The 72,089-nt window shown below is 33.5% G+C and overlaps 2 protein-coding genes and 1 long non-coding RNA gene across 16 annotated transcripts; 2 read left to right on the forward strand and 1 right to left on the reverse strand.

Annotated features, from left to right (window-relative positions):
- Positions 1-25,107: 25,107 nt before the first annotated feature.
- LOC139843857 (protein MRG1-like) lies at positions 25,108-29,515 on the forward strand. Of its 2 annotated transcripts, none has more exons than XM_071834023.1 (10): positions 25,108-25,453; positions 26,777-26,824; positions 26,972-26,985; positions 27,089-27,243; positions 27,331-27,365; positions 27,630-27,728; positions 27,866-27,945; positions 28,044-28,213; positions 28,990-29,074; positions 29,194-29,515. In XM_071834023.1, exons 1-10 carry the CDS (start codon positions 25,259-25,261, stop codon positions 29,267-29,269), a joined length of 957 nt encoding a protein of 318 aa, XP_071690124.1. In that variant the 5' UTR covers positions 25,108-25,258; the 3' UTR covers positions 29,270-29,515. The 2 variants fall into 2 exon arrangements, with proteins under 2 accessions (XP_071690124.1, XP_071690125.1); XM_071834024.1 differs by lacking the exon at positions 25,108-25,453 and adding an exon at positions 25,929-26,011.
- Positions 29,516-31,201: 1,686 nt separating this feature from the next.
- Positions 31,202-33,539, forward strand: LOC139839998 (uncharacterized). 7 transcript variants are annotated; one of them, XR_011757176.1, is made up of 6 exons: positions 31,202-31,358; positions 31,765-31,913; positions 32,017-32,127; positions 32,314-32,381; positions 32,455-33,046; positions 33,303-33,539. It is a non-coding gene; the product is annotated as an uncharacterized lncRNA (long non-coding RNA). The 7 variants fall into 7 exon arrangements; XR_011757178.1 differs by having other exon boundaries at positions 32,474-33,046; XR_011757181.1 differs by having other exon boundaries at positions 32,513-33,046.
- Positions 33,540-33,809: 270 nt separating this feature from the next.
- LOC139840044 (putative pumilio homolog 7, chloroplastic) lies at positions 33,810-52,833 on the reverse strand. Of its 7 annotated transcripts, XM_071830268.1 has the most exons (6): positions 52,781-52,833; positions 52,488-52,604; positions 36,018-36,084; positions 34,909-35,015; positions 34,154-34,496; positions 33,818-34,024 (listed from the first exon to the last, which is right to left on the reverse strand). In XM_071830268.1, the coding sequence occupies exons 2-5, from the start codon at positions 52,488-52,490 to the stop codon at positions 34,389-34,391; spliced, it is 285 nt and encodes a 94-aa protein (XP_071686369.1). In that variant the 5' UTR covers positions 52,491-52,604; positions 52,781-52,833; the 3' UTR covers positions 33,818-34,024; positions 34,154-34,388. The 7 variants fall into 7 exon arrangements, 2 of the variants coding, with proteins under 2 accessions (XP_071686369.1, XP_071686368.1); XR_011757197.1 differs by lacking the exon at positions 52,781-52,833 and having other exon boundaries at positions 33,810-34,024; positions 35,098-36,084; positions 52,488-52,773; XR_011757198.1 differs by lacking the exon at positions 52,781-52,833 and having other exon boundaries at positions 33,816-34,024; positions 34,909-35,272; positions 36,043-36,084; positions 52,488-52,773.
- Positions 52,834-72,089: the final 19,256 nt, after the last annotated feature.

Below are 72,089 nucleotides of genomic sequence, written 5' to 3' on the forward strand. Positions count from 1 at the left end.
ATAAGTAAACGACATGATATCCTAGTGTAAATTGTGTGTTTTTAAATTATCTATCCAGTGGTATTAATTTTACAAGCCAATTCGTGGTCTATCAAACCCAGACTTCGGATTACACAACAAAAACACAACGTTAATTTCAAATGGACATAACTTGATCATCCGGAAACGAAATCAAGCGAATCCAAAGCCTAAAATCAATAGTTTTTCGCAAGGATTCTGAATATCACATAATATTATGCATTTGAAAAGTAAAAATTTACTGTACATGCAATAAACAATTCGGTTTTAGTATTAATCAATCAAAACGAGCAATTTATCGGATCTAGTATTCATCAAACATCAAGACTTGAGCAATAGACAACCTAATCCATGAAACTTTAACAAAAATCAGATTTTAAAGATTAGGGTTTATGTAATTATACCTTTGATCACAAAATTAATGATACACACGCGTAGAGAACGACGATCGGAGCAAGATTGATTAAACGAGTAAGAGCAAACAAGCAAGTTTGATGGTTGATTTGTGTGTGTGTGTTTGATGTGAAGAAGAAGAGAGGGAGGAGGAATGAGCTGCATTTTTTATAGTTAGGATGGAATGAGAGGATTATCTAACTAGTTATTTAGTGCCTAAAAATCAAAAGTCAACAAACATGGGCCTAAAAACCAATAGTCAACAACCATGGACTAATCATGGGACCAAGGATGATGAGGTATGAGGTCATGGCCATGTGGTCTCGGGCTCGGGTCTCGGGTTCGTTTTGTGTAAAAGCTCGTTCGCGCGTGGTTCGTTTCGAGTACCGTTAACCGTACCGAATCTCCGGAACATTAACTAGTCGTTGAAACAAAATCACCGTGTTTAATTCATTAAGTAAATAATAAATTAAATTTCTTTCGTAAGTTCAATAATTATTAACAATAATTATTCTATCGTTTTTCTGAGTTCCGTTAACTTAAAAAGTTTTCTAGGCGATTAACTTTAATCGTGTCGTTTCTAGTTTAATTTGTCAACCGAATTAAGTTCACTAATTAATATAACATATTAATTCAAGTAATCCACTAAGGATCAAGTACGCATTTAATTACTTTAAATACGAAAAAGTTTCATGTAGCCACTGTTAACTATTCTGAAAAAAAAATTGGCGTATGAAAATTGTATGATTTAACTAACGATCGTCAAGTATTTAACGGAAGTTTTAATGGAAAAACTCGGGTTGTTACAGCAGATTCCTCTGGTGGAAGTTGGAAAAGGAGAATGATTGTTACGATAGTAAGGATAAGGACAAGGATCAGAACTGGATTAAGCATTTTCACAATCTTTTGAATTTGAGAATTAAGTATAGGAATGGTAAAAGTGATAAACCGGAAGAAGTTAATTTATAGTGAAATATTTGATAGAGAAATCAAGGCAGATCTCCGCATTTAATTAGAGAGATCCTAATTTCCTTATTCGCTGAAGAATCAAATCTTTTAGATTTAGAAGATTTTCTTTAAATCCCTTGAATTCCGGAATTCAACCAAGACAACGTCAAAAGTTAAGACAAAACTTTAGTTCTCATTTCATTCCTTTTAGGATAGCTTCACTCGTACTCTTCAATTAATCGAATCGTTTTATCTATATTACTCAATAGTGATAAAACTCTATATACCAACTCATATTCTTCATAAAAACATTTTTTATGATTAGCCATGACGACCACGATCAAATTTCGGGACGAAATTTCTTTAACGGGTAGGTACTGTGACGACCCGAAAATTTCCGAACAAATTTAAACTTTATCTTTATATCATTAGATAAATATTTCAAACATATATATTATGTTCAAATTTACAATTCTAAATATATATATATATATATATATATATATATATATATATATATATATATATATATTTTTTTAACTTAGTCATAAAACGTTTAAATTTAAAATAATATTATATATATATATATATTAGGACGATGATTTTCGGAAGCAAATGACCATAACACTCAAAAGTATAAATTACATTTTAATTAGTATACTCATTGGTGAAATAAGTCTAATTATTGACAAAGGTACACGTCGCGAAACGTAAAGTACAAGTTTTCTAAGCATACGAAAATGCGTTTGAAAAACCGGAACCGGTATGTAAGTCGAGCGTCAATGTACAATTCATCGGTGCTAAAATTACAAATCAACTATACACGAGAATATAATATAATATTTAATTAATTCTAAAGATTAAATATATTATATATTAAAATAATATATATATACATTACAAATGTATTACAATTGTGTCGGCAGGAAAAATTTAAAGAACATGCGCTGGTAACATGAGCCATGCGATCGCATGGCCTATGCACCTCAGCCCCATGCGATCGCATGGTGGTTAGGTGAGGGTTACACTCCTTTAAAAGTCGAACGAGTCCAGTTCTAAATTCATTTTTCATTCCATCTACATATCTCTCGCATATCTCTCTTTATATATCATAATTATTATTATTATTATTATTATTATTATTATTATTATTATTATTATTATTATTATTATTAAGATTAATATTATTATTAATCTTATGATTAGGAGTATTATTATTAGTAGTATACATAAAATACTACGACGAGGTTCTGATCAAATGTTTTCAAAATGAGTTTTGAGAGGGATAGAGCTAAGGAAATTATGGGTTATAGCTATAGAGGTTATAGGTATGGTTCAGAGGTATTGCTCGTGAGTCAAACTAGTGTTTGTCATATCCGTCGCATCTACATACTTTCCTGCAATATTGAATCTCAATATTGATGCGTGAGTACTCGTAATTTAATTTTTATATATTAATAGTGTATCCCTGACTAGTGCTCGAGTATATAGGATTATGCATTCTTGTACTTTTGATATTGCCATTAGATAGGTTATGTTGAATCCTGAATTAGTTACATATGCGGTTGAGATAAGGTATAAGATATGCATATCGTTGGAAAGCTAGCGAAAAATTATTAACTTTTCATTTAGAAATCGCATAATTTTGATGAACGGATTAAAAGATATGGTCAACTGAATTATGGTTAACGTTAAATGAAATTGTGTTTGAAACTGTAAATTAATATTTAAACAACTTGTCTATGAGATTGATAAATTGAATTTTTAAATATTACTAATCGAGTAAATGAATTTCTATATAAGGCACGTCTCGTCTTGTTGAGCAATTGTCAAAGTTGACTGTCTTATCATGTTATAAATCTTTATAAACACTACAATCTGATTTTACAAGTATTGGAAAACTATGTAAAATAATAAAATATGTTCGATTGCCATGATAATTCAAATATAATATAGCTCCTGAAATAAATAATATTTTGAGTTTGATAAACTATAAATTCGTTCAATTATCAAGACTTATATTATGTTAATAGACATGTATAGATTTAAAGATTATATTGGGTAAGGTTAACTTTTGAGATGACTTTTGTTAACTTTTGTATCTCGGTCTCGAGCATTAGGATTGTGATACACTATGACCAGACCTAATTTGTTAGACATGTATTGACCAACAAATGTTCTCTAGGTTGAGATCTACGGTTATTTTAATTTCCGAGTTTCGGTCACATTTCGGTGAATTACTTTATGTGCTGTTAAGGTGAGTTTCATTTGCTCCCTTTTTAATTACCTTTGCAATCTATATTTTTGGGCTGAGAATACATGCACTTTATTTTAAACGCAGTGGATACAAGTACATACTAAATTCTACACCGAGTTTGAACCGAAAATCCCTTAGCTTTGGTAACTAGTAACTGTCGGTTATAAGAACTGGTGGGCGCGAGTAGTTATATATGGATCCATAGGGCTTGATATCCCCGCCCGAGCTAGAGCACTAGCATTTTAACGGACGTATGCTATTTGAGAAGCGTACACGTTGGTTGCGTGTATTATTAAGATGATTATACAAAGGGTATAAATTATATATACGTTAAGTTTAGTTACCAGGGTGCTCAATTTCGTAGAATATTTTGATAAACGTTTCTGGATGAAACAACTGAAAACTTGTGATTCACCTTTATATACAGATTATGCGCAACATTAAAACTATGAACTCACCAACCTTTGTGTTGACACTTTTAAGCATGTTTATTCTCAGTTTTCTAGAAGTCTTCCGCTGTTTGCTTATATGTGATACAAGCTATCTGCATGGAGTCATACATGCTTTATTTAAGAAAACTTTGCATTCACAAAATCATCACCGTGTATCTTATTTTGACTGCATTGTCAACGGATGTATTATGGTAAACTATTATTTATGGTGATTGTCTATATGTAGAAATCATCAAACGTTGAAAACCTTAGAAATTGATATTCATTTATTGTGTACCTTTTGAAAAGAATGCAATGTTTACAAAACGTATCATATAAAGGTCAAAACCTCACTATGAAATCAATGAATGATTTATTCGTCCAAAGGAATTTGGAAGGATCGTCACAGTTGGTATCAGAGCTTGAGGTCATAGGGAACCAGAATTTACATTAGTGTGTTTAACTGGTAATTGTTAGGATGCATTAGTGAGTCTGAACTATGACCGTATTTGTTTTTACCGAGTTTTGCTTATTATTTCTTGTCAGAAATTACCTGTTATTATCTTAAGCCTAAGACTCATTTTACTGCATTGATTGCATAGATAGTGTATGGACAAATTTCGTATCTTAAGCATATCTATTACAGTAAACTCTGTCTTACACTTTCCAAAAATTTCTCCGTAACTTATGGGATTTTGATATTATATATACATATGTAAATTATGTATCGGAGAATACCAAACTAAATCCTATAATCTATCTCATATCAAATTCAATTCCCTGATTATACAAGATGGATCACGTATCTAGTTCAAATTCCTTAAACTCCGACAGCTATTCCGATATGGATATTCACCTGAACTCCGAAGACAGTGTAACCGAAATGGATCAACCAATTAGCCATCATCTATTCTGGATGAATTGGGGATGGGTTCGTAGTCTACTTAATCATTGGAGACAAGAAGAAGGCGATCCCTTCCATCCACCACATTGCCCTCTTGGCGAAGAACCTGAAGCACTTACAGGCGAACCTGTTCGTAATACCATTTTCTCTCTCATTTCTAGAGTATCTCATCATGATTATATACTATCTCACATTCTAAATCTCATTCATCTGCTCGTCCGAACCGACAATCATCCAGGTGTAATAGAAGAAGTCAACGAGCTTCGCGCTCGGGTAGTGGCTTTGGAGAATATGGTGCAAAGGTTACAAGCACCAGCAGTAGCACCGACAGCAATAGTACCACCATCAGCAATACCAACAGTACCATCACCACCACCAACAACAACATCTACATCCCACACTTCAACATCACAATTTGTACCTTGAGCATCAACGTCATACTCACCATAGATACCAAGGAGTACCAACAACAATAACCGATGAAGTATTGATTCATAACTTCATTGGAGAAATATTCTGCGGCGATTATGTAATATCTAAAGTCTTAAAAATTATCTATTTCAGCCATAACCGTAAATCAGATGACTGGACCGAAATGATAGAAGGAAGAGTAGAAACCCTGACCGGAATGGTACACGATTTACAAGCTAGACTTGTTTTACCAGCAGCATCAACAATACCGTCAGTATCACCAACACCGACAAAACCTGTAGCACTACAAGTTCCGCCAATTCCGTAATCACCAACATCATCACAAATCAACAACGCGTATATTGTATCAACGAGATATGAAGTATTAAATCATTTTCCCTGAAGAAATTATATGTATATTTAATATATATGAATTTTGAAATCAAAATAAATCTTTTCGTACTAAGCTATTACGTGTGAATCTTAACTGGTAGGTACTACTCGGTTAGTTCATATTACTAATATGCAATGATGTACATCCATCATTAACGACATAACCATCGTTAATTACAATCTCTGTTTCAAATTCAATGAATTCCTTTTCATAATAAACTAAGTGTATTATTCAATTACACGTATGATTTTACACTTTCATTTTCGATGTACTCGAAACTTTCTAGAAAACATCATTCGCACCTTGCGAAGTTAGCAAGAATTCCATATGCACCAACATTATTCACTAAGGAAATATCAATAAAACTGAATAACGAAGTATTGATTACATTAGTGAAATACTCCGCGAAGATTATTAAATCTTTAATGTTTTAGAGATTATTCATTTCTGATCCAGCTGAAAATCAAATGAGCTTAATATGATATTAACTCATTAAATCTGAAGAAAATATACATACTTATATTTTCATAAAGACTGTAATAAAATTCTCGGGTATAAAATATTACTTGTGAAACTTTTAACGGGTAGGTAATACCCGAAAGATATATGAATTCACAATGGATATGTTACCTTATTTGATTTTGATTCAGCAAATCATCAACTATACTCACTACTTTCACAACGATATACATTCTTTCCTAGAAATCAAAACAACCATTCGCATTCAAATTTGATTACATATTCTGATTTTGAAAAATTAGAATCCAAGCCAAGATTTAACAGAAAACATCACTCTTAGATTCTTACATCTTTTAAAGCTATACATTAACTTCAAAACTGTGCTAGAACATCACTTCTATTCATAAACCCAGAAAAAATATTTGTATCATTCAAAATTCTAGAACATCATATGTATCTTGACAATTACAATCTTCATGCAAACCCTTCAAACTTTTGAAAACACCTCGGATTGATAACCGACGATTCGGTTATGATAACTTTGAATACTGATGAAGCAGCAAAAACTGTAAACGACCTTAACAGCCAAAAGTTTGATGATAAAGAATAATGTGTTGGCAAAGCTCAGAAAAAAGAGAAGGTTTGGAACTGGAAAACGGATTGAGCAAAGTATGAAGGAGGCTGTAGATAAATCATAAAGACTAAACCTGCCTTTAAAGAATTCAAATGATTCAGTATCTGCTGAAGTCATTAACGAATACCTTGCTCCTGATACTAAACCCCTACGGACAATATGCTTCATCATCCTCTGATATTAAAAATTCTAAGATATCATCGTATCTTTCATTATAAATATCCTCCATAATTCTAAAGATATTTCCATAATTATTCTTATCTGAAATCATTTACCTCTTCGCCCTATTTGTATTACATCATAAAAGAAACTATTTTAGTTTCTAAATTCTGAAACTTTCGAGTTTAAAATAGGAATATTTTTGAAGTAGTGTTGAGAACTGAAGCATGAGTTAGTATAATATAATAACACTTGATCAACGTGATTATATTACAGTAATTCATGCTGAGTTTGTAAATGGAATATCAATAAGAATATCAATAAGAATAAATAATGAAGTATTGATTTCATTAGTGAAATATTCCGCAAAGATTATATGATCTCTAATGTTTTAGAGATTTTTCATTTCTAATTCACGCCAAAAATCAAATGAGCTTAATATGATATTAACTCATTAAATCTGTATTACATCTGAAGAAAATATACATACATATATTTTCATAAAGATTGTAATGAAAATTCTTTTGTACAAAATATTACTTGTGAAATCTTTAACGGGTAGGTAATACTCGGGAAGTATATAAGTTCACAATTAATATGTTACACTGTACATTCTTCAACTTTGATTCAAAAATTATTAACTATACTCACAGTGATATACAATCGTTTTCATACAAATTCAATTATATATTCTGACAGAATGGAATCCAAGTCAAGTTTTAATAAGTGACATCATTCTTAGATCTCTACATCTTTCAAAGCTATACTTTGACTTCAAAACTGTGCAAGATCATTTAGCATTGTTATTACCGAAAATAATCTTGCAATCCCTTTTCAAAGTGTCCAGTTTTATCACACTTCCAACCAGTCAACTTCGAATTTTCAGATTAGCCTTATTGTAAGCTTGACATACACGTTTTTGTTACTGGGGAACCTTTCATGTTCCACCATATTAACAGTAAACGTACCAGCAAATTCATTAATCTGTGACCTATCATGTACTCATCCACATCTTGTAACGGTAATTGCCATACCGACTACCGGGAATTAGCAATCAGTATTTCGAACTTCGCAGCAATTCTACGCCAACAGTTATACATATACATATAATGTCTATCTTATAGACTTACATACTTCGAATGTGAAGTTTGGTGCTGGAAAACGGATTGAGCAAACCATGAAGGAAGCTGTGGACAAATCACAAAAACGAAATCTGCCTTCAAAGAATCCAAATGATTCAGTGTCTGCTGAAATCATTAGCGAATACCTTACTCCTTACTCTAAAATCTTTGCGGTCAATATTCTTCATCATCATCTTATCTTAAATATTCTAAGATATCATCGTATCTCCCATTATAAATATCCTCCATATTTCTGAAGATATTTTCATAACTATTCTTATCTGAAATCATTACCTCTTCGCGCTATCTGTGTTACATCATAAATGAAACTATTTTAGTTTTTAAAAATCTGAAAAATTTGAAAAATGGATGTTTTGAAGTAATGTTGGGAATTGAAGCATGAGTTAGTATAATATAATGACACTTGATCAACGAGATTATATTATAGTAAGTCATGCTGAGTTTCTAATGAAACGTGATAAAGGTTCACAGATCACACCCTCATCATGAACCATGTTACATAACTCTTTCATTCTATTTAATCTCTAAATATATCAAGAAAATATTTCTTGATGATTCGATCTTTTTCAAATATTCTGGTAATTTGACAAATCAAGATCGTGCCATTACAATTTCCTTCTTAGAATATTGACTATGTTCATTCCGAAATGCATAACTACGAATTCTGGACCATTATCCGCTTGACTTAAGGTCGGGAAGAAAAAAAAAGCATGAAGCTCCGAAATATAATGGAGAATAAAAAGCCCGATAAAAACCCTGAAATTACAAACTGTGTATATCAATGCGTATAGCAATATAAAGACACGGAAGAATGAAAAACACTATAACCCCAAGGTAATAGTAGAAGAAAATAACCTCCTCTGGTGGCAGATGAAAAGGAAGAATGAAGGATACGATAGCCAAGAAAATATCAAGAATCAGAACTGAATTAAGCATTTTCACAATCTATTAGGAAGTATGAAATAAGAAAGAAGCTTATAGGAGTGGTGAAAATAAATGAAACGGAAGAGGTCAATTTATAGTAAAATATCAGACATAGCAATCGAGGCAGATTACGCATTTAATTAAAGAAGATCTTAATCTCCTTAATTCCCGAAGAATCAAATCTTATTTAGAATATGAAGATTTTCTATTCCTTAAATTCCGAAAATCAATCGTTACTACGTTAAAAATTAAGACGGATATCTATTCCTTCATTTCACTCTTTTAAGATAATTTCTCTCATACGCTTCGAGTAATTGGATTGTTTTATCCATATTATTCGACGGTGATAAAACTCTAATTATCAACTCATATTCGTCATGAAAACATTTTTATTGTTAGCCATGACGACCTCACTCAAATTTCGGGACGAAATTTCTTTAACGGGTAGGTACTGTGACAACCCGGAAATTTCTGACCAAATTTAAACTTTATCTTTAAATGATTTAATGTTTTCGACACGATAAGCAAAATCTGTAATGTTGAGTCCCAGGTTTTGGAACTATATTCATGTAATCAATTATTCTTTGACTGTTCTCGAAGATTCACGAACAATATATATATATATAACTTAATGTGCATATATATATATATATATATATATATATATATATATATATATATATATATGTGATTTCAAGTTATTTAGTAAACGATAGTAACATTCGATTATTGATTCGATTGATATTTAGATAAGTTAACTAAAACGTTTAAAATGAACCAGTAAAACACTAATTTGCTACAGTATTTTCGAATTGCTACAGTACCCGAAAAGCTACAGTGTTTTCGAAAATCACTATTTGCTACAGTAACTTTGCTACAGTAAAACACTATTTCAAAATGAAAATGTATATATGTATATGTATATACTACGAGACGATGATTTATAAAAGCAAATGACCAAAACACTCAAATGTATAAGTTGTATTTCGAGTGGTATAGTTATGAATAATTTAAGTCTATATTTTGACAAAGGTACAAGTCACGAAACGAAAAATGCAAGTTTTCTCAGCGTACGAAAGGACGATCGGAAAATCGGAACCGGGACATAAGTCGAGTGACGACGTACGACTTATCGGAACAAAAATTACAAATTAACTATGCATGAGAATATAATATAATATATAATTAATTAATTTAAATTATATATATTATATATAATATATTTAAATATGTCGACGAACTACAAAACAAATCAGATGTGAGCTGTCCAGACAGGCCATGCGATCGCATGGCATTTGCACTGGAAGCCCATGCGATCGCATGGGAACCAGAATCAGCAAACACCTATAAATTCGATCGAGTTCAGTTTTCTGTCACACACACATATATCTTTCTTCCTCCGTATTATTATATATTATTATTATTATTTTTATTTTTATTTTTATTATTATTATTATTATTAAGATTAATATTATTATTATTAATCTTATTATTATTATTAGTAGTATTATTATACATAAAATACTACGACGAAGTCAAGATCGTGTCACTTTCAAAATGGGTTTTCAAGCGGAATAGAGCTAAGGAAATTATGAGTTATAGCTATGGAGGTTATGGGTAATGTACGTGGGTATTATTGGCAAGTCAAACCTAATGTTTATCATCTCTGTTGCGTCTACGTACTTCCCTGCAATATTGAATCACAATATTGATACGTGAGCATTCATATCTTATCTTTTATATATTAATTGTGTATCCATGTCTAGTGCTCGAGTATATATTTATGCATGCTTGTATGCTAAATTTTGTCGTTAAACAGTTTATAATGAATCACGAATTAAATACATATATTACTGGTAAAAGGTATATGATATACATGTTTTTGGAAGACTGGCGAAAAATCAATAACTTTTCATTTAGAAATCGAGTAATTTTGATGAACGAATTAAAAGATATGGTCAACTGAATTATGATTGACGTTAATTGAAATTGCTTTTGAATCTGCAATTAATATTTAAACAACTTGTTTGTAAGATTGATAAATTGGATTTTTGAATATTACCAACCGAGTAAATGAATTCTTATATAAGGCACGTCTCGTTTTGTTGTACTATGGTCAAAATTGACTTTTGAAATGACTTTGAATAACTTTTGTACGTCGATCTCGAGCATTAGGATTGTGATACACTATGACCTGACCTAGCTTAATAGACATTTATTGACCAACATATATTCTCTAGGTTGAAATCTATGATTACTTTGCATTCCGAGTTTCGGTCACATTTCGATGAATGACCTTATGTGCTGCTAAGGTGAGTTTCATTTGCTCCCTTTTTAATTGCTTTTGCAATCTATATTTTTGGGCTGAGAATACATGCACTTTATTTTAAACGCAATGGATACAAGTACATACTAAATTCTACACTGAGTTTGAACCGAAAATCCCTTAGCTTTGGTAACTAGTAACTGCCGATTATAAGAACTGGTGGGCGCGAATAGTTGTATATGGATCCATAGGACTTGATATCCCCGTCCGAGCTAGAGCTCTAGCCTTTTAACGGACGTATACTATTTGAGAAGCGTACACGTTGGTTTGCGTGTATTATTAAGATGATTATACAAAGGATACAAATTATATATACGTTAAGTTTAGTTACCAGGGTGCTCATTTTTGTAGAATATTTTGATAAACGTTTATGGATGAAACAACTGAAATCTTGTGGTTCACCTTTATATACAGATTATACGAAACAATAAAACTATGAACTCACCAACCTTTGTGTTGACACTTGTTAGCATGTTTATTCTCAGGTTCCTAAAAGTCTTCCGCTGTTTGCTTATATGTTATACAAGATATGTGCATGGAGTCATACATGCTTTATTCGAGAAAATGTTGCATTCACAAATAATCACCATCTATCTTATTTTGACTGCATTGTCAACGGAAGTATTATTGTAAACTATTATATTACGGTGATTGTCTATATGTAGAAATCATCAGATGTCGAAAACCTTTGATTTAAATATTCATTTATGGTGTGCTTTTTCAAAAGAATGCAATGTTTACAAAACGTATCATATAGAGGTCAAATACCTCGCAATGAAATCAATGAATGGCGTGTTCGTCCATATGGATTTGGAGTGATCATCACAAATAAAGAACCCGATGTGACAACAAGCACATCACCCGAGACCACTATATCCTAGGAATCAATAAAAGATTCCAAACTCGTCCCGATTCTACCCCAACCATGCCACGTTTCCTCCGCTCGGTACTCATCATGTCATGCTGGGTGTTAAGATACACTTTCGTAATAATGGTGATCAGTCACTATTACAATTGCGTACCTTACCATTTCCACATGGTCACGCAAAGTACTTTACCCGGACTGACGCAACATTCATACAAAACAACACGCGATAACTCCTAGTACCTGAATGACAAAAGTCCTTACCGTGAACTTGATCACTCAAAACCGTCAAACATCCGAATCTCTCCAATAGATTCGTCCCTAGGACACCGCACCAATAGATACCTGTATATCCACATATATACAATATAATAATAAATATACACAAGTACACCGCAACAACAAGTCAACCTATAACCTAGGTAACTATCACTAAAACAACGTCCAAGTTCGCCTACTTACATTAGGTACTAGAAATCTAAGGCACTAATTTACACACGAAATAAGGCCCCACATAATCCTACTTTGAACAAGCACAAGTCCTAGTTAGTCACCTACTCTAAGGCACTAACAAATCTTAATCCGACCCGTATTCTTACAAGTCCCGCAAATAACGTACCACTGTCAATAAGTCTAAGACTAGGCACATACTCCAAGGTCACCTAATTCCCTTAGACTATGCTCTGATACCACTTGTGACAACCCAAAATCCGTTTACCAAAAACGAAGCACCTTTTTTTTATAAGTTAGGTCTCATTAATACACAATATTTCCAACTATGTTTTAACCAAAAACATAACATCGTGACATTTCGTTTAACAACTTACAATGGCCCTTGGTACCCAAATGACACCTTACAAAAGCATTTGTAATAATAATCCAATTACACAAACACGGGTTAATACTCAATAACCCAACCCAATACCAAGAGCATAATCTCGGGGACTACCAAATCCCTAATCCGCGTCCAATCATCCAAAAGCTACCCCATAGAGCCCAAGCGCTCCTACTCGTCTAGTCTAACAACTAGCTAGCTTCACAATCTCAAACCCTGTAAAAAGTAAACAACAAGAGGGGTAAGCTTAAAGCTTAGTGAATGCAATAATTATACATATACATATATAATCTACTTACTTGCAAACACTTACACAATTATCGCATACATGCTAGCAATCTAATTAGCATACCATCACAAAGTATAAGGCTAATAATCTCCAATACCGCAAGCTAGTATAACCAAAAGCATATATTCATTATAATTTAAAATGCTAAATAAACTAAACACACACAATATGGTTAACCATACCCACACTATGGTGCTACCGGCTCTTTGGTTCACACCACACGTCGCATGCTATGGCGCTACTGGCTCTTTGGTTCACGCCACTACGCATTTGTCATGATGCTACCGGCTCTTTGGTTCACATCATAACTCAGAGTCATACTCACGCTAAGGTGCTACCGGCTCTTTGGTTCACACCCTAACAACTCGTGCTATAGTGCTACCGGCTCTTTGGTTCACACTACAACACACGTACCATGATGCTGCCGGCTCTTTGGTTCACATCATAACACACTCGCACATGATATGGCACTACCGGCTCTTTGGTTCATACCATAGCACACAAATAAATACACTATATACATACACGTATAATTATTCTACTTACCTTGGAATGCCCGCACAAGTCATGTATAACATGATCTCCGTCCTCAAATCCGAGCAAGTAACCACCTATATCACACATAGGCACAATGTAACATCCCGCATTTTTCCGTTAAATTATTTTGACGCCCGTTTTTTTTTAGATAATATCTTTCGTTATCTAAATTCGTACCTTTCGTTGACTAACGTTCTAAATATTTCCGTTATTTGGTTATAACATCTCCCGGTTTCTCTAGCATTTTTAAAATATTCGTTTTGGTTAATTCACGCACCCGCTTTGAAACTTGAGAGAACAAAGTTGCCAAGTGGGCAAAGTGGTGACTAGGTCAACTAGTCAACCACTTCACCACCACCATTCATTCAACCTCCTATTTCTTTTTCTTACTTCTCTTTTTCTCTCCATCTCAAGAACACACACAAACACCCAATTCAATCATTCATCATCTAAATTCAATCTAGGAGTCCAACATCAAAACAAATTACATATTCGTGATCCTCTCTTCATCCTCTACATTTTGGTACCAATTTCATCACATTTGGGTAACATTTCTAAAACACTATATTTCTCTAAATTCGTTTTATATACTTGAAATGGTGTTAGTTAGTGTCTATGGCTCAAGTATAACATGAATTTATGTTTTGTTTGCTCGATTTGTTGTTTTGGAGTAACTAGCATGAACTTGAAAATGAGCGTGCTTAATCTTTGATTTTGAATGAGTTAATCTTGTTAAATTGTTAAAGTTCATGTTTTAATTGTGGTACTAGTATCACTAGCTTCGTTTTGATGCGTAGGTTGATTAAGAAAACTTCAAACACATGATTATTGATTTTTGTGAATTTTGGTTAGGGTTTGATAGACTTAAAACAAACTTTCGATGTTTTAAATGCCATGAAATGTTATTAATAAGTGTTTAGTTGTAATGTATATTTCATTACCTTCAAAACGGCATATCATATGTGTGAATTGGATTCCCGAATCTTAAAATGCATTTTGTGAACTTGTCACTTTGAAAATAAACCTTTAATGATCACTTGACGAGATTTCAGTTATTGTAATTGATGTTTTTGCTTGATAAAAATTGGTTAGTTGTATTCCTTGTCAAAAGAGCTTTCCAACGATATAAGATACGTGTTCTAAGTGTTTACGGTTTGTGATTTGTGCTAAATTGAAGTTTGGTTGAGACTTGAACCTTTGAAACAGACCAGGCACCAGGCCATGCCTATTGGCGCGGCGCAACACAAGGGGCCGCGGCACGGCATTTGCCGTGTCTGAGGTTCTGTCCAACTTTGCACTTTTACGAAAAATGTTTGCTATGCTACGCACCTCCGATTCACATGTAACTTGTTCTAACATGCTTATATATGATTAAAAACCTCAGAAAAATAGTTCGGGACCCGACCCGAACGTGTTGACTTTTTCATTGACTTTGACTTGACCGAGTTTGACTTTTAGTTAACCTTAACCAAACGTTTATGCAATTGTTCTAATCTTCTTTTATACTTGATTCTTGCATGAAACTTGACAACGTGATTCACATGCTATACTATTCGAGTCGTAATGAGTCATAGGACTAATTGAACACATTTCACCCAACCTAGTGTCGTAACTGGTTAATTGATACAACTTACTTGTTTAGGTTAAGGCTAAGCAACTTTCATGCATACGTTTACTTTGTGAAGTACTTTTATACTCGTGCACCCGAGGTGAGATCATAGTCCCACTTTTCAACAACTTTTATTCTTTTAAATCGTGGGCTGAGAAACATATACTTGTTTACATCTTGTACTACTTACTTTTATGTTTTGAACACAAGTTCGATGAAATAAACATTCCACGGCGAGTTTGAACAAAAATCCTCAATTCGATTATCATTAGTTACACTTGCCGGGTGTAAGCGAGAACTTATGTTGTATGGTCATACGGGTTTGACAAACCCTCATTCGGACGGTTCGCTACCGTTATTTCTGATGGAATGTATTTTTGAGAAACAATGTATGTTCTAACACTATTGTGATGGGGTTCTATGGAAGGAAAGTTAAGCCTTGATAATTGGGTGCTCGCGAACTTATTTTGGAATGCAAACTATTTGGATGATCAATTTTATGGGAATACTAAATCTTGTGGTTCAAAAATAACGTTTATTACTACATCTATGATTTTACCAACTTTTTTCGTTGACAGTTTTCTATATGTTTCTCAGGTTCATACTTGGCTATTTGATACAAGCTTCCGCGCACACTTTGATTACTTGCTTGGAGTTAAGCATACATGCATACGCTAGCGATAGCACTTTTGGATTCAAACTTAAAGCATACATGTTTACGCTATTTATAGCAACCGTGATTTTTAACTTATATTATGTCGCAAGTTTATTTCATTTATACTTTACATCTTTTGTAAACTTAAACTTGTTGTCGAACCGTTTGGTAAACTAAACTTTGCAAGTCTTGCACGTTTCAAATGAATGCGACATAATTTTGGTCAAACGCGTCTCATTTAGGGACTATGACCACGTAACGGGACCTAAGTTAACGGCGCCGACAATGACGATTTTGTCGGGTCGTTACAGATGGTATCAGAGCGTTGGTTGTAGGGAACTAGGATATGCATTAGTGTGTCTGACAGAGTCGTTATGACGCATTAGTGAATCTAGACTACAACCGGATAGTGAATCATTGCATTCTGACTTGCATTTGCTATAGATAGCACTTACTTGACTACTTGTGCATTATACTTGAATCATTCTTAGGTAAACTTCTTAATGGTACCAAGTTTTCATAGTACGAACTCGTATTCTGTAACTTTCGGGTAGCACACGTAAACTTAAGATTCATACGCGTAAGGACGACGACGACTTCATTAGTCATACTTGTTCGGGAACTCTGTCTCCCAGATTGTTATTTGCCACCATTTCAACTTACTAGCGGTGTCACACCAGTGTTCCTTACTATCTACCACTTCTTGTTACTACCATCACTACTCTAGGTGAGTATCGTCATCACTATTTATCACTACGGTTGCGTACTATTCGTTATCATGATTCGTTACACTTCTCGTACCGGAATACATTATTGTTTGACTTGAACCGCATTGACGTGAACAATCATTTATACACTTCCCTCGGGGAACGCCTCATTAGAGTTGCACTAATTCTTTCGATTCAATACGAGTCACGTTAGAGACGTCGTTACACTTTGTTCATTTTAAATTTTCACGATTACACGAACTTGAATCTATGGAGTGATGTGGGAATGGAGGTATGAGTTAGCGTAATATTACAACACTCGATCAACGTGGTTATATTACGGTAAGTCATACCAAAGTTCTAATGACTCGTGATGGTGATTGGACTCGATCAACCTAATCACCACCATGTGCCATGTACATGACTTCATTTTTCTTGTTTGGACATCCGAAAACTCCGAGAATACTGATAACAACCATACCAGGGACACATCTTCTATTATTGTCGAACCATATCTATGTTTCCGAATGAATGACAAATTCTTTCGACTTCAAACATATGTTACACATGTATACTATCTTGTTTTCGCGCAGTTTTATCGACGAACTACAACATGCTTGATATGCTCACACCGAGGCAGAAACTTCTTTCGCATTACACTCGTACTTCCGTATAAGGAAATCTTTTATCTAAATTCTCAATGGAGAGAGAGACTCTTCACATTATACGAGTATTCGCTTCGAGGGTGAATAGTCCTAACGAACGTTTTCAGAACCCGATAAGAAACTTGCTCTAACAAACGTTTTCGGAAACTGATAAATCTTCCGTGGCGCGAATTTCTTGAGAAACGAAAACTTGTTCAAATATACCTTAAAGAAATGTACCTCGTTTCGGATCGAGATGCTCATTTCACTTCTAAATTTCGGGATGCCTTACAAAAAGCCTCGGGATCACGTTTAGACATGAGTACAACACATCAAACCACATCTCGAAGGACTAAACAAACATACGATTCAAACCTTGAAAACCATAATACGAGTTCGTGTTATCGACTTCAAATTTACTTGAGGAAAAGTACTTGCCTTTAGTCAAATTCTCTTACTACAAAATTTTTCTTTCGTGTATTAACGCCACACCTTTTCGAAACTTTATATGATGGCAATTATCGTTCTACAATTTGTTGGGCCGACGTAGGCAACAATCAAACCACCGGAATCGAACTCATTCATAAAATAACCGTTAAGATCATTCAAATCTAAAAAAGGCTCAAGACGGCCGTAGTCGCCAAAAGAGCTATGCCGATGTTAGATGTAACCCTTTCAAATTCCAAGTGGGTAACCGCGTAACGTTAAAAGTCGCACCTTGAAAAGGTGTAATCCGTTTTGGAAAATGTAGGAAGCTAAATTCGCGATATTTTGATCCTTTTGAGATCTTAGGGCGTATTGTAAGCGTTGCTTACCGTCTCGAACTTCCAACTCGATCGAATTCCGTTCATCCTACATTTCATGTATCAACTTGAAGAAGTGTCTTGCGAAACAAGAACTTGATATCCTTTTAATGAACTTCCTATCGATGATAAACTTCACTTCCTAGGAGAACCGGTTGAAGTTATGGATCGTGAAACCAAACTCTAAAACAACGTAAAAACCCCGATTTTCGAAGTTCGTTGAAATGCCCAAGGAAGTACCTTCCCCTATTCATAGAATTGGCAATGTAAGATCTCGAGGAAGAAACAACGACTACTACTTCCAACTAAATTTCGGGACGAAATTTCTTTTAAGGTGTAGGTAATGTAACATCCCGCATTTTTCCGTTAAATTATTTTGACGCCCGTTTTTTTAGATAATATCTTTTGTTATCTAAATTCGTACCTTTCGTTGACTATCGTTCTAAATATTTCCGTTATTTGGTTATAACATCTCCCAATTTCTCTAGCGTTTTTAAAATATTCGTTTGGTTAATTCACACATCCGCTTTGAAACTTGAGGGACCAAAGTTGCCAAGTGGGCAAAGTGGTGACTAGGTCAACTAGTCAACCACTTCACCACCACCACTCATTCAACCTCCTCTTTCTTTTTCTTACTTCTCTTTTTCTCTCCATCTCAAGAACACACACAAACACCCAATTCAATCATTCATCATCTAAATTCAATCTAGGAGTCCAATATCAAAACAAATTACATATTCGTGATTCTCTCTTCATCCTCTACATTTTGGTACCAATTTCATCACATTTGGGGTAACATTTCTAAAACACTAGATTTCTCTAAATTCATTTTATATACTTGAAATGGTGTTAGTTAGTGTCTATGACTCAAGTATAACATGAATATATGTTTTGTTTGCTCGATTTGTTGTTTTGGAGTAACTAGCATGAATTTGAAAATGGGTGTGCTTAATCTTTGATTTTGGATGAGTTAATGTTGTTAAATTGTTAAAGTTCATGTTTTAATTATGTTACTAGTATCACTAGCTTCGTTTTGATGCGTAGGTTGATTAAGAAAACTTCAAACACATGATTATTGATTTTTGTGAATTTTGGTTAGGGTTTGATAGACTTAAAATGAACTTTCGATGTTTTGAATGCTATGAAATATTATTAATAAGTGTTTAGTTATAATGTATGTTTCATTACCTTCAAAACGGCATATCATATGTGTGAATTGGATTCCCGAATCTTAAAATGCATTTTGTGAACTTGAAACTTTGAAAATAAACCTTTAATGATCACTTGACGAGATTTCGGTTATTGTAATTGATGTTTTTACTTGATGAAAAGTGGTTAGTTGTATTCCTTGTCAAAAGAGTTTTCCAACGATATAAGATACGTGTTCTAAGTGTTTACGGTTTGTGATTTGTGCCAAATTGAAGTTTGGTTGAGACTTGAACCTTTGAAACAGACCAGGCACCAGGCCACGCCTATTGGCGCGGCGCGACACCAGGGGCCACGGCGCGGCATTTGCCGTGTCTGAGGTTCTGTCTAACTTTGTACTTTTATGAAAAATGTTTGCTATGCTACGCACCTCCGATTCACATGTAACTTGTTCTAACATGCTTATATATGATTAAAAACCTCGGAAAAATAGTTCGGGACCCGACCCAAACGTGTTGACTTTTTCGTTGACTTTGACTTGACCGAGTTTGACTTTTAGTTAAACTTAACCAAACGTTTATGCAATCATTCTAATCTTCTTTTATACTTAATTCTTGCATGAAACTTGATGTGACGATCGCTCTAAATCCATATGGACGAACACGTCATTCATCGATTTCATTGTGAGGTATTTGACCTCTATATGATACGTTTTATAAACATTGCATTCTTTTGAAAAGGCAAACCATATATGAATATTTAAATCAAAAGTTTTTGACATCTGATAATTTCTACATATAGACAATCACCGTAAATAATAGTTTACAACAGTACTTCCGTTGACAATGCAGTCAAAATAAGATACATGGTGATGATTTGGTGAATGCAACGTTTTCTTGAAAAATATGCCATGTAAGACTCCATGCACATAGCTTGTCTATCATATAAGCAAACAACGGAAGACTTCTAGGAAACCTGAGAATAAACATGCTAACAAGTGTCAACACAAAGGTTGGTGAGTTCATAGTTTTAGTGTTTCATGTAATATGTATATAAAAGTGGATCTCAAGATTTCAGTTGTTTCATGCAGAAACGTTTATCAATAGATTCTACATAACAGAGCACCCTGGTAACTAAGCTTTAACGTTATAATGATAAATACCCCATTCGTTTTAATACACGCAAACCAACGCGTCCTAAACTCAAATAACACACGTCCGTTAAAAGGCTAGCGCTCTAGCTCGGACGGGGATGTCAAGCCCTATGGATCTATATACTGTTATTCGCGCCCACCAGTCCATATCCTATGTACTGGCAGTTACTAGTTACCAAAGCTAAGGAATTTTCAGTTCAAACTCAGTGTAGAATTAAGTATGTACTTGTATCCATTGCGTTTAAAATAAATTGCATGTATTCTCAGCCCAAAAATATATATTGCAAAAGCAATTAAAAAGGGGGCAATGAAACTCACCTTAGCAGCATATAAAGTCGTTCACCAAAATGTGACTGAAACTCGGATTATCAAATAACCGTAGATCTCAACCTAGAGAACATATGTTGGTCAATAAATGTCTATCAAGCTAGGTCAGGTCATAGTGTATCACAATCCTAATGCTCGAGATCGACATACAAATGTTATCCAAAGTTGTTTCAAAAAGTCAATCTGACTCAATACAATAGTTGAATGATCATGGCAATCGAACCATTTTAATATTTCACATAGTTTCCCAATTCTTGTAAAATTAAACTATAGTTTTTATAAGGCTTTTATATATGATAAAACAATCAGTTTTGACAATTGTTCAACAAAAGAGACGTGCCTTATATTATGATTCATTTACTCGGTTGGTAATATTCAAAAATCCATTTTATCAATCTCGTAAACAAGTTGTTTAAATCCTAATTGCAGATTCAAAAGAAATTTCAATTAACGTCAATCATAATTCAGTTGATCATATCATTTTATCCGTTCATCGAAACTATTCGATATCTAAATGAAAAGTTATTGATTTTTCGCCAGCTTTCCAAAAACATGCATATCATATACCTTTTATCAGTAATATATGTATTTAATTCGTAATTCATCATAAACTGTTTAACGACGAAATTCAGCATACAAGCATGCACAAATATATATACTCGAGCACTAGACATGGATACACAATTAATATATAAAAGATAAAATATGAGTGCTTACGTATCAATATTGAGATTCAATATTGTAGGACAGTACGTAGACGTAACAGAGATGATAAACACTAGGTTTGACTTGCGAACAATACCCACGAAGATTACCCATAACCTCCATAGCTATAACCCATAATTTCCTTAGTTCTATCCCGCTCGAAAACCCATTTTGAAAGTGACACGCTCATGACCTCGTCGTAGTATTTTATGTATAAATAATAATAATAATAATAATACTAATACTACTAATAATGATAAGATTAATAATAATATTAATCTTAATAATAATAATAATAATAATAATAATAATAATAATAATAATAATAATAATAATAATAATAATAATAATAATATATAATTTAAATATATACGGAGTAAAATGATTGAGAAAATAAACTGAACGAAATCGAGTTTTTATAGTATGTGGCCTGCTACACTACCCCATGCGATCGCATGAGTTTTCAGTGTTTTTGCCATATGATCGCATAGCCGCCTTATTCGTTTTTGTTTGCTAGTTCGTCGACATCAAATAGTGTTTATTGCAGCAAATAGTGTTTCACTGTAGCAAATAGCGTTTCACTGTAGCAAATAGTGTTTTACTGTAGCAAAGTCGTTTTCACCGTAGCACTGTAGCAAAGTACGGTTTCACTGTAGCAAATAGTGTTTTACTGTAGCAAAGTCGTTTTCACTGTAGCACTGTAGCAAAGTACGGTTTCACTGTAGCAAATAGTGTTTTACTGTAGAAAAGTCGTTTTTACTTGTACATATATATATATACATACATATAATTTTTCATGAATCTCCGAGAACAACCGAAAGGTATTTGAATATATGAAAGTAGTTCAAAAATTTTTAGATTCAGTTTTACAGACTTTGCTTATCGCGTCAGAAATGTTAATCATACAAAGATTAAGTTTAAATTTGATCAGAAATTTCCGGGTCATCACACTTGACAACGTGATTCACATGCTATACTATTAGAGTCGTAACGAGCCATAGGACTAATTGAACACATTTCACCCGACCTAGTGTCGTAACCGATTAATTGATACAACTTACTTGTTTAGGTCAAGGCTAAGCAACTTTCATGCATACGTTTACTTTGTGAAGTACTTTTATACTCGTACACCCGAGGTGAGATCATAGTCCCACTTTTCAACAACTTTTATTCTTTTAAATCGTGGGCTGAGAAACATATACTTGTTTACATCTTGTACTACTTACTTTTATGTTTTGAACACAAGTTCGATGAAACAAACATTCCACAGCGAGTTTGAACAAAAATCCTCAATTTGATTATCATTAGTTACACTTGCCGGGTGTAAGCGAGAACTTATGTTGTATGGCCATACGGGTTTGACAAACCCTCATTCGGACGGTTCGCTACCGTTATTTCTGATGGAATGTATTTTCGAGAAACAGTGTATGTTCTAACACTATTGTGATGGGGTTCTATGGAAGGAAAGTTAAGCCTTGATAATTGGGTGCTCGCGAACTTATTTTGGAGTGCAAACTATTTGGATGATCAATTTTATGGGAATACTAAATCTTGTGGTTCAAAAATAACGTTTATTACTACATCTATGATTTCACCAACTTTTTTCGTTTACAGTTTTCTATATGTTTCTCAGGTTCATACTTGATTATTTGATACATGCTTCCGCGCACACTTTGATTACTTGCTTGGAGTCAAGCATACATGAATACGCTAGCGATAGCACTTTTGGATTCAAACTTAAAGCATACATGTTTACGCTATTTATAGCAACCGTGATTTTCAACTTATATTATGTCGCAAGTTTATTTCATTTATACTTTACATCTTTTGTAAACTTAAACTTGTTGTCGAACCGTTTGGTAAACTAAATTTTGCAAGTCTTGCACGTTTCAAATGAATGCGACATAATTTTGGTCAAACGCGTCTCATTTAGGGACTATGACCACGTAACGGGACCTAAGTTAACGGCGCCGACAATGACGATTTTGTCGGGTCGTTACACAAAATATGCATATAAATAACAATTCTCTAAAAGAGAACCCGACACAAACATCCCTTAGCCTAGGGATCACATAATGCTCGTTTGAATCGCCCATTTATCTCCTAATGAGCTCAACCCAATTACCACTTCGGGTGATAATTCAAACCCACACTAATAAGTACAAGTTAACCCAATTTGTACTTTACACTAACTAGACCAACCTAGGTCCCGACACTATATTACTACTTAGGTAGTGATCATTTCAAACCGTTATTAACACCAAAATCACAACACGTGCAATATTGACCCATATTGCGGTTGACCACGTTTGACTTATGTTAAAATACCATTTTAACCCAAAAATACTTCCCACGATTACTTTCATTCAAAAACGCCATTTAACACTTAACAAAAGTGTTTAACATCCATTTGACCAAAACTAGTGTCAACATCAAGTTTGACCCAATTCAATTTACCCATTTTGACCAAAGTCATAAAACGCCCCATAATCACTAATGGCTAGTGATTATATTTCCAAAACACCAATTAGCACCTAAATCAAGTATTTACATACCTGATTCACCAAAACTTGACCTAAAACATAATTTGACACAAATCAAAGTCAATACCCATCTTGACTAGTACACAAGTTCTTATGAACATCCCAAATCACCAATACACTTCCAATCTAGTGATTAAATACCCAGACCATGAGAAATACTTCCAAATTCTTCATCAAACCCTAAACCCTCAATAATCGGGTTCACTTATACTAACAATACAACAAAACCCTCAATTTCATGAGAAATGGGGTTTATAACTCTAACTAGCTCAAACCCCAAACATGAACAAGAATCATAAACAACGAAATTCGGAGTTAGAACTTACCAACACTACCACAACGTAGCCGTGAACGAGGAGAACAACTTTAACTCTTGCACTCTAGACCGAATCACTCTTCTTCTTCCTCAAAACCCTAAATCTCTCTCTAAAACCTCATGTTTCTCACTCTAGGGTTTGGTGTGTGTGATGAGAAGAAAAAGCAAGAAAATGAGGTTTGGATAAGGTTGAGATCAGTTTTATGGCCAAAAACCTGTTCATATGCGAAAAACAATTATACCCCTCATTATTTCATTATTGGTTATGAAGTGTTTTGAAGATAGTCTTGAAATTAATGAGAAATTTTAACGAACGTTAAGTTGAGGGACCAATCACAGGACGTTAAGTTATAGGTATCTACTATATAACATTTTCTACATTTAACCGGCTACTTAAACTATAAGTAATTCAATGCATAAAATAATAGAAATTTAAAAATTATATGTATAAAAAAAAAAAGTTGAATGCTTATTGTTTTTTTTTAATAAAGTAAAAATGCATTTTTAAACAATTTTTACTTCAAAATATACTCCGCGTCATCAGTCCCGAAGAAAGTTTACATAACCCTGAAAATCCCAAAAGAAGGTCAGGTATAGAACTGTCATCATTAAAACCACCGGCCGTCATCTATAAATAATATTCCGATCAAATGAACAACCGTTCACCGCTTCACACTTCATCGTAGTCTCCCAACTGTTCCTATAACTACGCACATCAGCAAAAATGCGTAGCTCAAACACTGATATATCATCCGTTGATGAATCATCCGTCATTATCTCCGACGACAACGCTACCACAACTGAAACCGGTACTGACGCCGGAAGTAATTACGACGCCGATGAGTCGTTGAAATCGATTTCGTTTCGTGAAGGAGAGAATGTTTTGGCTTATCATAGCTGCCTCATCTACAAAGCCAAGGTGCTGTTTTCAGAATTCATTTATTTTAATCGTTTAGGTTTTGTTAAATGTGAGTTATAATAGTGATTAGAACAAATATACTGTAAACTGAATTGCAAATATTGAACAGAATAAAAAAAAAAAAAAAAAAAAAAAAAGAGTAAATTGCACAATTTTTGTTTATTTTATTTATTATTATTTTTTTTTTTTTATATATAAAAGACTTCCTAAGGTCAAATGTACTTTAACTTCATGACTAAAGGAAAGTTTGGTACCTTACATCTAGGGTAAAAAGGCTTTGTACTTTAAAAGAAGTTCGATATACATACATCAAAGTTTCATAGAAATTGCCCTAAAAACGTGTAAAAGCTTTACTTGCTTTTATAAAACAATCATCTGGTAATGTGTTTCTGTAATGATCCACATTATTTGTGTTTGGGATCCCACGATCGGTGGGTGAACGAATTTAATTGGTGATTATAAACCCAAGGTTAGCTTAAGATCATTTGTAATGGTGATGGCGTCAGTGTGTTTTTGTGGGTATAGTGCTGATGTGTCAGTGTGATGGAGTGTGTAATGGTATGGCGTGATATAGGTTATTTTACTATTTTTATTTAATTAATTAAATAATAAAAGTAATTATTTAAATTTTGTTTGGTTTAAATCAAGTCACACCAACTTCCTCCTTCGTGATGGTGTCATTTTGGGTGCCTTCATCTACACTACAAATGGTCTAATAATACAAAAACTTACGAAAAATGTATAGCTTCTCAAAGAGTGTATTTATCATGGCACAATTAGCAGCTAGATGCTTTGCTTTAAAGGTTAGAGTGTATTTATCTGATAGTCGGTATCAGATAGGACCATGAGCTATGGGGGCGTGAAAGGGAGTTAAAATTATCATTTTGAAGCCGAAAATGGAGAAATTTAACACCCAATCAAAATTTGATATCTCATATCGCCTTATTCATTTATTTACTTTTTCACCCAACTTCCAATCATATTTTATCACATAACCTAAAACCTTTTTCACTCAAATTTAACACCCACCATAACACACCATTCAAATTTAACATGGCCACGTCAGAGTCAAATTCTCCTCTCTCTTCCAAAAAGTGCAAAATTTGACTCCACGTCACCGCTAAAAACCATCAAGGTAACTCATGGTCTAATAGTGCAATATAGTTTTGTCCTTTCATACTGCAAGCCGATGTTTAGACATGATCCTGGAGCCACTTCAACATGGTTCCTCTTAGGCTCTTACGATATACACTGTGTCTATTCTGTTTTCTTTTATTTTGATTGTGACGATAGCGTCTAATGCGATGCATTGTAATCTGACAGGTTCTAGATGTTGATTCCAGCGCCACAAGTTTTTTTGTTCATTATCAAGTAAGTAATATTAATCATTAAAATTATTAATTCTTAAAAGGGTTTCGCCCCATAAGCATTTGATATGTTATATACTTCTCTTACTGTTTACTTTGTGGAGATCAAATAACATTTACTTTTTTATATGCTTGTTTATTGTTGTTGCAGGGTTGGAACAAAAAGTGAGCATTTCAGGTTCTTTATGGACCACTTTTTGTTTTTTTTCTTTGTTCAACTTAATTTCTATTGATCATCTTTTACATATTGAATCTGCTAATTTGATAGGTGGGATGAGTGGGTAGGGAAGGATCGTCTTTTAAAACATAACGAAGAGAATCTTGAAAAACAGAAAGCACTGGAAAAACAACATCCACTCGAAATGATCACCATGTCAGGGCGCGTTTTCTTAAGAAATCCCAAAAGCCCCCAAAATCACAACGGTTTGTGAAATAATCCATTGACGGTATTTTATATTACTTGCCGTTAACATCCAACATGAAAACTAACTCGTTGTTTATGTATTGCAGAAACAAGAGGAAAGAAGAGAAAAAGGATCTCTGAGGTAATATCTTTTCGTTAACTTCATATAGCAATCATAGTGTAAGACAGTTTTATACGTAACAACTTTTTATTTCACTAAAATGAATTATGCCAGCTCCGTGTTATGATGAAATGCAAAGTTAACAAAGAAAATAGTAAGAGTCTACACTACACAACAATAAGTTAGTGATATTTAATTAAATGGCAGTATGTGAGATGCAACTCTTATTTTATATTCTTATTTTGAAATGCTAATGTATGCGCTTATTATGTTCCTTTATCCAAGGGCGCTGCATCTTACGACAAGCTCTTTAATATCCAAGTACCAACCAAATTGATAAAGCATCTGGTCAGTTATTGCGAATACGTAACTCAGATGGGCAAGGTAACAAATCACTAATGGTGCATTTAGTGATTAATTGGTTGATATTCAAAATCGAATCAGTATTCATTTCTTTTTCTTTTTTTTTTTCTTTTTCTTTTTTTTTTTTTGTTTTTTTTTTTTGTTTTATATCTTCACAGCTTGTAAAACTTCCATGTTCTCCAAATGTTGATGACATATTGAACGTCTATCTAGAACATCAGTCGAATAAGGATGGCAGGTTTTTCTCTTTTTTATACATGCACATACGAATTATCTTCAAGTTTTTAAATCTTTTTTATTTTTATTTATTATTGTTTCTTAATTGTGGTTGAAAAGGGCTTCTGAATCGGCTGGTGAAATTCTAAATGGATTACGTTGTTACTTTAATAAAGCGTTGCCGGCAATGCTTCTATATAAATGCGAAATTCAACAGTATGAAGAAGCAACTGCAAACAATGTTTCTCCTTCACAAATATATGGAGCTGAACATTTATTACGCCTTTTTGGTACCCCCTTTTACTGTGAAAATTTCTATTATATTGAGTACTACATTGGTGTTATAAATATTGGTGGCAAATAGGCGCAATTTTTGTTTTAATTTTCTAGAAACTGGAATGTGTTTAATATTCTATAGAATATTGAACTAGTGGAAATTTGTAAATGTCACTACATATAAACTTTCATTTTTTAACACTTCCATTATTTTTGACGCTTTAACATATGTCTAAATAAATTGACATGTTTTTGAAATCTATAAGTGTCACAATATTGAAAGCGTAGAAAAATATGATGTCAAAAATATGAAATGTAAAAAAACTATGGTGTCAAAAACTTTTTAGTGTTATTACCTTTTTGACACTTTTAAGTGTAAATGGATTTTTCCATTTTTGACGTTTTCAAGTGTCAAAAACTTTGTTACACTTGTACGTGTCAACATCATGTCAAATTATTCACATTTTAAGGCGTCAAAATTAAAGTGTCAAAAAATGGAACTTCTTTTGTAGTGTGTGCACTTTCCAGTTTAGAAAACATATGGAGTTTTTTACATTTAGAAATAAAAATAGATGAAGACTAAACTTCTAGTCTTCAAAAAGTGTAGTTACAAAATGGAGAAGTAATTTTGCTTTTGTAAGTAAAATTTTTTCTCGTATTGAACATGTTTTCTGTTTGTCATGAATTTTCTTCTATTAGACACCTCAATTCTTCTGCAACTAAACGTACCCTAATTGTTCGATCTTTCTTATCTATGGTACATATAAGAAGATTTTCATTCGTTTTGCAGTCAAATTGCCGGAGATACTGTCACATGCCAACATCGAAGATGAGACATTGGCGGTACTACAACACCGGTTACAAGACTTTCTCAAGTACGACTTGCTCTTTTTGTATCCATTACGTGTTTTATTTGAAATTTACTTTTTGTATATTATGTCGGATTTTAACAGATTCATATCCTTATTCTATGTCGATCCTAATTTTAATACAGGTTCCTGAAGAAAAATCAAAGCTCAATCTTTCTATCAACATATGAAACACAAGATGGTTCTTGCACAACAGAGTAATAGAATTATTGTACTAAGAAAACATTTACTCTATACAGACTAAATACTTCATGCCAGACAACGACTCCTCAGGTCCCTTTTACTTTTTGCGTGCATTTTAACCGGGGTTTTGGCATGAAGAGCAACATGTGCCAAGCCATCAACTATGTTGGTTTTGGATAAGTAATTTGGGCCATAGTTTCGCGTTCTCTAGGTAAGTTGATATTTTGATACACCTATTTTCATCTTTATGTTATCGTATCATGATAAATATTTTCAACTCAGCATAAAGATATTGAAAACGTACATCTTGCCAGTTTACTAGCTTTTAATAAGAGATTAATTAATTAACTAATCAAAGAATACGAACACGTGACAGAATTTTATTTGACACGTAACAAGAGCCATAGCTTGACCAGCTGACCTATTTGTAAGGGGAGTTGATCCGTACACCACTTGTTTTTTTGCCATACACCACTAAACTACAATCTTTGACTATTTTACCCTTTCTAACACAAGACCCTTTTCCCTAAATTAATTATGAGAAAGGGTAAAATGGTCCAAAATTAAATTTTGGTGGTGTATGGCAAAAAGTAAGTGGTGTACGTATCAGCTCCCTCCCATTTGTAAGTCAACAGTTTAACTTCAACAACTTCTACCCATTCCTTTGATGACCAGTAGAGTACGTAGTATTATTATATTATTCTTAAATCTTAATGACTTCGATATTAATCTAAAAACTAGAAAAATGAGCTCGCGCGATGCCGTGGGGCCTTTGAGTTGCGTATTCATAGTTAACGGAGCGTGTTATAGGTGTGTATATGTATTGAATATAGTCCGAGGTATTGAACGTTTTTTTGAAGTGTCCGTTTCGCGCATACTTAGTCCCGTTGTGTTCGTGAGATTTTTTTGAGTTGAACGGTGGGCTCGGAAAAATTTAACTCGCGCTGAGCGAAAAGATAGGACCCGTTAAAAATTCGGGTGGAAGTAGTTTCTTTTATTTTAATAAAATTTTATATTTACATTTTTTACCCCTGAAAAGAGGTAAAGTTGAGGGGTCGTTGTGTAAAGTGAGGCAAAGGTGAAGGGCCGATTGCAGTTTGAACGTAAACTAAGAACTACAACACTTTTGTATTGAAACTACAAAATTCTTGGTGGCTGTGTTAGTATATAGTGGTAATGGTAATGATAATGGTAATGGTAATGGTAATAATGGTAATTAAACCCAGTTAGGGAAGGGCAATGATAAAACTACTGTCATCCTTTATAATTTCATACAGATACAGATTCTGTTGTATAACTTATTAATGCATATAGATGTTATGCTTAAACTACGGAGTATAAACTAATTCCGACACTCATTTCTTAGAAACTACACTACCACTACAACAAAAGTGCTATTTCTACACGCTTTTTTCTTCACGCTTGTCTCAAGCGTGTAATTATTTCTAACTTCTTTCACGTTTTTAAATGTGTAATAATAAATCTTCACGCTTGTAAGCGAATACAAATATCTACACTATCAAAAATGTGAATAAGATAAAAGTGGGGTACACGTTTAAAAATGTGAAGTTTCTAAGTATTGCCAAACACACTAAAAAGCATGTAGTTTTGTTAAAAGGTTAGAAGAAAATGTTACAAAGCGTGGGGTTTTAAATATCATCTTATTATTATTTATTTAATTAAATTAAATTAATTTATTTAATATTATTTTGATCCGATTCTGATTCATATCTGATTTAACCCCCTGATTTAACATACACTACACATATATATTTAATTATATATATAAATATATAAATATATAAATATAAATACAAAATTAGATGTAAATAAAACTCAATAGCCATTGACTACTCATTGAGTCCAACAAACAGATCAATCGGGTTCTATATCTGGAATCACGAATTGGCTAAATTAGGTTTAAAGATATTCCAAATCAATAGCGTTCGTCAAATTGTTCCAAATCGATAGCGTTCGTCAAATTGTTCCAAATCGATAGCGTTCGTCAAATTGTTCGTCAACAAACTCAATAGCGTTCGTCAGATAGGGCTCGTCAAAATCGTTCGTCAGTTCAAGTGTCCTGCTTAAAATCGGATGATACGAGCAGGTAGACTCATTATTTCGTTTTAAGATCTGTTCATATGCTCGATTATGTTTCATTTTGTTCGGTTAATTCATTTACTTACGGTTTCAATGTTAATTGATGTTTTTTGGTTGAGTAATTTGTGCAATTCTTCCAATTAAATGTTAGGGTTACAAAGTCAATTCTTCTTAATTTGTACGTGGAATTCTTTATACAGATGTGTCATTTAGTCTCATGTGTTGTTTGTTGACTCATATTAGGCTACAAATAGGCTTTGAAGTTACGTGTTTACTTATTGTGGAATTGTATCTTTAATTGTTTAAGCTAACACACTATTATTTATGCACTAATGAATTAGAAACTTCAAGCAGTGTGTACTAATTGAACTAATCATTCTCTATGTTAAAAATCTTATTATGCGTATATTTAGATGATTGGTGCAAGTATTAGAGCATCAAGAGAGAATTGGAAAGGATGTGGCCAAAAGGATCACTGATTTATGTAGTATGCTTGTTTTTGTATGTTAGTGGCCTTAAGGATCATTGATATCAACTAAATCGTTTGACACCAAATGCAAGAGTGAGTCACAGTTTTGATTTTTATTTTAATTTCATCTTGAAAGCTACTATGTTGTTGTTTAGTAATCGAATTACTCTGTATTATGTTTCATCTGCTTATCCAGGATGGTTCTATGACCACTGATCTTTCAACAACGACAGTGAAAGATGCGAAGAAGATTATCAAATTTAAAAAAAAAAATAAGTCTGCTATCATTCATGTTGGTCTTGGAAAGGTATAACTACTTAATTCTCCTTTGAGTTATGTTCATGTTGCGAGTGAGTATAAAAAGATAATGATATCATATCAATATATTTTTTGAAATTTTCCATCTAAACATCTTGGTTCAAAGTCATACCATGGAAAATTATTGACACATATAGATAAGAGGTAATTTTATAACATTGTTTGTCACTAACAGATAACATATGCTTTCATGAGTTGTGAGATCACTAAACGTTCATTTTAGATATGCTTTCATCGAATTTGGTTAGTTCTAATACATTTTCAACAACTGTATGCTTTCAGAGTATAATATAATTAGTTTTTACATTCGTTGTAGCTAATCTACAATAATGCAGCCATGTTGAAGACATTTGTTGTGTTGATGTAACTTCCAGATCCTTTATGTTATTCCATTAATTGCTGATCACTTCTATATCATGGAAAGAAAATGAGCTCAACATGGTTGATACACCTGTACATGCAGATTTTGATGGTGAGGTAGGTCTTTGCTAACAACGATTACTTACACATAACACATGTATTATTTATAAATTTTATTATTTAGTGTTCCAGAGAATCTAAAAAAATATAGATGCGTACTTGCGATATAATAGTTAAACTGCACTTGAAACTCTTCGATGCTCAGACTTGTTCTTAAGGGGTCTTTGGATGTGTGTTTTTCCATTTGATTATATGATGTTTTCACATAGGGTTCATGTTTCAACCACACACTTTTTAGTTTTTGAGGTAAAATATAAAATACCAATATGTGTCATCTGTACCAACTAGTACACCTTATACTTTTAAGTTACTGTTTTCACTTGCTCTATTTCTTTTTTGTTATAACAGGGACACATTAGAGGAAGACAAGTCTATCAATCTTTACTTGCTTGTGTAGATAACAAGGCTGCTTAAAGATTCATTTGAAGGTACGTTATGTTGAACATGTTCACTGCTTTTTATCGTCACCTGCTATAACATAAAGTTTTGCACACTCTGGTTTAATTACTGTTAAAAAAAAACTGAAGAAAGATTTCTCAATGTTCACTAATTTTTATGGTCTATCTTGAATGTTCAGACATGAGAGTGTTGTTCAATGACCAATCTCCGAATAATCTATTTTATAACTTGAAAATATATTGTGATGAATTTCATACATGTTAGATCTATTTTTGTGTGTTTCAGGCTTTAATTTGGTCAAAGATGAGTACAGGACTGCCGATATCTTCATCAATGAATATGGCAGTCTGTTGGTGTTTTTTGATTTTCAAGAACTTAATACACTTTATATGTATGTAAATCATAATAAGTGTTTTAAATTTTGAGTAATTTGATGCGTGAATCATATTTTGGTGTACTAGTACAGAAAATTTGTTGTAATGACTGCAAAACTGAATATAAGGAATCATATTTTTGTTTGTATCTTTATCTATTCAATTTATGGTGTTATATATATATATATATATATATATATATATATATATATATATATATATATATATATATATATATATATATATATATATAATTTGATAGTCTTCAAATCCTCACACTTCATAGTGTGTATTTGTCAAAATCTTAGGCCCTCAAATCCACACGCTTAATAATGTGATTCATGTATTATATACCTACTAGATTTATGAGCCCGTGCGTTGCACGGGGACTCATCCGCAAATGGACTCATCCGCAAATATTATTAGTTTTTAAACTTATATATGAAATAACGATATAATGTAGAAACTAAACGTATGGTACAAAGTAAGTATCCTAAACGCTATGAAGCAATAAACCTTGAATGCAGCAAACCATTGTTTATACATCTACCGTTACTAAGATTCATGTCTGGCCTACTTCATTCTCAAGTTCTGCTGCAATTTTCCTTTAACGTTTATTCTAATTTTGTTACCCTGAAAATAAGAATGAAAGTGTATGTGTATCAAAGAGTTGGAGAGGCCGAAGTGTCAAAAAGATTATGTAATGCATAGAGATCAGAGAAGTAAATATCACATATTTGCTTCTATAACCTTATTTCTAACCTGTCAAGATATGAACTTTGAACTTTGATGTATATCATAGTGAACTTTGAAGCAGAGATGTACGTCAGCATTCATAGAACTTTGAATCAACTTTGACCCAAATTTGTTTTACTCTATGACTCGTAAAACGAAAATGTTAACAACACGATCTTGTAATCGAGGAGCCGTTTATCACTATAATGATTCGAACTCTAACTGACACATGAAACAGCATTAATACACTATCATCATACATTCACATCTTTAACAACTTGCGTGAGAAAATCCACTTTGAATACGGGCTATTTCGTGAGATTGCCTTGTGGGATTCAATCACACGCACCAGCAAGTTATGAATCGGACCCTACAAATAGATTTACATTTACGTTATAATGCTTCAGTTATGGGTAATAACCGACAATTATAACCCAATTTGTTTACCAAATGGGTGGATGTTAGGTAATGTTTCTCACACTTGCCGGTTAAATGATAAAATATCGAAAAATTACCAATAGTTTATGGGTCATTTGAACAGGTTAAAAGAGTATAAACTCGAAAGTACCCAAATTATATCCGTTGCATGCAACCTCCTTGATCACTTATCTAATAATATGTGAGTTTTCTATTAAGGTCGTATTTGAACATCTATCTATTTAACAAATTAAAAATGGACAAATTAGCTTTTCGGGTCAACCCAACCTGACTGGACAAATCTGACCCGTAACGAAACGAACCACCAGAATATTAAACCATAACTTTAAAGACAGATTACAGACCTCAGACACACGAAGAGCAGTTTGAACAACATAGTTAGCATGCAGATCTTGAAGCAACTGTTCAAAGTGAGTAGCCAAGATCAGCTCACGAACGAATGATGGTTGACCTAAATTGACAATCTGATATGGCTTAACATTTCTCTACAACATGGCTGCTGAACTTTTAGGTAGCAAGATTCACATAATTACCCTCAAAATGGGAGGTCAATTTTGACAGGGCCGAGGGAACTTGCAGGTCGATAATGTATTGTAATTCTAAGCGACAATTTAACATCATAAAAACTACTAAAATCTTCGCATAAAGGTTACAACTCCATTAGGTCATACCCATAATACCAGGTGGTGATATAATAATAAGTAGATCCTGTTGCAAAAGTCAACCACACATTTAAAATTATTAGTAATCCACAATTATAATTATGTCCTACTTAATGACCCCAAATACATATAAATGTTCAAAAATACATTTACTAATGTTTAGGATGAAAAAAACATGATAAGGATTTATTTAGAATTTTTAAATAAATCCTATAATTAATGCCCACAATTACCTTATAATAGTAATTTGCATATCTTCCATATATGACACACAAATGACTGAAACTAAAACTGGAACCTACTTGAGCAAAAAAACTGTAGAGGCCACCAACCAATCCATCATGGTAACTACTGACCCGCATACACCTTGTAATGAAAAAGGGCTGGAAATCCTTATGAAAGCACATACTTTTTAGGTTCAACAAAACATACAAGAATAATTGTGAATGGAGCCTATCTTGTACGTTAAGAACACTTTCTATCTTTTTTGTTGAAAAATTAAAAGAAAATAATTCTTTCACAACAGAAATTGAGAAGATAGGCATAGCGCTTTGGACCAATTCCATACAAAATTAAGTGTGCATAATACGCTTCTGACAGTTCAAAGTTAATGCCTTAATTGAAAGGTCATCTAATTTTCACATCCATATATAGACAATAGGCAATCAACAGTATAGTAAAACCAATTAGCTCATTGTAAAGTTGTTGATGCTATAAAATACATTCAATGTGACATCTTTTATAGTCTACTTTCTATCTAGTTATGGTTATATATAAAAAAAGAGACGTACAATTTGAAGACACCAAGAGACCAACCTTGAATAGCCCTTCAAATCCACTCGTATGCATGTTCTCTAACTGAAAAAATTAACATAGGAAGTCAAGAAACACATAATAAGCTTGTTTAAACAAAGGGTACTTAGCTACAAAGAGGTTTAAAAGATCAGCAAGATATAAACACACACTTGTTCCCGTCAATCGGGACATATGCTTGTAAAGGTATACAACGTGATCTATAAGTTTGTGGATTGTAACATCCCGCCTTTTTCCGTTAAATTTAATTTTAACACCGTCTTTTTTTTTAAAAAAAACATAATCTTTCGCATTTAAATTAATAGTTTCCGTGAGTAACGTTCATTATATTCCCGCTATTTAATTTTGACATCACCCGTTTACTCGAGCGTTTTAAAAATATTCGTTTGGTTAAATCCCGCACCCGCTTCTAAACTCGAGGGACTAAAATTGACACGGGGCAAACTAGTTGACTAGGTCAACTAGTCCACCCCAATCACCACCATTCAATCCCTCCATCTCTCTCTCTTTCTCTCTAGCAAGAACACACACACAAACACCCAATTCAATCATTCATCATCTAAATTCGATCTAGGAGGCTTACAACAAAACAAATTACATTTTCGTGATCCTCTCATCATTCTCTACGATTTGATACTAACCACACCGATTTTGGGTAACTTTCTAAAAACTCTAGATTTCTATAAATTCGTGTTTTTGATTTGAAGTGGTGTTAGTTAGTGTCTATGGCTCGTGTGTAACATGAATATATGTTTTGTTTGCTCGATTTGTGGTTTGGAGTAACTAGTTTGAGTTTTTGAAATGGGTTTGCTTAATCCTTGATTTTGGATGAGTTAATGTTGTTAGATTGTTAAAGTGCATGTTTTAATTGTGTTACTAGTATCATTAGCCACATTTTGATGTGTAGGTTGATTAAGAAAACTTCAAAAACCCGATTAATGATTTTGTGATGTTTGACTAGGGTTTGATAGTTCTTGACATGAACTTTTGATGCTTGAATGCCATGAAATGTTAATTGTTAGTGTTTAGTAGTAATGTATGCTTCATTACCTTCGAAACGGCATATCGTATGTGTAAATTGGATTCCCGAATCATAAAATACGTTTTACGAACTTGAAACTTTGAAAATAAACCTTTCTTGATCAATTGACGAGTTTTCGGTTATTGTAAATGATGTTTTTGATTGATGATATGTGGTTAGTTGTATTCCTCGTCAAAATACCTTTTCGACGATATATGATAGGCATTATAAGTGTTTGCGGGTCAAGTGTTGTGTTAGAAAAGGTTTTGGTTCGTGCACACTTGGAAAAACTGACCAGAATTCTCTGCCCAGGTAGTGGCGCGGCGCGCCACATCCCCGCGCGGCGCGCAGAATCACCTGGCCAGATTCTGACCTCTTGGACCCATTTCACGTGAAATGTTTGACTAGCTATCGACCTCCGATTCACATGAAACTTGTTCTAATATACTTGTATATGAATAACTAGCATAGAAAAATAGTCCGGGACCCGACCCGAACGTGTTGACTTTTTCGTTGACTTTGACCAAGTTTGACTTTTAGTCAAACTTAACCAAACTTTTATACAATCATTCTAACATGCTTTTATACTTGTTTCTTGTATGAAACTTGACAATGTGATTCACATGCTATACTTAATCGAGTCGTAACGAGCCATAGGACTAATTGAACACATTTCACCCGACCTTGTGTCGTAACCGGTTAATTGATACAACTTATTTGTTTAGGTCAAGGCTAAACAACTTTCATGCACACGTTTACTTTGTGAAGTACATTTATACTCGTGCACTCGAGGTGAGATCATAGTCCCACTTTTTACTCTTTTGAACTTACTTTTGGGATGAGAAAACATAAACGATTCTTTTGAACTAAGTGAACACAAGAACGGGAAAACAAACATTCTACATACGAGTTTAGAACGAAAATCCTCAATCCGATTATCATTAGTTACATCAGATGGTGTAAGCGAGAACTTATGTTATATGGCCATATGGGTTTGACAAACCCTCATTCAAACGGTTCGCTACCGTTTACGAATGAAATATATTTTCGGGAACAGTGTTGTTCTAGCACTAATTGATGGGGTATTCAACGGACGGAACGTTAAGCTTTGATAATTGGGTGCTCGTGAATATTAACTTTTAGAATGTACTACTATTATTTCAACTTTGCAAATCTTGTGGTTCGACTTACTTTACTTTTACTCACTTACTCAAACCTATGATTTCACCAACGTTTTTGCGTTGACAGATTCTTCTATGTTTTCTCAGGTTTTCACATGGCTATTTGTTACATGCTTCCGCGTACACTCATACTTGCTTGGGGTCAAGCATACATACATGCATACGCTAGTGATAGCACCTTTGGATTCAAACATGTTGTTTACATACTTACGCTATTTATAGCAACTGTGATTTCAAACTAATTATGTCGCAAGTTATTTCATTCATACTTTATAACTTTGTAAACTTAAACTTATTGTCGATCCGTTTGTTAAACTAAACTTTGTACCTTTCAAATGAACGCGACATAATTTTGGTCAAACGAGTCTCATAGGGACTACGACCACGCAACGGGACCTAAGTTAACGACGCCGTCAATAACGGTTTTGGTCGGGTCGTTACATGGATAAAAAAGAATTGTCGAAAGCATATTAGGTAAACACACACTTGTTTCGTAATAAGACATAAAAATAAGATCAAAGATTAAGAATCAAGATTTGTATCGGATGCGTCAAACATAAAGAACAAATGGGGTCTGACAGTGTTGGTTAGATCTCCCAAATGGGTCAAACACAATGAAACATAATAAAGGAAACAAAAGACTGTTTAGAGACTCACCCATCTATCATTAAAAAACACCGATTACTAAATTCCTTCAAATTTATTGTAGGAAACACATATTTTGGGCATCACTACTGAAATGTCCCGTTCTTATTGATTAAAAACGTTCCATATTAATTGATTTCGTTGCGAGGTTTTGACCTCTATATGAGACGTTTTTCAAAGACTGCATTCATTTTTAAAACAAACCATAACCTTTATTTCATAAATAAAGGTTTAAAAAGCTTTACGTAGATTATCAAATAATGATAATCTAAAATATCCTGTTTACACACGACCATTACATAATGGTTTACAATACAAATATGTTACATCGAAATCAGTTTCTTGAATGCAGTTTTTACACAATATCATACAAACATGGACTCCAAATCTTGTCCTTATTTTAGTATGCAACAGCGGAAGCTCTTAATATTCACCTGAGAATAAACATGCTTTAAACGTCAACAAAAATGTTGGTGAGTTATAGGTTTAACCTATATATATCAAATCGTAACAATAGACCACAAGATTTCATATTTCAATACACATCCCATACATAGAGATAAAAATCATTCATATGGTGAACACCTGGTAACCGACAATAACAAGATGCATATATAAGAATATCCCCATCATTCCGGGACACCCTTCGGATATGATATAAATTTCGAAGTACTAAAGCATCCGGTACTTTGGATGGGGTTTGTTAGGCCCAATAGATCTATCTTTAGGATTCGCGTCAATTAGGGTGTCTGTTCCCTAATTCTTAGATTACCAGACTTAATAAAAAGGGGCATATTCGATTTCGATAATTCAACCATAGAATGTAGTTTCACGTACTTGTGTCTATTTTGTAAATCATTTATAAAACCTGCATGTATTCTCATCCCAAAAATATTAGATTTTAAAAGTGGGACTATAACTCACTTTCACAGATTTTTACTTCGTCGGGAAGTAAGACTTGGCCACTGGTTGATTCACGAACCTATAACAATATATACATATATATCAAAGTATGTTCAAAATATATTTACAACACTTTTAATATATTTTGATGTTTTAAGTTTATTAAGTCAGCTGTCCTCGTTAGTAACCTACAACTAGTTGTCCACAGTTAGATGTACAGAAATAAATCGATAAATATTATCTTGAATCAATCCACGACCCAGTGTATACGTATCTCAGTATTGATCACAACTCAAACTATATATATTTTGGAATCAACCTCAACCCTGTATAGCTAACTCCAACATTCACATATAGAGTGTCTATGGTTGTTCCGAAATATATATAGATGTGTCGACATGATAGGTCGAAACATTTTATACGTGTCTATGGTATCTCAAGATTACATAATATATAATACAAGTTGATTAAGTTATGGTTGGAATAGATTTGTTACCAATTTTCACGTAGCTAAAATGAGAAAAATTATCCAATCTTGTTTTACCCATAACTTCTTCATTTTAAATCCGTTTTGAGTGAATCAAATTGCTATGATTTCATATTGAACTCTAATTTATGAATCTAAACAGAAAAAGTATAGGTTTATAGTCGGAAAAATAAGTTACAAGTCGTTTTTGTAAAGGTAGTCATTTCAGTCGAAAGAACGACGTCTAGATGACCATTTTAGAAAACATACTTCCACTTTGAGTTTAACCATAATTTTTGGATATAGTTTCATGTTCATAATAAAAATCATTTTCTCAGAATAACAACTTTTAAATCAAAGTTTATCATAGTTTTTAATTAACTAACCCAAAACAGCCCGCGGTGTTACTACGACGGCGTAAATCCAGTTTTACGGTGTTTTTCGTGTTTTCAGGTTTTAAATCATTAAGTTAGCATATCATATAGATATAGATCATGTGTTTAGTTGATTTTAAAAGTCAAGTTAGAAGGATTAACTTTTGTTTGCGAACAAGTTTAGAATTAACTAAACTATGTTCTAGTGATTACAAGTTTAAACCTTCGAATAAGATAGCTTTATATGTATGAATCGAATGATGTTATGAACATCATTACTACCTTAAGTTCCTTGGATAAACCTACTGGAAAAGAGAAAAATGGATCTAGCTTCAACGGATCCTTGGATGGCTCGAAGTTCTTGAAGCAGAATCATGACACGAAAACAAGTTCAAGTAAGATCATCACTTGAAATAAGATTGTTATAGTTATAGAAATTGAACCAAAGTTTGAATATGATTATTACCTTGTATTAGAATGATAACCTACTGTAAGAAACAAAGATTTCTTGAGGTTGGATGATCACCTTACAAGATTGGAAGTGAGCTAGCAAACTTGAAAGTATTCTTGATTTTATGTAACTAGAACTTGTAAAATATATGAAGAACACTTAGAACTTGAAGATAGAACTTGAGAGAGATCAATTAGATGAAGAAAATTGAAGAATGAAAGTGTTTGTAGGTGTTTTTGGTCGTTGGTGTATGGATTAGATATAAAGGATATGTAATTTTGTTTTCATGTAAATAAGTCATGAATGATTACTCATATTTTTGTAATTTTATGAGATATTTCATGCTAGTTGCCAAATGATGGTTCCCACATGTGTTAGGTGACTCACATGGGCTGCTAAGAGCTGATCATTGGAGTGTATATACCAATAGTACATACATCTAAAAGCTGTGTATTGTACGAGTACGAATACGGGTGCATACGAGTAGAATTGTTGATGAAACTGAACGAGGATGTAATTGTAAGCATTTTTGTTAAGTAGAAGTATTTTGATAAGTGTCTTGAAGTCTTTCAAAAGTGTATGAATACATATTAAAACACTACATGTATATACATTTTAACTGAGTCGTTAAGTCATCGTTAGTCGTTACATGTAAATGTTGTTTTGAAACCTTTAGGTTAACGATCTTGTTGAATGTTGTTAACCCATTGTTTATTATAACAAATGAGATGTTAAATTATTATATTATCATGATATTATGATATATAATATATCTTAGTATGATGTATATACAGTTAAATGTCGTTACAACGATAATCGTTACATATATGTCTCGTTTCGAAATCATTAAGTTAGTAGTCTTATTTTTACATATGTATTTCATTGTTAATACACTTAATAATATATTTACTTATCATTTAACATAATTAAACAAGTGTATCAATATCTTAATATGATTCATATGTACCTAGTAAGACGTTGTTATAACGATAATCGTTATATATATCGTTTTCGAGTTTCTTAAATTAATAGTCTCATTTTTATGTATATAACTCATTGTTAAAATACCTAATGAGATACATACTTATAATAAAAACATGTTAACTATATATATAACCATATATATGTCATCGTATAGTTTTTACAAGTTTTAACGTTCGTGAATCACCGGTCAACTTGGGTGGTCAATTGTCTATATGAAACATATTTCAATTAATCAAGTCTTAACAAGTTTGATTGCTTAACATGTTGGAAACATTTAATCATGTAAATATCAATCTCAATTAATATATATAAACATGGAAAAGTTCGGGTCACTACAGTACCTACCCGTTAAATAAATTTCGTCCCGAAATTTTAAGCTGTTGAAGGTGTTGACGAATCTTCTGGAAATAGATGCGGGTATTTCTTCTTCATCTGATCTTCACGCTCCCAGGTGAACTCGGGTCCTCTACGAGCATTCCATCGAACCTTAATAATTGGTATCTTGTTTTGCTTAAGTCTTTTAACCTCACGATCCATTATTTCTACGGGTTCTTCGATGAATTGAAGTTTTTCGTTGATTTGGATTTCATCTAATGGAATAGTGAGATCTTCTTTAGCAAAACATTTCTTCAAATTCGAGACGTGGAAAGTGTTATGTACAGCCGCGAGTTGTTGAGGTAAATCAAGTCGGTAAGCTACTGGTCCGACACGATCAATAATCTTGAATGGTCCAATATACCTTGGATTTAATTTCCCTCGTTTACCAAATCGAACAACGCCTTTCCAAGGTGCAACTTTAAGCATGACCATCTCTCCAATTTCAAATTCTATATCTTTTCTTTTAATGTCAGCGTAGCTCTTTTGTCGACTTTGGGCGGTTTTCAACCGTTGTTGAATTTGGATGATCTTCTCGGTAGTTTCTTGTATAATCTCCGGACCCGTAATCTGTCTATCCCCCACTTCACTCCAACAAATCGGAGACCTGCACTTTCTACCATAAAGTGCTTCAAACGGCGCCATCTCAATGCTTGAATGGTAGCTGTTGTTGTAGGAAAATTCTGCTAACGGTAGATGTCGATCCCAACTGTTTCCGAAATCAATAACACATGCTCGTAGCATGTCTTCAAGCGTTTGTATCGTCCTTTCGCTCTGCCCATCAGTTTGTGGATGATAGGCAGTACTCATGTCTAGACGAGTTCCTAATGCTTGCTGTAATGTCTGCCAGAATCTTGAAATAAATCTGCCATCCCTATCAGAGATAATAGAGATTGGTATTCCATGTCTGGAAACGACTTCCTTCAAATACAGTCGTGCTAACTTCTCCATCTTGTCATCTTCTCTTATTGGTAGGAAGTGTGCTGATTTGGTGAGACGATCAACTATTACCCAAATAGTATCAAAACCACTTGCAGTCCTTGGCAATTTAGTGATGAAATCCATGGTAATGTTTTCCCATTTCCATTCCGGGATTTCGGGTTGTTGAAGTAGACCTGATGGTTTCTGATGCTCAGCTTTGACCTTAGAACACGTCAAACATTCTCCTACGTATTTAGCAACATCGGCTTTCATACCCGGCCACCAAAAATGTTTCTTGAGATCCTTGTACATCTTCCCCGTTCCAGGATGTATTGAGTATCTGGTTTTATGAGCTTCTCTAAGTACCATTTCTCTCATATCTCCAAATTTTGGTACCCAAATCCTTTCAGCCCTATACCGGGTTCCGTCTTCCCGAATATTAAGATGCTTCTCCGATCCTTTGGGTATTTCATCCTTTAAATTTCCCTCTTTTAAAACTCCTTGTTGCGCCTCCTTTATTTGAGTAGTAATGTTATTATGAATCATTATATTCATAGATTTTACTCGAATGGGTTCTCTGTCCTTCCTGCTCAAGGCATCGGCTACCACATTTGCCTTCCCTGGGTGGTAACGAATCTCAAAGTCGTAATCATTCAATAATTCAATCCACCTACGCTGCCTCATATTCAGTTGTTTCTGATTAAATATGTGTTGAAGACTTTTGTGGTCGGTATATATAATACTTTTGACCCCATATAAGTAGTGCCTCCAAGTCTTTAATGCAAAAACAACCGCGCCTAATTCCAAATCATGCGTCGTATAATTTTGTTCGTGAATCTTCAATTGTCTAGACGCATAAGCAATCACCTTCGTTCGTTGCATTAATACACAACCGAGACCTTGCTTTGATGCATCACAATAAATCACAAAATCATCATTCCCTTCAGGTAATGACAATATAGGTGCCGTAGTTAGCTTTTTCTTCAATAACTGAAACGCTTTCTCTTGTTCATCATTCCATTCAAATTTCTTCCCTTTATGCGTTAATGCAGTCAAGGGTTTTGCTATTCTGGAAAAGTCTTGGATGAACCTTCTGTAGTAACCAGCTAGTCCTAAAAACTGGCGTATGTGTTTCGGAGTTTTCGGGGTTTCCCACTTTTCAACAGTTTCTATCTTTGCAGGATCCACCTTAATACCTTCTTTGTTCACTATGTGACCGAGGAATTGAACTTCTTCCAACCAAAATGCACACTTTGAAAACTTAGCGTACAATTCTTCCTTCCTCAATACTTCTAACACCTTTCTCAAATGTTCACCGTGTTCTTGGTCATTCTTTGAGTAAATAAGTATGTCATCAATGAAAACAATGACAAACTTGTCAAGGTATGGTCCACACACTCGGTTCATAAGGTCCATGAACACAGCTGGTGCATTAGTTAAACCAAACGGCATGACCATAAACTCGTAATGACCGTAACGTGTTCTGAAAGCAGTCTTTGGAATATCATCTTCTTTCACCCGCATTTGATGATACCCGGAACGTAAGTCAATCTTTGAATAAACAGACGAGCCTTGTAGTTGATCAAATAAGTCGTCGATTCTCGGTAGTGGGTAGCGGTTCTTGATGGTAAGTTTGTTCAACTCTCGGTAGTCGATACACAACCTGAATGTACCATCTTTCTTCTTGACAAACAAAACAGGAGCTCCCCACGGTGATGTGCTTGGTCGAATGAAACCACGCTCTAAAAGTTCTTGTAATTGGCTTTGCAGTTCTTTCATCTCGCTGGGTGCGAGTCTGTAAGGAGCACGAGCTATTGGTGCAGCTCCTGGTACAAGATCTATTTGAAATTCAACGGATCGATGTGGGGGTAATCCCTGTAATTCTTTCGGAAATACATCAGGAAATTCTTTTGCGACGGGAACATCATTGATGCTCTTTTCTTCAGTTTGTACTTTCTCGACGTGTGCTAGAACAGCATAGCAACCTTTTCTTATTAGTTTTTGTGCCTTCAAATTACTAATAAGATGTAGCTTCGTGTTGCCCTTTTCTCCGTACACCATTAAGGGTTTTCCTTTTTCTCGTATAATGCGAATTGCATTTTTGTAACAAACGATCTCCGCTTTCACTTCTTTCAACCAGTCCATACCGATTATCACATCAAAACTCCCTAACTCTACTGGTATCAAATCAATCTTAAATGTTTCGCTAACCAGTTTAATTTCTCGATTTCGACATATATTATCTGCTGAAATTAATTTACCATTTGCTAATTCGAGTAAAAATTTACTATCCAAAGGCATCAATGGACAACTTAATTTAGCACAAAAATCTCTACTCATATAGCTTCTATCCGCACCCGAATCAAATAAAACGTAAGCAGATTTATTGTCAATAAGAAACGTACCCGTAACAAGCTCCGGGTCTTCCTGTGCCTCTACCGCATTAATATTGAAAACTCTTCCACGGCCTTGTCCATTCGTGTTCTCCTGGTTCGGGCAATTTCTAATAATGTGGCCTGGTTTTCCACATTTATAACAAACTACATTGGCATAACTTGCTCCGACACTACTTGCTCCGCCATTACTCGTTCCGACACCATTTGTTCCTTTCGTTCTATTAACCCCTGGTCCGTAGACCTCACACTTCGCCGCGCTATGACCATTTCTTTTACACTTGTTGCAAAATTTGGTGCAGAACCCCGAGTGATTCTTTTCACACCTTTGGCATAGTTGCTTCTGATTGTTGTTGTTGTTGCGGTTATTATTGTTGTTGGGATGATTGTTGTAGTTGCTGTTGTTGTTGTTGTTGTTGTTGTTGTTGGGCCGTTTGTTATAGTTGCGATTGATGTTGCGATTGTTGGGATAATTGTTGCGATTATTGTTGTAATTGCTGTTGTTGTTGTATTGGTGATTCTTATCACCGTTTTCCTCCCACTTTCTTTTGACTTGCTTCACATTGGCCTCTTCAGCAGTCTGTTCTTTAATTCTTTCTTCAATCTGGTTCACTAGTTTGTGAGCCATTCTACATGCCTGTTGTATGGAGGCGGGCTCGTGTGAACTTATATCTTCTTGGATTCTTTCCGGTAATCCTTTCACAAACGCGTCGATCTTCTCTTCCTCATCTTCGAATGCTCCCGGACACAATAGGCACAATTCTGTGAATCGTCTTTCGTACGTGGTAATATCAAATCCTTGGGTTCGTAACCCTCTAAGTTCTGTCTTGAGCTTATTGACCTCGGTTCTGGGACGGTACTTCTCGTTCATCAAGTGCTTGAATGCTGACCACGGTAGTGCGTACGCATCATCTTGTCCCACTTGCTCTAGATAGGTATTCCACCATGTTAACGCAGAACCTGTGAAGGTATGCGTAGCGTACTTCACTTTGTCCTCTTCAGTACACTTACTTATGGCAAACACCGATTCAACCTTCTCGGTCCACCGTTTCAATCCGATCGGTCCTTCGGTTCCATCAAATTCCAAAGGTTTGCAGGCAGTGAATTCTTTGTAGGTGCATCCTACACGATTTCCTGTACTGCTAGATCCAAGGTTATTGTTGGTATGTAGCGCAGCCTGTACTGCGGCTATGTTTGAAGCTAGAAAAGTACGGAATTCCTCTTCATTCATATTCACGGTGTGTCGAGTAGTCGGTGCCATTTCCTTCAAAATAGTTAAATGGAACAAGTTAATCATACAGAATATTAAGAGTAGTTAATAGTATTTCGTAGCATAATATGAACTCATTTATAAAAGCTTTTTCTTCATATTAGCGTTTTATAAGTTTAAATTCGGGTAGTACTTACCCGTTAAGTTCATACTTAGTAGCTAATATACAATTCAACTACTACAATTCTATATGAAAAACTGATTGTAATAATATTTCGCGTTCAAACTTTTATACAATATTTTACAAACTTACAATACCGCTTATTTTACATAAAGCATGAAATATAGCACACAATAACTTTGATACAAGATAGTTGTGAAGACAATTCTAGCTAGTACACAAGTCGTTCGGCAAAGGCAATAAAGACACGTAATTCATACGTCCAGAAACAAGTCATGCATTCTGGTTTTACTAGGACTACTTCCCATCCTTGGTCTTGTGCAACATAACCGTTATGGCCGTTGATAAGACAGCGTGTTGTAACGTCATCAAAGGGACGAGGGTTACGTAATGTCCAACAGTCCCGTAATAATCTAAAAACCTCATTTCTTACCCCAATTACCGACTCCGTCACTTGTGGAAACGTTTTGTTTAATAGTTGTAGCCCGATGTTCTTGTTCTCACTTTGGTGAGAAGCGAACATTACTAATCCGTAAGCATAACATGCTTCTTTATGTTGCATGTTAGCCGCTTTTTCTAAATCACGAAGTCCAATATTCGGATATATTGAGTCAAAATAATTTCTTAACCCGTTGCGTAAAATAGCATTTGGGTTCCCCGCAATATATGCGTCAAAGTAAACACATCGTAACTTATGGGTTTCCCAATGTGATATCCCCCATCTTTCAAACGAAAGTCTCTTATAAACCAAGACATTCTTGGAACGTTCTTCGAATGTCTTACAAACTGATCTCGCCTTAAATAGTTGTGCCGAAGAATTCTGGCCGACTCTAGACAAGATTTCATCAATCATGTCTCCGGGTAGGTCTCTTAAAATATTGGGTTGTCTATCCATTTTGTGTTTTTAAACTGTAAAATAGACAAGAGTTAGATTCATAAAAAAAAAATACTTATTAATACAAGCAATTTTTACATATATCATAAAGCATAAGCACACTATATTACATATATTACACCACACGAATACAACTATCTTATTCCGACTCGCTCGTTTCTTCTTGTTGGGTTTTGGTTCGTTTTGCCAAGTTTCTAGGGATATATGATGTTCCCCTAATACGAGCCGTCGTTGTCCACATTGGTTTAGAAAAACCTGGTGGTTTAGAGGTTCCCGGGTCATTGTTACAACTTAAGGACTTCGGGGGTTGACGATACATATAAAGTTCATCGGGGTTGGAATTAGATTTCTCTATTTTTATGCCCTTTCCCTTATTATTTTCTTTTGCCTTTTTAAATTCAATTGGGGTAATTTCTATAACATCATCGGAATTCTCGTCGAAATCCGATTCATCGGAGAATTGGTAATCCTCCCAATATTTTGCTTCCTTGGCGGAAACACCATTGACCATAATTAACTTTGGTCGGTTGGTTGAGGATTTTCTTTTACTTAACCGTTTTATTATTTCCCCCACCGGTTCTATTTCTTCATCCGGTTCCGATTCTTCTTCCGGTTCCGATTCTTCTTCTGGTTCCGACTCTTCTTCCGGTTCCTCTTCGGGAACTTGTGAATCAGTCCACAAATCATTCCAATTTACATTTGACTCTTCATTATTATTAGGTGAGTCAATGGGACTTGTTCTAGAGGTAGACATCTATCACATAATATCAAACACGTTAAGAGATTAATATATCACATAATATTCATATGTTAAAAATATATAGTTTCCAACAAAAATGTTAAGCAATCATTTTTAAAGAAAACACGGTCGAAGTCCAGACTCACTAATGCCTCCTAACAAACTCGATAAGACACACTAATGCAAATTTTCTGGTTCTCTAAGACCAACGCTCTGATACCAACTGAAATGTCCCGTTCTTATTGATTAAAAACGTTCCATATTAATTGATTTCGTTGCGAGGTTTTGACCTCTATATGAGACGTTTTTCAAAGACTGCATTCATTTTTAAAACAAACCATAACCTTTATTTCATAAATAAAGGTTTAAAAAGCTTTACGTAGATTATCAAATAATGATAATCTAAAATATCCTGTTTACACACGACCATTACATAATGGTTTACAATACAAATATGTTACATCGAAATCAGTTTCTTGAATGCAGTTTTTACACAATATCATACAAACATGGACTCCAAATCTTGTCCTTATTTTAGTATGCAACAGCGGAAGCTCTTAATATTCACCTGAGAATAAACATGCTTTAAACGTCAACAAAAATGTTGGTGAGTTATAGGTTTAACCTATATATATCAAATCGTAACAATAGACCACAAGATTTCATATTTCAATACACATCCCATACATAGAGATAAAAATCATTCATATGGTGAACACCTGGTAACCGACAATAACAAGATGCATATATAAGAATATCCCCATCATTCCGGGACACCCTTCGGATATGATATAAATTTCGAAGTACTAAAGCATCCGGTACTTTGGATGGGGTTTGTTAGGCCCAATAGATCTATCTTTAGGATTCGCGTCAATTAGGGTGTCTGTTCCCTAATTCTTAGATTACCAGACTTAATAAAAAGGGGCATATTCGATTTCGATAATTCAACCATAGAATGTAGTTTCACGTACTTGTGTCTATTTTGTAAATCATTTATAAAACCTGCATGTATTCTCATCCCAAAAATATTAGATTTTAAAAGTGGGACTATAACTCACTTTCACAGATTTTTACTTCGTCGGGAAGTAAGACTTGGCCACTGGTTGATTCACGAACCTATAACAATATATACATATATATCAAAGTATGTTCAAAATATATTTACAACACTTTTAATATATTTTGATGTTTTAAGTTTATTAAGTCAGCTGTCCTCGTTAGTAACCTACAACTAGTTGTCCACAGTTAGATGTACAGAAATAAATCGATAAATATTATCTTGAATCAATCCACGACCCAGTGTATACGTATCTCAGTATTGATCACAACTCAAACTATATATATTTTGGAATCAACCTCAACCCTGTATAGCTAACTCCAACATTCACATATAGAGTGTCTATGGTTGTTCCGAAATATATATAGATGTGTCGACATGATAGGTCGAAACATTTTATACGTGTCTATGGTATCTCAAGATTACATAATATATAATACAAGTTGATTAAGTTATGGTTGGAATAGATTTGTTACCAATTTTCACGTAGCTAAAATGAGAAAAATTATCCAATCTTGTTTTACCCATAACTTCTTCATTTTAAATCCGTTTTGAGTGAATCAAATTGCTATGATTTCATATTGAACTCTAATTTATGAATCTAAACAGAAAAAGTATAGGTTTATAGTCGGAAAAATAAGTTACAAGTCGTTTTTGTAAAGGTAGTCATTTCAGTCGAAAGAACGACGTCTAGATGACCATTTTAGAAAACATACTTCCACTTTGAGTTTAACCATAATTTTTGGATATAGTTTCATGTTCATAATAAAAATCATTTTCTCAGAATAACAACTTTTAAATCAAAGTTTATCATAGTTTTTAATTAACTAACCCAAAACAGCCCGCGGTGTTACTACGACGGCGTAAATCCAGTTTTACGGTGTTTTTCGTGTTTTCAGGTTTTAAATCATTAAGTTAGCATATCATATAGATATAGATCATGTGTTTAGTTGATTTTAAAAGTCAAGTTAGAAGGATTAACTTTTGTTTGCGAACAAGTTTAGAATTAACTAAACTATGTTCTAGTGATTACAAGTTTAAACCTTCGAATAAGATAGCTTTATATGTATGAATCGAATGATGTTATGAACATCATTACTACCTTAAGTTCCTTGGATAAACCTACTGGAAAAGAGAAAAATGGATCTAGCTTCAACGGATCCTTGGATGGCTCGAAGTTCTTGAAGCAGAATCATGACACGAAAACAAGTTCAAGTAAGATCATCACTTGAAATAAGATTGTTATAGTTATAGAAATTGAACCAAAGTTTGAATATGATTATTACCTTGTATTAGAATGATAACCTACTGTAAGAAACAAAGATTTCTTGAGGTTGGATGATCACCTTACAAGATTGGAAGTGAGCTAGCAAACTTGAAAGTATTCTTGATTTTATGTAACTAGAACTTGTAAAATATATGAAGAACACTTAGAACTTGAAGATAGAACTTGAGAGAGATCAATTAGATGAAGAAAATTGAAGAATGAAAGTGTTTGTAGGTGTTTTTGGTCGTTGGTGTATGGATTAGATATAAAGGATATGTAATTTTGTTTTCATGTAAATAAGTCATGAATGATTACTCATATTTTTGTAATTTTATGAGATATTTCATGCTAGTTGCCAAATGATGGTTCCCACATGTGTTAGGTGACTCACATGGGCTGCTAAGAGCTGATCATTGGAGTGTATATACCAATAGTACATACATCTAAAAGCTGTGTATTGTACGAGTACGAATACGGGTGCATACGAGTAGAATTGTTGATGAAACTGAACGAGGATGTAATTGTAAGCATTTTTGTTAAGTAGAAGTATTTTGATAAGTGTCTTGAAGTCTTTCAAAAGTGTATGAATACATATTAAAACACTACATGTATATACATTTTAACTGAGTCGTTAAGTCATCGTTAGTCGTTACATGTAAATGTTGTTTTGAAACCTTTAGGTTAACGATCTTGTTGAATGTTGTTAACCCATTGTTTATTATAACAAATGAGATGTTAAATTATTATATTATCATGATATTATGATATATAATATATCTTAGTATGATGTATATACAGTTAAATGTCGTTACAACGATAATCGTTACATATATGTCTCGTTTCGAAATCATTAAGTTAGTAGTCTTATTTTTACATATGTATTTCATTGTTAATACACTTAATAATATATTTACTTATCATTTAACATAATTAAACAAGTGTATCAATATCTTAATATGATTCATATGTACCTAGTAAGACGTTGTTATAACGATAATCGTTATATATATCGTTTTCGAGTTTCTTAAATTAATAGTCTCATTTTTATGTATATAACTCATTGTTAAAATACCTAATGAGATACATACTTATAATAAAAACATGTTAACTATATATATAACCATATATATGTCATCGTATAGTTTTTACAAGTTTTAACGTTCGTGAATCACCGGTCAACTTGGGTGGTCAATTGTCTATATGAAACATATTTCAATTAATCAAGTCTTAACAAGTTTGATTGCTTAACATGTTGGAAACATTTAATCATGTAAATATCAATCTCAATTAATATATATAAACATGGAAAAGTTCGGGTCACTACAACTACAGCTAATAAAAGTCGACAAAAACTTAGTAGTATTAAGTCTAAATGTAAACATTACCATTCTGTTTATCTAATGTGAACTTGAGCTGCTGTCATTTGAAGAAGGTTCAAACACTTGTATGATCCTTCATAACTTACATGACCATATTAGACTCGATCAAGTATGATCCTTCAACTGCACCAACAATTAAGGTCAAAGTGTGCATCCCTAATAAGACAAATATAAAAGAAACATAGAATTTGGGAATCTATAATCATACAAATAATACAAGTTTCAACATTACCAGTCTAATTATATAATCAAACAAATAATATAAGTTGTCAAATCAAGTGCAATGCTTTTGTTTTGACCTTAATATTATATCTGAATTTTATTCCAACATTCTATACAAATGGCCCTTAATATTATATATACCTTGGTGCCTTCATTTATGGATTCATCAGTTGGCATGTTTTCAAGTAACATGACATCAAATTAAGAGAGCATGCCAGAAGGAGAGTTTGAGAGTTGCGCCTTTATATACCTGAGCAATTTTCAGATTAATTAATATTTACAATAGAAGAACTAAGTATTTTGATTGATATCACCTTGCATCTTATCGATTCCTAACAGCACATGTACATTACACATTATTATAAGCTAAATACATCTACTCATTTGTTCAAAAGAACTAAGTATATTATTACAATAGTTAAACTAACTTACTATATCTAAGTATGAATGAAGTAAAGTCAGGGTTACAAGTATGACTATACAGCATGTTCTTCCCCAAATATCAACTTTTAGATTAATCTTATAATTAGGTACGAAACTAACAGTTGGTATATAAATAAAACACGAAAACGAATGATACATCAAAACATTATTTAAATCACATGAACATCATCATAAACATTCACGGTATTAACAGAAAATCGAATTTTTCAGGAACATTCACGGTAGTAATTGTATCGCAAACCTGCTTAAATAAGATACATGATTTTTACTTTATATTATAATTAAGGTCGATAATACGAATTCACCTTAAATGATATACGAACAATCAAGGATTTTTTCGGTTAGTAACTGATTGTAGGTATAATAGGAGTATAACGGCGGTTGTCCATGGCGTAATATACGTCGATACTAACGCCTTCGAATCCAACTTCTGTTTATTTAGACATTGAACGTATCACTAAGAGGCATACCAGATCTGAGTCGTGATTCAACCTGAGTCGCGATTGTTGAATCAATTGATGTATTTAGGGTTTGTGGCAGATGGGTCGGAGAGGAGCCAAACATGGGAGAATTCTTCTGCGTGTTTTTTCATTCATGAGAGATGCCAACGTGGATTTTCTCATGATTAATTAGTGATAATTCTGATTAATTAAGGTTGTTACAGGTCAGCATATGTGATTAAGAAGTAATTAAGGATTGACACATGGGATTAAGGTTCACGATTTATATAGATAGATAGATAGATAGATAGATAGATAGATAGAATAGATAGATACATAGATAGATAGATGTATATAGATCACTGTTGCAAAACACTCCGTCTCGAGCCGTCTCGACGCCCGTCTCGACGGTTTGGTGACTAGTCCGTCCCGTCTCGTAGAAAACCGTCTAATATGACAGTCAACGATCAAAATTCGGGTTAAAGTTGAAAAAAATCGAGTCAAAGTCAGTCAACATTCAGAAAAGGGAGAAAATCGATAAAATCGGTAAAATATATCGTATTTTAGTTTGAATTTTTTGTATTAAATTAACGATGATAGCAATTATCGGTATAAATTAATTAATTAAAGTTTTTAGCTTTAAAATATGTATACATATAAGCATTTTTATACTTATATATTTAAAAGTCAACTTTGGTCAACGTCCGTCTCGACCCCCGTCTCGACCCCGTCTCGAACGTCTCGACCTTTTTAGGACCCGACCGTCTCGACCCCGTCTCACGTATTTTGCAACCTAGATAGATATTTAAAAGGTACTATTCATTTTTCTACTTTTCGCAAACTTAACCCCCTAACTTTTATTAAAATACAAATGGAACCCCCAGTTTATATGTATATTTTTTCAAATTTCACAAACTTAGCCCCCTAACTTTTATTAAAATACAAATCGAACACCCACTTTACTAACTTTTTTTTTTTACTAATATTCAATTTTCACAAACTTAACCCCCTAACTTTTATTAAAATACAAATCGAACTCCCACTTTATACGTAATTTTTTTTCAAATTTCACAAACTTAACCCCCTAACTTTTATTAAAATACAAATCGAACCCCCACTTTACTAATTTTTTTTTTTTAAATAAAACCCGAACGCTAAAAGAAGCAACTTTCACAAAAGAAACAACCCTGCAATGTTAGATGTCGAAAAAAATTCTTTTTTACAAAATAGATCAAGACTTTTTTTTTTAACTCGCTTACAAAACGGAGCCCCCGGCGCGAAGCGAGGGCTCCACAACTAGTTATCTCAAATCCTCACACTTTAACATGTGAGTAGTGTATTATAGTACTCACACTTTAAATTATGAGAAATTCGCTTAAGGTCCTCACGCTTTGAAGCATTAAAAAAATGAATTCATAATATCACTCTTAAAAGTGTGTACATTCTATTGGAATTTGTTACGGACAAAATCCACAGGCATGCCTCAAGTTTGTAGTGTATAATTCCACACACTTCTAAATGTGTATATCTACTCAAATAAATGTGAATAATCAAGTATTTTGTTGTAGTGTACCTTTTGGAATTGAAAATTTGCTTAGTCCTTATTAACTGAATAATTGCTTCTTTTTGCTTTACATCATTATTGATTTGATCATTTATATTATCTTATGACATGCACATATTCTTTTGAATTAGTCTAACCAAAATCTCCAATCTTTTTACTTTAAATTTTGATTATTATTATTATCGTTATTAGTCAGTTTTTATTTTTGTATATTTTAAAAATTAAATTAATTTAATAAATAAAACAATTAAATAACTGAAATAAGTTTAACAATTAAATTTAATATCAAATACAAATCTATTTATAAACTTTTTACAAAGTTTGATACACATATTTTTTCCTATGTAATAAAAAAATATCCATTTAAAATAACCTAACTTTTAAATTATATTATCCCATTCTTTAAAATGATTTAACCCAAATTAAAATACCCACAAAAAATATCAAAGTACTCGAACAATTCCATCAAAATAAAACGCAATAAAAAATAAAACATTTGTCACATAGGTGACGAAAGTTAAGTGACACAGAAGGCGACTGAAGTACGTAGCGGGCGACATGACAATAGGTCACATGGCTCAGCTGCTCTTTTTTTTTTGTCGAAAAAAAAGAAATTTGTGTTAAACAAATGAGTACTTCAACAAAATTGAAGACCCACGAGAAATTCACAACCAAATAAAAATCGAGCTCAAACAAAATCTAAACTATAGCTCGCACCGAACAAAAATAATCTAGGAATACATCAACAAAGGGCCAAAATAAAGAGGGTAGGCACTCGAGCGAGGACCAAACAATTAAAGACCAACTTATTCACAACCATCAACTGTACAAAGGAAAGAAAGAGATCAAGCGTCCTTATTGAATTTGTGATGACCCGTCCTAATCCACCTGGACGAATACATCAACATCTGGTCCCATTGCGAGGTATTTGACCTCTATGATTGCATTCGTTTTAAAAGGTAATTCATAAATGAATATATAAATTCCAGGTTTTTAACATCTGATGATTCCTACGTATAGACAATCACCATTTAAATGGTTTACAATAATACATTTGTTGACAATACAGTCAAAATAAGGTACATGGTAATGGTTTGGTGAATGCAAGTTTCTTGTATATAGCATGTATGACTCCAAGCACATAACTTGTATCACGTATCAGCAAACAGCGGAAGACTTCTAGAAACCTGAGAATAAACATGCTTCAAGTGTCAACACAAAGGTTGGTGAGTTCATAGTTTTAATATTACACATAATCCGTATATCAATGTGGATTACAAAAGTTCAGTTGTTTTATTCAAAACGTTTATCAATAGGTTTTACATAAAAGGTGGACCTGATAATGCTAAAAACGAACATATATTTCATAGCATTATTCCTCAAGAAAGACAAGCTTTTAGTTGCAATTGTTCTATTTACAAGTGATATTCGTTTAAATAATAAAAGGTGAAGACAAAAGACAGATTCGACCAATTGAAGACGCAAACGACCAAAAAGCTCAAAAGTACAAAAGACAATCAAAGAGGTTCCAATTATTGATAAGAAACGTCTCGAAATTACAAGAGTACAAGATTCAAAACGCAAAGTACAAGATATTAAATTGTACGCAAGGACGTTCGAAAATCCGGAACCGGGACCAGAGTCAACTCTCAACGCTCGACGCAACGGACTAAAAATTACAAGTCAACTATGCACATAAATATAATATAATATTTAAATAATTCTTATAATTATTTAATATATTATATTTATATTTAAACCGTCGGTAAACAAAGAGCCAAACTCCTCTGAGCTGTAAAAGTAAACTCCGCGACTCGCGGAGTTTGAAGGCCAAAAAGGCCGCGAGTCGCGGAGCCCCAAATTCAGAAACCCCCTATAAAGCTCGCGCATTCTGATCGTAAAATATCATCTTTTTCTTCTTCTTCTCATACGTAAAATATATATATATATTTATATTTTATATTTTAATTTTAATTATAATTCTAATAATAAGGGTATGTTAGCGAATATTGTAAGGGTGTAAGTGGAAATTCTGTCCGTGTAACGCTACGCTATTTTTAATCATTGTAAGTTATGTTCAACCTTTTTACATTAATGTCTCGTAGCTAAGTTATTATTATGCTTATTTAAAATGAAGTAATCATGATGTTGGACTAATTACTAAAATTGGGTAATTGGGCTTTGTACCATAATTGGGGTTTGGACAAAAGAACGACACTTGTGGAAATTAGATTATGGGCTATTAATGGGCTTTATATTTGTTTAACTAAATGATAGTTTGTTAATGTTAATATAAAGATTTACAATTGGGCGTCCCTATAAATTACCATATACACTCAATCGGACACGATGGGCGGGGTATTTATATGTACGAATAATCGTTCATTTAACCGGACACGGGAATGGATTAATAGCCACTAGAATAATTAAAACAGGGGTGAAATTATGTACAAGGACACTTGGTATAATTGATAACAAAATATTAAAACCTTGGGTTACTCTCAGTCGACATCCTGGTGTAATTATTAAACAAAGTATTAAAATCTTGTTACAGTTTAAGTCCTCAATTAGTTGGAATATTTGACTTCGGGTATAAGGATAATTTGACGAGGACACTCGCACTTTATATTTATGACTGATGGACTGTTATGGACAAAAACCAGACGGACATATTAAATAATCTAGGACAAAGGACAATTAACCCATGGGCATAAAACAAAAATCAACACGTCAAACATCATGATTACGGAAGTTTAAATAAGCATAATTCTTTTATTTCATATTTAATTTCCTTTATTTTATATTTAATTGCACTTTTAATTATCGTACTTTTTAATTATCGCAAGTTTATTTTATCGCACTTTTATTATTCGCAATTTCATTATCGTTATTTACTTTATGCTTTAATTTAAGTCTTGTATTCATTTTTAATATTTTACATTTGGTTTTAACTGCGACTAAAGTTTTAAAATCGACAAACCGGTCATTAAACGGTAAAAACCCCCCTTTATAATAATAATATTACTTATATATATATATATATATTTGTATTTTTATAAAAGTAAACTAATATAGCGTTAAGCTTTGTTTAAAGATTTTCCCTGTGGAACGAACCGGACTTACTAAAAACTACACTACTGTACGATTAGGTACACTGCCTATAAGTGTTGTAGCAAGGTTTAAGTATATCCATTCTCTAAATAAATAAATATCTTGTGTAAAATTGTATCGTATTTAATAGTATTTCCTAGTAAAAATATAAACTATTTCGTACCCCCACGCTACGACATCAAGTATTTTTGGCGCCGCTGCCGGGGAACTCTCTTAAAAGCCGGAAGCGCAACACTAATATAAAAAAAAAAAAAATTTAGTTAACTTTTATTAAAATTCGTTTTTGTAAAAATACGTTTTAATTATTCGAAAATATAAAAAGAAAAACAAAAATTTATGTATTTTTAGGAGTTTGATAAATATAAGTTTTATTTTGTAAAAATATGAGTTTTATTTAATTTATTTTATAAATATATTTTATAAATATAAAAAAACAAAAAAAAAAAAAAAAACGTCGAGTTTTAAACTGTTCCAGGGTTGAATTTTGAAACCCCACTCGCGGGGTTTGTTGTTTGAAATACCGCGACTCGCGGAGTAATTCTGACACCGACAGAAACCCTACTGCAATTAATCACGGAGTAATTATTAATTAATTATTATTATAAACCCTAATTATTATTATTATTATAATTAGTTTTAGTTTAATTTAAGTTTTATTTAATTTATATTTTAGTTTATTAAGTTTAAATAAATTGTAAAATTAATAGTTTAATAAAATAAATAATATAAAAATAATATTTTTATAAAAATTGTACTTTTTACAACTTTTTGTATATTTTTATATTTTGTCCCTTTTCAATCGTTTTAACGTAATATTTGTATTTTTCGCTCATATTTAATTTTAAACTTAGTTTTTACTATAGTTATTTTTACTCCTACATTTTTAGGCTTTGCCGTAGAATTCCTTAAGTGCTTTTTCTTAGATTAAGATTTAGGTACTTTAGAATTTTGCGACGCCTTTTTAAGTTTTAGTTTCTTTTTAAGTTATTTCCATTTGGGATATAGTTTTTCCTGTAAGCTTTAATATTTTTAGACGACTTTTACCTATGTATCAATTATCATTCCAATTAGTAATATCAATTTGCGATTATAATTTTAAGTTAGTTGTAGTAATAAGGTTAGGTTAGTCAAGTATTTTTAAGTTTTTATAAGTTTCTTTTATTTTTTCGTCACCTTTTATTTTTCAACCATTTTTCTTTTTCGACCTTTTTCGACGAACTCTTTTTCTTTCTTATTTCTCGCTATTCTAGTTTTAGGACATAGATTTTTATTCTACTTCTTATCTAAATTTCTTAAAATTACGAAAATTTATTTTGAGTGGTTAAATTAATAGACATCAAAATTTTCTGGTTCGTAGTAATAGTTGGATTTGTACGTGGACCGGGTTATTGGAGCCAAACAGTACTCAATTATATTGAGACCAAACGAATCCTGCCCCTCTGCTGCATCTTTTGGCTATTCGAAACGTGGGCAAAATCAGAAAAGTCTATTGATTGTATAACTTATTATAATTTTTCTTTCCTTTTTAAAACTAATAGGATATTCAGTGAATGCACCGAGCAAGACGTTCACCACCTTTTGTACGTTCACCACCTGTAACTAGATCAAGACATTTAGCAAATATAACCGCCGTTGATTTTTCTTTAGAATCGTCATGCAGTAGACCAAGTACTTCAGTTCAAATTTCCGATAATCCATTTTTTGAACCCGACCTCACAATTGAGAATCCGGAAAATATTCAGGAACGGTTCGTAGATCCTGAACCATTAAACTTTCCTCCGGAGCCACCAATCATTCAAACAGAGATTGTTGAGGAACGAACCATTAAATCAGAATCATCTAGTGATACCGATTCATCAAATTCAATTATGGAGAATCTGGAACCTTTAAGTATGGAAGACCGAATGAGAGCTAAACGCACTGGCCAAGGTCACGCAATTACTCATCCAGACATTAATGCGCCAGATTATGAAATCAAAGGACAAATTCTACACATGGTGACTAATCAATGCCAATTTAGTGGTGCGCCGAAGGAAGATCCAAATGAACATCTACGTACCTTTAATAGGATCTGCACACTATTTAAAATCCGAGAAGTGGAGGATGAACAGATATATCTCATGTTATTTCCCTGGACTTTAAAGGGAGAAGCCAAAGATTGGTTGGAATCGTTACCTGAAGGGGCGATTGATACATGGGACGTTTTAGTTGACAAATTTCTTAAACAATTCTTTCCTGCATCTAAAGCCGTAAGACTTCAAGCAGAAATTGTTACGTTCACACAGAAACCAAATGAAACTCTATATGAGGCGTGGACTAGATATGGAAAGTTGTTAAGAGGATGTCCGCAACATGGTTTAGACACCTGTCAAATAGTACAAATATTCTACCAAGGATGCGACATCACTACAAGAAAAGACATAGATATAGCAGCTGGTGGTTCTATTATGAAGAAAACCGAAACTGATGCTTACAAAATTATTGATAATACTGCTTCCCACTCACATGAGTGGCACCAAGAAAAAGACATCGTTAGATCATCTAAAGCAGCTAGAGCCGATTCTAGCCATGACTTAGATTCCATTTCCGCAAAGATAGATGCTGTGGAGAGACGAATGGAAAAGATGACTAAAGATATTCACTCAATACGAATTAGTTGTGAGCAGTGTGGAGGACCACATTTGACAAAAGATTGTCTCAGTATTGAATTAACAATGGAACAAAGAGAGAATATTTCATACATAAACCAAAGGCCTGGAAATAATTATCAGAATAATTATCAACCGCCAAGACCGATTTACAATCAAAACCAGAATTATAACAGAAATATTCCATACAACAACCAACAAGTTCCTAGCAATCAACAAGTATCCAATAATACTTATAATCAGCAAAGACCTAATTTTCAAAACAAACCACCACAACAAACCGATGATAAAAAGCCGAATTTAGAAGATATGATGACGAAGCTAGTTGAAACTCAAACGCAGTTTTTCACATCTCAGAAACAAACCAATGAACAAAATGCTCAAGCATTTAGAAATCAACAAGCTTCTATTCAAAATCTGGAACAAGAAGTGAGTAACCTAGCAAGGTTAATAGGTGAAAGAAAACCGGGAAGTCTACCTAGTGATACAAATGCTAACCCCCGGAGTGAAACAGCTAAAGCCATTACCACAAGAAGTGGCACAACACTTAAACCACCTGAAATACCTGTAACTTCTGATGAAGCCATTCCTACTCCACAAGAACCACAACCTGATCAAGATAAGGAAAAAGAACCGGTAGTTGAAAAGGTTAATGAAAATAACACAGTTAAGGATAAACCTTATGTTAAACCATACCAACCACCACTTCCTTACCCGAGTAAAATGAAGAAAGAGAAACTTGAAGCCGAGCAATCCAAATTCTTGGATATGTTTAAACAGATAAATGTAAATCTTCCTTTCATTGATGTGATTTCAGGAATGCCTAGATATGCTAAATTCTTGAAAGATCTAATTTCAAATAGGAAGAAAATGGAAGAACTCTCGGCTGTTACTATGAATGCTAATTGTTCAGCAGTGCTGTTGAATAAGATACCAGAAAAATTATCTGATCCAGGAAGTTTCACAATTCCATGTTTTCTGGGTAGTCTTAGTTCAATAGAAGCATTGGCAGACTTAGGTGCTAGTATAAATCTAATGCCGTATTCACTATACACTAAACTAGACCTTGGAGAATTGAAACCAACCAGAATAAGCATACAACTAGCCGATAGATCAATAAAATATCCTAGAGGGATAATGGAGAACATGCTAGTTAAAGTTGGTACTTTAGTATTTCCAGTAGATTTTGTTGTTTTGGACATGGAAGAAGATTCTCAAGTTCCTCTCATATTAGAAAGACCATTCTTAAACACGGCTAAAGCAATGATAGACGTGTTCGGTAAGAAACTGACCCTAAGTATAGAGGATGAGAGTGTTACCTTTTCAGTTGATAGAGCAATGCAACAACCACAATCTGCAGATGATACATGTTATTATATTCAAACTATAGATGCACATGCAGAATTATTAGAAGAATTTCCAGAATTACAAGGAACAGGAGAATGTTCTTTAGGAGAAGGTAATGAACCAATTGATGAAGCTGAAATGTTAGCTACACTTATAGCTAATGGATATGAACCAACAACAGAAGAAATTCAAATGCTAAAAGAAGAAGACAGATATCGATACAAATCATCGATAGAAGAACCTCCGAAATTAGAGTTAAAGCCACTTCCAAACCATTTGGAATACGCTTATTTACATGGTGAATCTGAATTACCTGTAATAATATCGTCTTCTCTTACTGAAAATGAGAAATCACAACTCATTTCTGTGTTAAAAGCTCATAAACCAGCCATTGCATGGAAGATTCATGATATTAAAGGAATAAGTCCTTCGTATTGCACACATAAAATCTTTATGGAAGAAGGTCATAAAACGTATGTGCAACGCCAACGAAGACTAAATCCTAATATGCAAGATGTAGTTAAGAAAGAAATTATTAAACTGCTAGATGCAGGTTTAATTTATCCAATCTCTGATAGTCCATGGGTAAGCCCAGTTCAATGCGTGCCTAAGAAGGGTGGCATGACTGTCATTACAAATGAGAAAAATGAGCTTATTCCTACTAGGACTGTAACAGGATGGCGTGTGTGTATTGATTATAGAAAATTAAATGACGCCACCAGAAAAGATCACTTTCCCTTACCTTTCATAGATCAAATGTTGGAAAGATTAGCCGGAAATAGTTACTATTGTTTTCTAGATGGATTTTCCGGATATTTTCAAATTCCAATAGCACCCGAGGACCAAGAGAAAACCACATTCATGTGCCCTTATGGTACTTTTGCTTACAAACGCATGCCATTTGGACTTTGTAATGCCCCTGCAACCTTTCAAAGGTGTATGATGGCGATTTTTCATGACATGATAGAAGAATGCATGGAAGTATTCATGGATGACTTTTCAGTCTTCGGTGATACATTTAAATCATGTCTAGTTAATCTGGAACGAATGCTAATTAGATGCGAAAAATCAAATCTAGTTCTTAATTGGGAGAAATGCCATTTCATGGTTAAAGAAGGCATCGTTCTTGGACATAAAATTTCAAAAGAAGGAATTGAAGTGGATAGAGCTAAAGTAGATGTAATTGCTAAACTTCCACATCCTACCAATGTTAGAGGAGTTAGGAGTTTTCTAGGGTATGCCGGTTTTTACCGACGTTTCATAAAAGATTTTTCTAAAATTGCCACTCCTATGAATAAACTCCTAGAAAAGGATGCTCCATTCATCTTTTCAGATGAGTGTATCAAATCTTTTAATATTCTTAAAGAGAAACTCACTAATGCGCCGATCATGATAACACCAAATTGGAATCTACCATTTGAACTAATGTGCGATGCAAGTGATTTTGCAATGGGAGCCGTTTTAGGACAAAGGATTGAAAAACGATTTCAACCTATATATTATGCTAGTAAGACATTACAAGGAGAACAAACGAACTATACAACTACTGAAAAAGAACTCCTTGCTATTGTCTTTGCTTTTGACAAATTTCGATCATATCTCGTTCTAGCAAAAACGGTGGTCTATACCGACCATTCTGCTCTTAGATACCTATTTTCAAAACAAGATGCTAAACCAAGATTAATCCGTTGGATCTTACTCTTACAAGAGTTTGATATTGAAATCCGAGATAAAAGAGGAGCAGAAAATCTCGCCGCTGATCATCTTTCTCGTCTTGAAAATCCTGATTTAGAAGTTCTAAATGAATCAGCCATAAAAGACAACTTTCCTTATGAATATCTATTGAAAATAGATTATAAAGAAATCCCATGGTTTGCAGACTATGCAAACTACTTAGTTTGTGGATTCCTTGAAAAAGGATTATCGTACCAAAGACGAAAGAAATTCTTCAGTGATATAAAACACTATTTTTGGGAAGATCCACATCTGTTTAAAAGTTGTCCCGATGGAATAATACGCCGATGTGTATTTGGAGATGAAGCTAGTAAAATATTAAACCATTGTCACACAGGACCAACAGGAGGGCATTATGGGCCTCAACTAACAGCAAGAAAAGTTTATGATGCTGGATTTTATTGGCCAACAATTTACAAAGACGCACACCTTCTTTGCAAATCCTGTGATGCATGTCAAAGGGCCGGAAAAATAAGTCAACGTGATGAAATGTCACAAAATGTCATCCAAGTATGTGAAGTATTTGACATTTGAGGTATTGACTTTATGGGTCCATTTCCAAAATCTCATAATAATCTATATATACTCGTAGCCATTGATTATGTATCTAAATGGGCGGAAGCACAAGCTCTCCCAACTAACGATGCACGAGTTGTAGTCAATTTTTTAAAACGTCTTTTTGCAAGGTTTGGAACACCGAAAGCTTTAATAAGTGATCGGGGTACTCATTTCTGTAATAATCAACTTGAGAAAGTTCTTAAAAGATATGGAGTAACTCATAAAATCTCCACCGCATATCATCCACAAACAAGTGGACAAGTTGAAAATACCAACCGAGCTTTAAAACGTATTCTAGAGAAAACCGTAGGATCAAATCCGAAGGAATGGTCCATTAAATTGGAGGATGCACTCTGGGCTTTTAGAACAGCCTACAAAACTCCAATTGGAACCACACCTTTTAGACTTGTTTATGGAAAAGCATGTCATCTTCCAGTAGAAATTGAACACAAAGCATTTTGGGCTTTGAAAACATGTAATCTTGATTTACATGAAGCCGGACATCTACGATTAAGTCAACTAAACGAATTAGAAGAATTAAGACATGAAGCATACGAAAATTCGTTAATCTATAAAGAAAGAACGAAGAAATGGCATGATAAAAGAATCAGAAGTTCAAAAGAATTTAAAGAAGGAGACAGAGTTCTTCTTTTCAATTCACGATTCAAGCTATTTCCAGGAAAATTGAAATCAAGATGGTCTGGACCATTCATAGTCAAAAGAGTTTTCCCATACGGAACGATAGAATTGATAAATTCAAATGGGATTGAATTTAAAGTTAATGGTCACAGAGTTAAACATTACATACATGGTCCGATGAAAGTCGACAACGAAGTTAATCACAATTTCGACACCACAGCTAACTAAGTGTGGGGAGAATCAAGTCTTTAAAGGATAATATGTATTTCTGTTAGAGTTAGATTGTCTGTTTTCGTGTAGTTCTCGAAAATGGAACCCGAATGGTCTTTCCCTAGCAGACCCTAAAGAACTAGTCTTCTCCCCCCATTCTGAATTTTTATTTTTTTAGGTTTTTACAAAATGAAGACTGCCTGTGAACTAAACCATGGTCTAATGCTACACGCTTTGATCACTAAACGTAATAATGACATACTACCGAGTGAAATAGTATCAGTAATCAGAGAAAGAATGGACGGAGTTAGAAAAGAATCCAGATGCGAAGATAATAAGTTACAATTTGGTAAAGGAAAATCAAAATCCGCAGCGAAAAGAAGAGCACGACACTTAGAAAGATGTCACAAATGCGGAAAATGGTCACATGGAGGTAAATGTTCAAATAATCAAACCTATTCAAATACCGAATTTGTTACTTTATGCAGAGACGGACCGTTCATATGTTTAGAAGAAAAGACACTGAATGCTCGAGGTTACGCCTATGTAGCCATGGAAAACCAATTAAACCGACTATCTTATGAATGGGATAGATCATATAACTAAGAAATTTATCTCACAGGTATGTCTGTACAGTTTTTATTTTTATTTTTATTTTTAACCTTTTGATAATAAACGCTAATTTGTTCGCTAAAAAGTATTAAATTGGTATTGAATAAAATTAGGTTTGGCGACCGAAATTATTGATATCATTCAAAAATTTATTACATCACTGCGAAATTTAACGTTTATTCTTAAGGTATAAATATCTTTAAACAATCAACCCAAAATATTTCAAAAATTCGTCATGAGTTAAATTAGATCTTGGAACCGAAATTACTTTACCGAAAAGATGGGCGCATATTTTTGATAATATTTGATTGATTAAAGTAGGATAAAAAGACAAAAAAAAAAAGATTTTTAATTTTATTTTTACCATGTTTTTAAAATTAATATTTAAATCTTAAATTAATATTGTAAACTTTGTAAAAACAATATATTTAAAATTGTAAATATTTGAAAAATTAATATAAGTTTGGTGTGAATTTATAATATGAATTTTTAAATTAAGTTTGGTGTGAATTTTTAAAGTATGAATTTTTAATTTTATGCATTTCAAATTTTAAGTTTGGTGTGAATTTTTAATATTAATTTTGAATTTTATATTTAAGTTGTGTGAATTTAAAAACAAAAATTTACTTTATCTCATTAAGTTAAAAGTATGATTTTTAAAATTCGTCGTAAGTTGAAGACTAGGTCTTTGAACCGAAATTGCTTTACCCAAGGGAGGGACGAGAACTTTTATTATCATTATTTTTAATCTTATTAATTTAAAGTATGCCAAAAACATTAAAAAACCCAAAAATCTTAGCTTTTAAAACAATCGCTACAAAAAGACAAATTTTAAAATTTTGTCGAGGGACGGACTAGGACATCGATCCGAAACGACCTCGTCCTAAATAACAAAGGAAACGAAATTTTAAAATTAAGTACTTAATTGTTTTATAAGTTAATGATTATAAAAAAAAAATATATATCAAACTCCGCGACTCGCGGAGTTTGAAGGGTATTTCACCGCGAGTCGCGGAGGGACCAAAACCCAGAAAAAAATAAAACGTAAAACAAAACAGAGCAGTTCACTCCCCCACCCAAAAATACTGCGAAGAACAGCGAAAAAACCCACGAAAAACCCGAAAAAAACCCCCCAAAATCACAATTTTTAACCGTTAATCACCAAATCTTTTACTAAAATCATGTTGAGAAGGATGCTATCTAGGAATTACTCAAGAAAAACGGTAAATTTCTACACCTAAACACCATTTAATCCGAAATTAGTGTTCTTGAGCAATTTTTTCCCCAATTTGATTTTGATGCTTTTTAGTGTAATTATGCTTAAATTGTTTATGTATTATGCTTGTATAACCTAGATTGATGCTGTTTAACATGATTAGAAGCCTTAAACTTCAAATTTTGAGTAATCTAGGGTTTGTGTTCTTGAGCAAATTTGGGGCTTTTTGATATAAACAGGTTATGGCCGATTTTTGTCATGAATTGTTGCTAAATTGAGTAGTGTAACATGTCTAAGTAGTTAAATGATCCAAACTTTGAGCCTAAACATGATTTTGAGAATTAAAGTGGACTTTTTCAAGTCTAAAATTCATGAACTTGATTTTTGAAAGATAATGCCATTTGAGACTTGTTTAATTGCTAGTAATGATTATTTTGACATGTTATTTGAGTTAAATGCTTATGAACTTGGCGAACATTTTCGTATATGCTTATTTGAAAAAGTGTAGATTTGATGAAAATATGAAAATAAGCTTAAGTTTGATATAAATTGATCATGTCATTGTAATTATTTTGATTGATGATTTTGCTGACACTAATGCATATTTGGATGCACAAAAAATTGTGTTTGATGTGTTTTGCAGACTGAAAGGGGTGAATCTTCATCCCAAGCCCGCAATGCTCCTGCTGAGAATGTGGAACAACAGGAGGTGGATAACTACTACAAGCAGGATATACCTCATCCAGTCATGACCTTTTCTGATATGCACTTGGAAGAATTGCACCCGAACCTGAGATTTGACAGACTTTGGATAGATTATCCAAAATATCAAAGGGGTTTGCATACTCTTCATTCTAAGGTTGTTGAGGTACCGAGGGTCATAGAATGGGGACCCTTAGAAGCTGTAGAATTGGCCGGGCCAATTAGGGAATTACTTGTACAGAGGTATGGTAATTTTTCTTTTAATGACTGGGTACGTTTATTCACCATGCGTAGACCTGTATATAAAGTATGGTGTGAAGAATTGTTATGTAGTATAGAGTTGAATGATCGGGTAGCTAGTTTAACCGATCGTTCTTTTATTAGATTTTTGTTAGGCGGTTCGATGTGCCACATGTCTTTACTGGACATGGCTCAGGCTTTACGTATATATACGCCTGAGGAGTTAGCATCTGTCGATTGTAGAGGGTTGATACTAAACGGTAGAAAGATAGATGAAAATTTTGATACACACGGTGTGTGGAGTCAAATGACAAGCCATCACCGTTTCAAAGGGGGAAATTACTCTTATTTGGATATAGATAGAGCCGAATTAAGAGTGATTCATAGATTTTTAGCTAATTCGATTACACAAAGGGGTAAAAACAAGGAAAAAGTAAATGAACAGGATTTGTTTTACCATATGTGTATTCGAGACCCACAAAGCGCTGTAAGTATACCATATTGTGTGGGTTATTATTTATCAGCTATGGTTCGGGGGATGAGACCGCATAGCATAATAGGAGGTGGTATTTTTATTACTTTGATTGGTGAATATCTCGGTGTGGATATAAGTCGGGGGGGATTATTAGTAGAAGAACTGGAACCCCGCGATACTATAGGTTTAAATGTATACCATGGTGCGAAAGTTTTGAAGAGGCGAAATAACGCCGCAGTACAATACCATGGTATACATCCACAGGTGGAGAGAAACTAACAGTAAGGTAATGTAGGAGGGGGGAATGAGATGCAAGAAATGCAAAGGTTTATAGCTTCTCAGGAATACGAAAATGCTAAACAGAGAGCATTTGAAGATTGGCAAGTTCATCAGAACCAAATCATAGCTCATTGCCAATATATAGGTAGAAACTATATTCCTACACCGAAACCCATCTTCCCTCCCTGGTCTATAGAGATGCAGCCACCGTATCCTACGTATGACCCTGCCGAAGCATTCTATAGCACCTATGGTTATGCCTGGAACCCCTATTGGTACCAGTATCATCCCTAGTATACTTAGTTTTATTTATTTTGTAATTTGTAATTATTGATACGTTTAATACTTTTGTTAATATTATAATCATTTTTATAATTATCTAACTTTTATTCTTAGATTTTAATAATTTTTGAATGTGGGGTAATATACCAAACTTCAAAAATATGTATATATGTTTGCAGTTTATCTTATGTACACAACAGGGTAAAACAACGCATTTTCAAAGACTGGCATTAAGTTCAGCAAAAGCAACTAATTTTGACGACAAGATGCAAAATATATGTGAAATAACAACAAGACGGAATGAACAAATGATGTGCACCATTTATCATTCAGCAAACAAACGCCAATATATTTGGAAAATTTGGTAAAATTTAATCATTTTCACACAAATCACCCTCAATAATTTAAATTGTTACTGATTTCTTGCAAATGAGGGCATTGCAAGATCTTAAGTGTGGGAAGGGGTTAAATTTTTTCGGATTTTAAAAATTTTTACTTTATACACTTGGTTACCATTAAAAATACTAGTAAAGCAGTAGTTGTATTAGAATCTAGTGCTCTCTGATAATAAAGAACAGCCCTGGTCTTATATACTGACTACCCAATTCTAGTAAAATTTTTCAAAATTTTCAATTAAATGAACTAAAAATCATGTTTATACATATTTATGAACGATAAAACTAGGTTTTAACACCGAAATTATTGTTACCTCAAAAAGGACATAAATTGAGAAACAAACCAAAATGTTAAAATTCATTTAAAATGGAATAGAGGACGATAAAAAGGAAAATAAAAGCCAAGTGTGGGAAAATTTACCAAGTTATCTTAAACATATGTCACATATATCTGTAACAAATAACTGAAAATACTTTTGCTTTGGACTAAACTAAACTGTTTTACCCGATGAAAGAAAAAAAGAGATGGATCTACACGATGAATCAATTCCATCATTAAAAGGAAGTAAAGTCTTTCGAAAAAGACACGCGCTTTTTGATTTAGGTCATGAAGTTGTCGTCCAGACCAGCTGTAGGTTGACGAAAAATCTAGAAAAGTCATCACTAAAATCAGCAGGAAATCCACGAACCTCAGCATTAAACAGGGTCGCCAAGTGGTCAGATTTATCCTAACCATGAGAAGGATTTATCTCGTACAATGGGGGGGCACCATGCAAATTAGCTGGACAAGACTAATGAATCAGATCCCCAGAAAGGATAATCTCCTTAAAGATTAAAAATCAGCTTTTAAGACTGATATTACTCAATCCTAGAGATTGACCTTAAAGATTGAGAATTACAAACTCATGGAATTCAATGATATCTAAACTCGAGCTTGAACGAGAAAATATTTTGATCAAAATTACAAACCGATTTATTTTCTGAAAACCCTATTTTCAATGCGTTCATTACCATTGAACGTAAAATCCTAGGAATTCACCTAGAATTCATTAGGTCACCTGAACTAAAAAGGGTGTCAACCGTAAGAACGGTGGTTGCATAGCATGGTCAAAGACAGGACCTTGTGCCATACCGAAAAATTATAAGGGTGAGCTTTACTATTGCTCCTACCAAGGATAGTAATTGCGTCCGACACGTTATAGACCATAATTAAAAGCATGTCAGGGGACATTGCCTTAACAGTTTCTTGTTCAACGCTTTCCTTTACAACCGGACGGTAGTTTACCGAAAGGTAATATACGGGACAAGTAAACTGGACGTGTTGCTTTCCAAATACAAGGTTAGCAAGTGGGTGACACAAAACAATAAGTTTTGAGCTAAAATTTTCAAATCTGAAACCCACCAAACCCACAAAAATATTTTGCAAACACCGGTAAAGGGTTATCCCGGAAAACTTATCTAGGGTAAAAACTAGATTTAATTTTCAAAAGATCAAATGTTTTCATAAAGATCCAATTTCCTTAATTGATCTAAATTTTTATAGTCATGTGGGACTGTAAACCATATCATTACTACCATTGTTCATACCACCGTATAGAAATCACTGATGTACAAAGTGTGAAGAATAAAGAAGTGATTCCAGTAATTCAAGACGATATTGCTTGAGGACAAGCAACGCTCAAGTGTGGGAATATTTGATAATGCTAAAAACGAACATATATTTCATAGCATTATTCCTCAAGAAAGACAAGCTTTTAGTTGCAATTGTTCTATTTACAAGTGATATTCGTTTAAATAATAAAAGGTGAAGACAAAAGACAGATTCGACCAATTGAAGACGCAAACGACCAAAAAGCTCAAAAGTACAAAAGACAATCAAAGAGGTTCCAATTATTGATAAGAAACGTCTCGAAATTACAAGAGTACAAGATTCAAAACGCAAAGTACAAGATATTAAATTGTACGCAAGGACGTTCGAAAATCCGGAACCGGGACCAGAGTCAACTCTCAACGCTCGACGCAACGGACTAAAAATTACAAGTCAACTATGCACATAAATATAATATAATATTTAAATAATTCTTATAATTATTTAATATATTATATTTATATTTAAACCGTCGGTAAACAAAGAGCCAAACTCCTCTGAGCTGTAAAAGTAAACTCCGCGACTCGCGGAGTTTGAAGGCCAAAAAGGCCGCGAGTCGCGGAGCCCCAAATTCAGAAACCCCCTATAAAGCTCGCGCATTCTGATCGTAAAATATCATCTTTTTCTTCTTCTTCTCATACGTAAAATATATATATATATATATTTTTATAATTTATATTTTAATTTTAATTATAATTCTAATAATAAGGGTATGTTAGCGAATATTGTAAGGGTGTAAGTCGAAATTCTGTCCGTGTAACGCTACGCTATTTTTAATCATTGTAAGTTATGTTCAACCTTTTTACATTAATGTCTCGTAGCTAAGTTATTATTATGCTTAT

This window comes from Rutidosis leptorrhynchoides, chromosome 4 (assembly GCF_046630445.1).
Source record: "Rutidosis leptorrhynchoides isolate AG116_Rl617_1_P2 chromosome 4, CSIRO_AGI_Rlap_v1, whole genome shotgun sequence".
Lineage (NCBI taxonomy): Eukaryota > Viridiplantae > Streptophyta > Magnoliopsida > Asterales > Asteraceae > Rutidosis > Rutidosis leptorrhynchoides.

Coding starts and splice junctions, on each gene's coding strand:
- LOC139843857 (XM_071834023.1), top strand. CDS start 25,259: ATGCGTAGCTCAAACACTGATATATCATCCGTTGATGAATCATCCGTC. Junction 27,244..27,330: donor AAGCCCCCAAAATCACAACG/GTTTGTGAAATA, acceptor TATGTATTGCAG/AAACAAGAGGAAAGAAGAGA. Junction 27,946..28,043: donor CAGTCGAATAAGGATGGCAG/GTTTTTCTCTTT, acceptor GTGGTTGAAAAG/GGCTTCTGAATCGGCTGGTG.
- LOC139840044 (XM_071830268.1), bottom strand. Junction 35,016..36,017: donor TCTCTTGGTGTCTTCAAATT/GTACGTCTCTTT, acceptor TTGTCAATTTAG/GTCAACCATCATTCGTTCGT. Junction 34,497..34,908: donor CTGCTCTTCGTGTGTCTGAG/GTCTGTAATCTG, acceptor ATCTATTTGTAG/GGTCCGATTCATAACTTGCT.